The following is a 71,710-nucleotide window of genomic DNA, read 5'->3' as shown; positions in this document are numbered from 1 at the left end:
AAAAAAAGAAAAGGAAAGTGTTTCAGGAAAAGAATGAAATATCTCTTTAAGGTAACAATTGCAGGTTTTTACAGTGCATAACAACAACATGATAGCAGGCTTTTTCACAATGCCAATGTCTTTCATCTTATGCTTGATTACAAATGAATATCCACAAGGTGGAGCATAAACATGGCTCTTCAATGCTGCAAAAGTGTCTGAGGCTACTGTAAGCAATGCACCTGTACCACTAGGGTTTAAAAGACCATATTTGTGTTATGGTGTATATACCGATTGATCTAAGTCAATGATTTTTTAAAGCAACTGTGTGAAATGAAATTACAAATACAGTTCAGTTTTCTACACTAAAAAATCAGTTGGTGTTTTCACTCAGAAATTGCTAGTAATTTTCACAATTAATTAAAAACAGCAAGTAACACCAAATTAGAAAGACTGCCATTTTTTTCCTGTAAAACTCCAATAATCTTTGCTTTATTTACAACTTCGAAGCAGCTGTGAGACATTTTGGGAATTGATTGTGTGTCTGCATGTGTTTGTCAGAGGGATCTAGTAAGTTACCCTGCTAGCTGACATGTTGAACAGCTGTAATTATGAGATACACTGTTTTCCATTGTTGGGAAAAATCTACAAATGCTCTGAACCCCTTGTATAAAAATAGAAATCTGAAAGAGACTGTCTAACCCATATACACGCTCATATAAGATGTGGGCAAATGTGTTTCAAGCTTCCCTGGTTGGTAAAAGCAGACATCAGTCGTTTCACGTCGCATCAGGATTGGCAGACGGAGGAGGCTTATCCCGGTTTACAGGTCTGTACCTTTAGTTTTTTTGCCCGGCTACACATTACAAGTCCTGCCCATTGCTCCCGCTGTCTGAGGCTGCGCGCGCAGTGGGATGCAGAAGGAGTGGCGGAGCGCGCGCGAGTGACTGAGGCGAGCACCGATTATTACATAGGTACGCTAACCTAATCAACTCAACAGCTGTTTCCCCCACTGTATATCCGGTGGTCACGCGAAACATAAATGGACGTGAACCTGTGACTCTGAAGTCGCACCTCCCCGAGGCACTGAACGGGACGAAAGGCTAGAAAGCGCATTCCGAAGGGCCGGTGGGTGTTGGTCGTCAGTGGAAAAGATGGGCACGGTGCTCTCGATTTCTCCCACGTCCAGAAAAGGAGGGATTCTGGATGAGAAGACGGATGGAGCTAGCGGCAAGACGGAGAAAAGTCTCAAGCGCCATTCGGTGCTGATATCGGCTCTGACGTGGAAGCGGTTAGTCGCTGCCTCGGCCAAGAAGAAGAGTGCCAAGAAAGTGAACCCGAACCCACCCGTTTCTCAGATCACTAATCCCGTTGACCAGCTGAACAGCGAAAATCTTAAGAAGTCTCAGTCAGGCTCCGAGCGCAAGACGAAGCCTGGGCCACTCGCAGTGCCAGTCCCTACAGTACCGGATAAAAGCCTTCGATCCAGTCAAACCCAGAATGCATCCCAGAACGGAAAGCAGCTCCTGTCGGTCCAGCGGCAACCGAGCAGCCGCTCCATCATCTCGCCTAGACGAGTCATCGTGCAAGCCTCCACAGGAGAGCTCCTTCGCTGCCTGAGCGAGTTCATGTGCAGGAGGTGCTACAAACTCAAAGAGCTGAGCCCAAATGAGATCATCCTGTGGTTCCGAAACGTCGACCGGTCGCTGCTCATCCAAGGCTGGCAAGACCAGGGTTTCATCACTCCCGCCAACTTGGTGTTCGTCTACCTGCTCTGCCGGGAGGCGGTGACCGAGGATATTTCCAGCGAGTACGAGCTGCAGGCCACCTTTCTCACCTGCCTGTACCTGGCTTACTCTTACATGGGCAACGAGATCTCGTACCCTCTCAAGCCCTTCCTGGTGGAGACCAACAAGGAGGTGTTCTGGGAGCGCTCCCTGCGGATCATTGACAAAATGAGTGCCAAAATGCTGCAGATCAACTCCGACCCGCATTTCTTCACCGAGGTCTTTCAAGACCTCAAGAACGAGGGTGGCTCGAGCGATACGAACGGGAGATGGAATAATAACCTGGACCGCTAAGTTTGGCTCGAATCAAAGGGAGAGAGAAGCTCTCTGATACCTCTCCACACCCTTCCTTCAAGGGTGAAATGAATGTAAGGCCCGACTGCTGAAGGTGTGAAGAGTGTTTCACTCTATTGCTGGTTTATTGGAAACGGACAGGGGGATTTCGCCTCACCTCCATGAGAGGGGGTTTACGTTAATACATGTGTAAAATACAACCTTCATGACCCAGTGAATGTTGCGAGCGCGATCTGGGGTTTCTTCATAGTTTACTTAATGCATGCTTAAAATATTCTACTCGTATCATCATTGTGGTTTTTGAAGAAGAAGAAGAAGAAGAAGAAGAAGAAAAAGAAAATAACGCTATCTGGTGCCGAGCTAAAGTGAGAGATGTAAATTAGCGTCTGTGGCGTCAGTGTTGGGGTCTTATTTTTCTATTAGTTTCAGAAACGATGTTGTCACCGACGCTGAGCTGTCCAGGGTGCTGGCCTACAACAGACACTCTCCTCTTGTCTCCTGTGGCGCCTGATGCTATCTATCTGAACGTGTAAAATACAACCTTCATGACCCAGTGAATGTTGCGAGCGCGATCTGGGGTTTCTTCATAGTTTACTTAATGCATGCTTAAAATATTCTACTCGTATCATCATTGTGGTTTTTGAAGAAGAAGAAGAAGAAGAAGAAGAAAAAGAAAATAACGCTATCTGGTGCCGAGCTAAAGTGAGAGATGTAAATTATTAGCTTGTGCGTCAGTGTTGGGGTCTTATTTTTCTATTAGTTTCAGAAACGATGTTGTCACCGACGCTGAGCTGTCCAGGGTGCTGGCCTACAACAGACACTCTCCTCTTGTCTCCTGTGGCGCCTGATGCTATCTATCTGAACGGTGAATGTACTGTTTTACAACAAAACGATTCTCTACAGTCATATGTGCCAATTGTCATAGTATAAAACGTAATGTTTTATATTGTATATTTGAAAATATATGAATACAAATACCCCCAGATTCTCTGCCGCTTCTTTATTGTTTTGATGATGATGATGATGCATCGGTTCGTGATTGAAGTGTCCTTTTTGCTGCGTTTTTCATCTAGGCATAAATTATCAAGGCTTTGCTGACATTGGCTGGCGCTGGCATAATACTGCATGCAGATAGAAATCTGGCTAGTTTGATTTAACTGAAAATTATTTACTTTGCTTTTCAATATTTTAACAAAGCTCGACCATTGGTAAAATTTGAATTCAAATCATGCATGAGAACAAGCAACAGTGTAGCCTAGGGATAGTGTCTACGTCATTCCTGTGCAGGCAAATGACCGCATATGCTTGAAGATAATCAGTTGGATAAGCGGCGCAGTAACAACATAAATCCAGTGCATGGATTCACCAGAGGCTTTTCACTTTACGTCTAGCTGTGCAAAATCGTTTTATGTTAATTCCGGACAACAGACACCTACATTTAATCAACTAAGTTCTGTGTATAAATATGTATCGGCTCCTTTTTTACTCATAGCTTGTTGCTAGCCGTGGTGCTGAATCTCGCCTTCTGTTCCTGCGTTACTTTCGTAAATAGGCCCACATAGATATAGGTTACGTATCTATGGAAACTAAGTCCGTGACTAAATATGGGGGGACCTTGAACTTGGTCGATTATCTTACAAATCTCGACACGACTCTAACATATCACGTTTCAGAGGTTACAGTAAATTAAAAATCAATATTCTACTTGGTCTTTCGGTTCTAACAATTGTCTGTCACATAACGAAAACATTAGACTTTCAGACGTCAGGTACGACTTGATTACCTCAGTAATCAAATTATCAGTTTTGTAAAAGAATCCGAAAAAATCGGGATTTAAATATACATTTTAACACTATCTATTTATTTGCATTTATTTAATGCGTTTTGAAACATTTTAATATTTAATACATACTTACTAGCTATATACAATTATAGGCTATAATATTTTTTATATTTAATTTTTATTTTTTAATAATATAGTATTTAATATACTTAATATATATATATTAAAATGTTCTCTGTATAATATAGTGTCTTTTATTTTATTTTTTTAAATGCTGACACTTCTGGACACAGGGCACTGACATAGGCTAGTTTTCACTTTCTCCTATCGGTACAGGTGGTCCTCAAGAGAAACGTCTTGAGTGTGAAAATTGCCTCAGGGGTGCATAAGTCACTGAGCGAGTAAGAAGCAGCTGGTTTGAAACGAGAGAACCCCCAGAATTTGTGAATAAAACACGTGGTTAGGGAGCTCGAACATTTGATTGGCTGGATTTTGGTGCAGTCTGATAGAAGTGTCATTGTGACGGAAGGCTGCAGAACCGGGCCATAGGAATTCTGCGGGCGCATTCCGCTCCGTCTCTATGACAACGGCTATATTAGGAAAATGGTCTGATCCAGATCGAGCGTGGGCTGAGAAACACGAATATGGGTATCTCGTACAACAGCTGTCTCTAAATATGAAACCGGACGCCCTATAGATAAATTATTACCTGTCCTGCAATATAGTGCCTGTAAACGTATAACATCTCACCTATCATTATTGATGTGCATAACTGCCCTTCCTATTCAATCGATGCTCTTGACAGTAAGCAGATGTGAATGTTAATGGGCTGGTATAGCCCTTAAGCCATATACAATGAAGAAATGCGCCAGCAAGCACGAATTAGGCAGCATTATTCCCGAATGAACCTTCAATGTGAAGATCATTCTTGTTAAGTTAGCGGTTTATGTAAGTGTTTACCGCTGTCTGAGCCGTAGCAACCACGGACGGATGCAGCCGTAGGAATGCGGTTGCCGTGGAAACGCCAGCAGTGGGAAGCGAGATCCAGGGACCACAGAAAGGACGAAGCCGACAATTAATATTTCACACTGTTTCCTTCGGCTTTCTATTTTTGCCAGAGATGACTGTCAAACCTTTGGTGGGAATGTGGGATTAGTCCCTAGAGAATGTAAAGACATTGTATGTAACATTGTAAAGAAGCCTGATTAATACTGAATTCAGAAGGTATAGGCGAGAAAGACAACAAGAGAGGGAGGGAGATTCACTGGACAGAGATTCACTTCCAACCATTCATGTTTCCACTGAAACACAAATAAATGGATGCCCAGGCTACTTACCTGTAATCTATGTCATACTTTTGCTACAGTTTTTGGCAGATAACTACTGTATAATAAGCTAAAGGTATAAATTGCTCCTTATCAACTCAATTGGACACATGTGGGTTCAAGATAACTCACTTTTTTTTGCTTTAAACAATATCTAATAAATAGGCTTAAATTAGAGTAATTGTGGCTTTTTTCTGCAGTCATCTCAATGGTAAAAACTGCCTAAATTTACCTGAATTTGCCCTTTTAAAAATGAAAAAAAATATTCATTTTTAATTACAGTAAGTAAATATTTAAGCAAATAATAATGTATACAGTAAGTTATTACTTTTGCTACAGTTTTTGTCAGAGAATTACTGGACATTTTATTAAGCTAAACATTTTTTTTTTTTTTTGAACAAACATTCTGCATACATTTTCAAACTAAACACACATTAAATGGTAAACTCAGCAGTTTGCTGTTCAAATTTTTGGTCCAACAGCAGGCAGGACACATGGGCTCATGTCCTAAACAAAGTCAAAGGATGCAATGATAACTTCTCAAGCATAACAAATGATTTCAGGTATAAAAAACTGCAAGCAGAATGTCCCTGTTGATGTCATTTTGTAAAGAGGTCGGGATTATTTTCACTGTCTCTCCCTTTCTGTCAAAACACAGACAAACATGAAAAATTCAGATACAAACACACTGACATCCTAATGAATTCATATAACACAGTTGATCCTGTGAAGTTGCCCTCTCGAGGCTGACGTATCATGTATCATCCCAGTTAAATATCAGATAATATCATTTTCTAGGTCATCAGCACAGCATTAGCAATAGTTTGTATATCTTTGTACCTCACACTTTATTCAGGAGGGGGCTTATGTCTTTCTGTACTGCAGGCTTTATTGGTATGGGCTAATCTTGGCTATGAGATTACTCTATTCTTCCTGTACATGCATTTAGCCCCTCTGAGACACTCAGATAAAAGTGGAAGACATAATCCACATCTAATATGAAAATAACATGTGGGCCAAGACATAAACAGTTTTGAAAATGAACAGAACAGAACAGTAATGGCAGAAAAAATATGTGCCATTACATGCTATTATTAGCATATGTATGTATATTATGAGCTGAGTTCTATTGCCATTTTTCCTCTTTTTGATTTACAAGCTTTTATTAACAAACTTATGACACAAGCATTCATGCAAAATAAACAATGAGGCAACGTTATTTATATTATTCAAACTATTTTTCTTTGCAACAGTAATTTTTGTCCCCTGTCACAACATTCGTGAAACTTTGCCAAGGACTTCCAACAAAAACAACTCGCCCACACAATGGTTAGATAATTTGAAAGAGGGGGAGTCATCAATGCAGCTTTGATGATTTCATACAAACATAAATGAGGATAAGGACTGAATCAGAAGACTGAATTGAAACAATAGTTATTATTAAAGATCAGTTACTTTGGAATTTTTTAGTATATGTAGTAACATTGATAATATCAGTTACACCGAAGGACCATTTTGCCTCAGATCTGATCCAACACTGCACATTTTTTTTTTACATTAAAAAGACCTCTGCACCAGCTGTACCCCAATACTGTATGTCCTTTTCCCTTCATGCCAAGTGACAATATTCATGTGTTTTGCTCCTCCTGGTGGCCTTTCAGAACCCAGCAGAACATTCCCGATGCTCCACAGTGAGACTCAATGGGGATTAGGCTTCTTCCACCCACCTGGCGCAATTATGAATAAAGTCTCAGAGCTGAGAGATATGATTATATAAGCCCCAAACATAAGCTCACTCAGCATCTTCAGGATTCAGCTTGTATGTACAGGGCAGCAGGTTACGTGTGTATGTTTTCAGTGGAGTTGAGCTTATCAGAAGGTTTTGTAAGGTCTTTAACCCTCTAAAGTCTTTCTAATGCCTCTAAATTATCAACATGATCAAAACTTCACTGAAAAATCTTTACACAATCTATTACATGCCCAATTGATCATTTGAGAAAGTAAAAGGTCTATTAGTATAATTCTAAAAATGTCTTCATTTAGGTTGTGGTACAGATTTATTTATTCATTCATTCATTCATTCATTCATTTATTGTGAAATATTTTCTAAAAAATTAAAAATAAATAAATAAATAATAAAAATTCAATGATGAATTAGGTTTTCTTGATTATTCACACACACATTTTTTTTTTTTTTAGAAAAATCATGTTACATTTTGAGTATCAAATATGATACATCAGGCTTTTGAGAAACGTTTATCTGTACCTCTCTCAGTTATCACTGTTTTGCATTACATGTGTTTGACAATAAATATTACAGAGCTTTGATCATAAAACTAAGTTTTTTTTTTATCTTACTAAGACAAATTATTTGGAAATATAGAGTGACAAGTGATATTTATATGCATGTAGTAGTCTGCTATACTGTTTTAAAGATCTCATTGATTGACTTTCATCTTACTTTTTGCCATATTTGCAACAATTTTGCAAGAAATAAGTCAATTCAATTGCGATTTGCAACAAATTGTTTTTTTCTCCACAAAGCCTTATTTATCAAACATGACACACATATACAAACTTTTAAAAAATATTTTTGAATAGATACATTTTGTCTAAAGTTTCAATAAAATTCTCCATTTAAAAATATATTTTCAGACTATCATTTCATATGTCAGACTTTACAGGGTTAAGTAAGAGTGTAACTGTACCATGATGCTTATAATATGAAAAACAGGCCTTTCATACCTTCATATCCATTTTGGACCATATTTTGAGGAGATGCATATTTTAAAAAAAGACAAACTTATCTATAATGCTAAATTTAATCTGTAAATAAAAACACCAGTATAAATGGCTCCATTGCTTACTGTTAATTGGTATTTGACAGAAAAGTGAATGACAGACTGACACAATCATAACAAAGAATGATTAATGTGGGGTCATCAGCGCCTCTAGAACACCATTGCCTGAGTGTTGCCATGGTAGCCAGCAGTGGCAGTAACAGCAGACTGAGAAAAAAAGAGTGAAAGATACTGGCAGCTGGGAAGGAGCGGGAAGAAAGAGGAATGTCTAGTACTGTCCAGAGCACAGAATAGAACAGAACGGAACATGAGAACATGAATGGAGACAGTATAATTATGGATGTACAGCAGAGAGGAAAATAGGCTCTGGAGTATGTTTTTGGGGGTGGTGGGCGGTAGGCATGATAGGTTGGTGGTAAGAGGGTGATTTGAGTTGTTTACGGCTGATTAAACTCTCCTGATGAAGAGACTTGTGTAATGGCTGGTATAATTAGCGTAGCAACAGGTGCAGTGTTAGTTCTTTAAAGTGCAGAGGCCTCATTCTGTCTTAACCAGGTCGATGAGTCTGCATGAGCATCCTTGGAAGCTTTTCACCCATTTAAGTCACTATAGAATGTCTAGTAGAATTTATTAGAGTCAGTCATGTGCTTTTTCTATTAAATTTGGGGTTTAAAGAACATTCAGTTATCAATTTAAAGGGATAGTTCCCAAAAAATGAAAATGTGCTGAAAATGTACTCAGGCCATCCAAGATGTAGATGAGTTTGTTTCTTCATCTGAACAGATTCTGAGAAATTTTGCATTACATCATTACATCATTTGCTCACCAATAGATCTTCTGCAGTGAATGGGTGCCGTCAGAATGAGAATTACAAGTAATCTCACAAGTAATCCACACAATGCTCGTCCATCAGTTAATGTCTTATGAAGTGAAAAGCTGTGTGTAAACGAACAATCAAACAAACAAATAAATCCACCATTAAGGCGTTTTTACTTTAAACCATCCATAATCCCATAACAGCGCTTCCTCCCCACATCAAATCCATTAACATATTTGTTTAGAACTGATTTCACTCGTCAGCGGTACTTGATCTCTGCAGATTTCTCTCCTGATGAGACAAAATTATTTTTTCAGTGGTGAATGCAATTTTATGTATACAGCAACAGTTTGAATGTCATAATGATGGATTTGTTCATTACAAACACACAGCTTTCTACTTCACAAGAAACTAATTGATGCACTGGAGTAGTTTGGATTACTTGTGGATTATTGTAATGTTTTTCTCAGCTGTTAAAACTCTCATTCTGATGGCACCCATTCACTGCAGAGGATCTATTGCTGGGCAAGTTTTGTTATGCTAAATTCCTCCAAATCTGTCCCAATGAAGAAACAAACTCATCTACATCTAGGATGCTCTGAGGGTAGAACATTTTCAGCTAAATTTTTATTTTTGGGTCAAATATCCCTTCAACTGCACTGGCACTGTTGGAGAACAAAATTTAGAACAAAATTTGAACTACATTTTGTTGGATAATGACACTATTGAGTTAAATAATTACACTATCGTCTTCTCCTGAGCTGGTTGTAGCTGAAATGAACTTGTTTCATGACTGATGAACTATGCAACATTGAGCTTAATAATGACACTGTTATCATCTGCAGAGCATTTTTACAGATAAAAACCAAGTGTAAACTTGTAATAAAAAACGTATTTTCATCTTTCTAACAACCTAAAATGTGACAACAGAACGTTTCAATGCAAAGAGCAATGTCGTCATCATGTGGCAACATGGGAGATTTGCGATTTAATTATTAATTTAATGTAAAGTATATAAGTTCGTCCTAATTTACAAATTCATATAATATAATTAATAATATTATACAAACAGAAATGCAAACTAAGTTATGAAGTCCCAATCATAACCTTTTGCATGGTTAGACATTTTTATTTTAATATTATAAGATTTTTTTTTACATCTTGGTAATTACGAAATAGGCCTAACTATATATTTCTTTGTCTACCTAGATACTGTATCTGTTGTATGAATTTTTGTATCTATTTTTCTGAATAATTTTTAAGGACTTTGAATCAAAATGCAAATTGTTAAACAAATAAAAATGTTAGAAACGTTTTTAAATTATTGTTAAACTGTGGTCTGCACCTATTGTATATATGAAAACAACCAGCAGATGGCGCTTAATGATCATTTTGTGTGCTGCCAACCTGCTATCTCATAATATTTGAATGCGCCTCGCTAATCAAAATACTAAATTTGCTAGACCTTTGTAACCGATTGTGTTGTGTTGTGTTGTGCTGTTTTAAAGCCGCTGTAGCTGTGCTTCAGTCATGCGTGTTGACTACATTTTCATATTCTCCTTAATTATTCTTAATTTTCTTATTTAACATAATTCAATGAAAATCAAATGGAAACTTTTGTGAAGCTTAGAAATTAATGAAAAAATATCTTGCAAGTATATAGATCTCAAATATTATGAATGGTTTGTTAGTCCTGCCCTCTATTATACAGCTAGAAGATGTCAGCACCGCGGACAGCTCTCGATGATTTACTTATATATATATAAAATATCTGATCAAATCTGATCAAATAAGGAGATTTAAACCAACTTCTATGTAGTATTCAAATAACCAATGCCGAGTTATCATAAATAAACATTTTACGCAGCAAAACCCAATAGATCTGGCAACATTGCACACAGTAGAAACACTAGCCATCATCTCGTGCTTTTGTTTATTGAAAATAAAATACAATCCGACAAGAACAATATACATTCTATGTCTGACATTAAGAAAAAATTTTTAAAATAAAATAAATCTCAAATCTAATCTAAAAATGTCTAATCTGAATTGAAGATCTCTGTTACAATATGCTAAATCTTTATACTGTAAGTACAAAGGCTTGGATAGCCTTATAAGCTGTTGTCAATTTGTTATAAAATAATAACACTCCAGTTTTTAACGATCTAACGTTAAATTTTCTGGGCACGGTTTGGATAAATCAGAGGAATGGCGACAAGCACACTCTTTTTGTCTGGAGTTTGAAAAAGCGTTTATTGCCTACTTTGTCTCAATATCATGCTATCGCTTGATACACAGTAGCCAATAGGAGAAGAGTGGGGGCGGACTTAGTGCTGAATTCTGCGGATTGATTGGATCTGATTGCTGTGGGCCTGGGTGCCGTACTCATTATAGTTCCTGTATTCTCCCTGACGTCTCTCTCTCTCAAAGATATACTGGTATCCACGGTAACCTGGAAACTGGTAGCCCACCCAGCTGCAGTAAATGCAAGAACAACATATTATTATTATTGAGATAAATCTCTGTGCGGAGAGAAGTAATACATATATAACTTATAGGCCTACTGAAGCAAATTGAGGATGACTTACGCTCCAGAGTTGACTTTCATAGAAGGAACCTCCTTACTGCACCAGCCCATGCCTTGAAGAGAGGGGTAGTCATCGCACATCTCGAACTTGCGTCCCATCATGTCCTCACACTCATACAGGGTAATTTTACTGTCACTGTGGTTCTGGTGATGAAAGAGGACACAAATTAGGACCAGAAAGTATGTTTTGAGAGGTTTACATGTCAGATGCAAGATGACATTTTAATAAAGTTAAAATTATCTGTACATTTCATTGGAGTAGGTAGACTGTAGACCCATTATTTCTTTATCACACGTTGCCATTTTCAGTATATCACAATATTGATTTTTTTATATTTCACAAACAAATCTGATTTATTCTAAAAATGAAAGGTAAATAAATGAGACACTTAAATGCATTAAATGCAAAACTCACAGCACACTTGATGGGTCTGAAGGAAAGCAGGTGCTCAGTGCGGTAGCTGCTGTTTCCGCTCCAGGCCTGATAGCAGGGATAATCTCCCTTCTCCAGGATGAACTGCTGACCCTGATACTCTGGGTACTCATAACCCACCCAGCTGCAAAAATGTGCAAAAATTATTCATATTATCTCCCAGGAAACATATATACAAATATATACATAAAAACATGCTTTTATATATATATATATATTAGATAGAGACAGTGCAAACCTCTACTTATAAAAAAAAATTGCACACATGTAAATTTGAAAAATGAGCTTTTACACACACACACACTTACGGGCCGTTGTCCACCTTGATAGAGCGAATCTTTTGGAAATCCCTGTCCAGAATGTTTGGGCACTCCAGCATGAACTCACAGCGCTTGCCCTGGAAGTTTTCCTCTTCCCACACTGTGATCTTCCACTGCCCCCGCTGCTCCATCTGCTCTCGCTGATTCATTATGGCCGCCTGTCTGCTCTCTCCAGCTACTGGCAACATTAAGGGATAAGGTTAACAATACAACAACACCTGCCCTGACCTGACAGATCACAAACATTACTATTCAACGTTCAGGCATAACCTATGACCTCAGTGCTTTACTTTTAACGTCAAGTTATCAAAAGAAAGATTACTGACAATGCAAGAGGGACCTTGTTTTAGGTCAGTTAAGAATAAATGCATTTTGTACAATTAGGCCCTTTCAATTTAGCTGTGACAAGAGAAAGGGTCCCTTTCTGACACGGTCCTTTCTTTGCACTAAAACAACCAGAGAAAATCAATAGTTTAAGTTTGCCATCATAGGTAATAGGGCCCCATGAATCCAGCAATGGCTGAAATGACTCAATTCCAACATTGCTTTGAAAATTCATTTAGTAACCACCAGAAATGGGTGACTTTTCAGTCCATGGAAAGATTCACAAAGGCCTCTATCTCCCGTCATTCATGACAATCCATGATGATTGTGTCCGGTCAACACAAATGAGCATCAGTTTATCCATTTTCACAGTTAAATCCACTTTCATGAAGTTTATGATGTTGATTTTGGCAGCATGACAGCAACCCATACTCACATGCAGTTTGTGGGAGAGATTTGGCGTAATTAACGTTGGGGGTCGGTCCAATATGGGGTGTTTATATAGCCGCTGTCACTGCAGTTACTGCAGAATGTGCAGAGGGACTGCCAGCTCAGCAACATGTGTCAAAAGAGAGCTTAAGTCCTGTTATTGTCTAACAGGGGCTTCAGTTTTCTGACTCATCAGAAAAAAACAAGGCCCAGCCATACAGTTTAACACAGACACATTTACACACTCTAAACACCCTTGCAATGTCCACTGACTGCAGATTCATGGGGTCCACTCAAGAAATAGTAAAACAGTGGCAGAAAATGATTCGAATCACTGATTTTGCAGTTTGTAGGGAAGCTTGCTGATTATTTTGCGTCTTGTCAGTTGATGTTGCACAAGTTTAGGAGAAGAAATAAAAGATATCAAACAACCAGTCATCAATCTCAGCTAAAAGGTATTTTCAGCAACTCTTAGTTGCTGAAAATACTCTAAGTGTCACAAAAAGGGTAATCTTGTATTAATCCTGTTGTTTTTTGTTTGTTTTCTTTACAGTGGACCATCCATCCATGATGTGCTATCCTCTCAGAAGTTCAGGAACATGATGCACTATTGTAAGAGGCCAAACAAAAGGTATTGTTGTTCAATGGCCCTCATCTTTTGTGGGGGTACAATCATTGTACCACCTACAGATGGACTATAGATATTCATGTGTTTCATTTTTCTTTAAGCACGTTCTAGCATACTGAATATGAACTTCTTAAAAACAAGCTGTTTAAGTGCTTTAAAAAAGAGCTTTTGGATCTGTTCTGAGAGAACACAGAAATTCACTCTAAACTGAGAAAACAGGCATTAAATGTTTAATATTGCTTGCACAATTTGTATGATGCTAATGTTTATACATCTGCTATATGGGTGTTTCTTTAACTTTTATGTCCCAGAGGCTAATTTATATTACTTATCACATTAAAACTGTCTTGGAAGCTTTTTTAATACCTATATAATTTGCTTTTGCCACTTTTCAAATGCCTTGTGTATAGATTTTGTTTTACCTTTGTCCCAAACCTAGACTTTAAATCTTATGAAAATCCATTATTATTACATGTTGAAAATATATAAAGAGAAAAAATTGTAATCATTTATTTTGTGAAAATTATACTGTAACGTTGCTTACTGTGTCAGCATCAAGGAGCACGGAGACGAAGGAGATATACGTAGAACAGTCTTTAATTATCCAAAACAGGGTTAACACAGGGCAGACAGGAACACACACGCAGCACATAGAATGGACAAAATTACGTTAACACCGGACAAAGGAATCAAGGGACAGGCTACACTATAAGTACTGACACAAATGAGGGTAATTAACCAGACACAACTGAACCAAATCAGACATGAGGGAAAAACTAGGTCAAGGAGAGCACATGGGGAGAAAACACAACAAAACAGGAACATAGGTCTGACATCACCTCCCCCTCCCGGAAGGCACATCCTCTCGCCACATATAATCAACAAAGGGGGTGGAGGGGTGGGCGCCCTTAGGACAGGCTTGTACGGGACGGGAAGCCTCCAGGGCGGTACCAGTTCAGGGGCCAGTGGCGGAGAAGGCAGCTCAGGGTGCCATGGCGGATCAGGCAGTTCAGGGTGCCATGGCGGATCAGGCAGCTCAGGGTGCCATGGCGGAGCAGGCAGCTCAGGGTGCCATGGCGGAGCAGGCAGCTCAGTGTGCCATGGCGGAGCAGGCAGCTCAGGGTGCCATGGCGGAGCAGACAGCTCAGGGTGCCATGGCGGATCAGGCAGTTCAGGGTGCCATGGCGGAGCAGCCTCCGTGGACCCTGGCCTTGTAACTAGACTAATCTAAAAACGTTGGAACTAAAATAATTTTCTTGGGGGACGTCCTGGGTGTTTCGCCTGGAACCAACTCTGGGCTGGGCTTTGAGGCAGAAGCCCTCTCTGGGCTGCACTCGGGAACAGAAGCCCTCACCGGGCCGGACTCGGGAACAGGAGCCCTCCCCGGGCTAGACTTTGGATCTGAGGCCCTCCCTGGGCCGAATGTGGGGACAGGAGCCCTCCTTGGGCTAGACTCGGGATCTGTGGCCCTCCCTGGGCCAGACGCGGGAACAGCAGCCCTCTCTGGGTCTGAGAGCTAGGGAAAACTAGGTCAAGGAGGGCACATGGGGAGAAAACACAACAAAACAGGAACATAGGTCTGACAGATACGAATTGCGTCTGTCCCACAGTACCATAAGCAATAATGGCTCTAAAGAAGTTCAAAACTACTGCTGTAATTAGTTCCCAAAAAAACAACAGTCAAAAAGACCATGCTTGAGATGAAATATGAGACATGTTATGTGTAAAGAATAAAAACCAATATTATTTGGATATAATATTTGTAACACAGTTCGTAGTTCGGGAAGAAGGAGGCGGGAACCGGCAAACATTTAAACAAAACTTTAATAATAAAATAAACACAAAACAGCGCGACAGCCCCTGACGCACAAACAGAACCAAAACACAAAATAAAATCCAGGCCTGGTCCTCTCTCGTCTTGCACTGTCGTCACTCCTCCTTTTATCCTTCCAGAGCTACTCCGTGGGACTCAAGACCGGTGAGTGGCGCAGGTGTCGTGCATTATCACTTACTCCACCGGCCTCGCTCCGTTCCCACGGCTCTTGGCCCCGCCCCACTCGTCACATACCCTCATCGCCCCTCGCAGGCCAGGGGGTACTCCCGAGACTGCGCTCTACTCCCCCTTCCGGGGGAGCTGATCATGGCGGCCGCGGCGTACCTGGGGGTAAGGACAGACAGTCGAGGTGAGAGAAAAGGAGACAGAAGGATGAGGAAAGAGAGAGGGGAGAGAGGGAAAAAAAATTTCTTGTTCTGGTTCCCAGACACACTGCCGCTCGGCCCTCCACCAGCTGGGTAAACTCTTCCGCGATGCCTGGCGGCGGCACTGGATAGCCCTCGGTGGACGGCTCGACACTCCTCCGCCGCCCGGTGGACGGCGACGGCTCCTCCGGGTTCAGGGCAGCCGGCAGGAGTCCCCCGTTCCCTGCTCCTCCCCATCATGGCGGATGGCAGCAGGATCCGGCCTCAGGCGAATGGCGGCGACTCCCCCGCTCCCTCACGGACAGCAGCCGTCCCTCCACATCCCAGGCGGCCGGCAGCAAGTTGATCCACCCCCCCGGCAACTCACTCCAGCCCACCGCCACGAGCGTCCATGATGGCTCGATGGCACCGCGGATTTACCACAGCGGCGAGGGATCTCTGGCAGCGTGTCCCTCCCTCCTCCCGGGTTTCGGCACCAATGTAACACAGTTCGTAGTTCGGGAAGAAGAAGGCGGGAACCGGCGAACATTTAAACAAAACTTTAATAATAAAATTAACACAAAACGGACCCCTCACGGACGACTGCCGCACACAAACAGAACCAAAACACAAAATAAACACGGCTCTCGGCCCCGCCCCACTCGTCACAATAATATATTAATATTAATAGTAACACACCCGTTACTTGACATTGTCATTGCACACAGCACTTTCTGGTTTCGTTGCTGCTATGTAACAACCTGCACTGTTGTACTTCACTTCAAATTCTTCTCTGTACATACCTCAGCATATTCCTCACTTGTACATTCCTGTTTCTTTAAATATTTATTATATATTCTCCTTTCTAAGATTATTGAGTAATGCCCTGTACTCTCAGGCTTTTTATTTTATTTTGTACAGTCTTATTATCTTATCTCCATGTTTATTACTTTCTTTGTCTTATACTTGTCTAAATTTGCACAATCTATGGAGCGGACCTAACTTACATTTCACTACTGGTTATGTATCATATAACTGAGTATGTGACAAATAAAAAATCTTCAATCTTGAATCTTAAATTTTCTCGTTAGTAGTATATGTTTAATTGTGTATCATTTCCAAATAAGCTGTGATTTTGCCAAATGATTTAACTGTGTTTAGGCTACATAAAATGCAGCTATGAGACAAAGGAGAGAGCCATTTTGTAAAAAAAATAATAATTCTGATGTGATGTATGAATGTTGGACATTTTTACAGTAAACTGGCCACAGAACCAAAAGAAACTCTAATTTATTATTATCAAAAATCACGCAAAAAAATGTACATTTCATGGCTAGCTTTTAGATAATAGTTTTAGTTTTTAATCATGTAAATGGATGTTAAACGACAGAACAGGCATAAATTAGGTTCTCTTCTACACAAGCTTTCTACAACCACCAAAAATGCAAGACGGTTTTTATATTGGTCCAACAAACATTGTGCAGATTGGGACATTGTGGCCTACATTTGCTTTTAGAAGTGTATGTATGAATTTATACTGATTTTTAATACATTGTGATGAACAAAAAGTCAAACGGATGTTTGCTCATGGATTATATACTTATAGAAATAAGTGAGAAGTGTTTCTGTGCTTCTATGAGTGTGAGACAGAGGAGTTGGCAAGCTTAGTCAAGGCCGCAGGCTAATCACATCTTTCCTTGCATCACTCCAGCATTCATTTCACAGTAAAATTAGTCCATTTACATCACAGGCCAGCCTACTCTCTCTCACACACAGATAACCATTCAAAGTAGCACAGTGAGTCAGCTATGTCTTTATGAACCAGATTAAGACAAGATAGTTAGTGCTTAAAATGTGGGGTAAAATTTTCCAAAATTAGTAGTAGTATAGCATGTACACTACTGGTCAAAAGATAGAATAATTAAGATTTTTAAAATTCTGTTATTGAAAGAATTCTCTTACGCTCATAAAAATACAGTAAATACAGTTTAAAATAACTGTTTTCTTTTTTCAATATATATAAAAATCCAATGTATTCCTCTGATGGCAAAGCTGAATTTTTAGCAGACATTATCCTTCAGAAATCATTCTAATATGATAAGTTGGTGCTCAAGAAATACTCCTTTTTATTATCAATGTTAAAAACAGTTTTGCTGCTTAATGTTTTTGTGGAAACATCACAGGAATAAATTACATTTGGAAATATATTCAAATAGAAAATAGTTACTTTAAAATGGAATAGTAATTCACAGTTTTTACAGGATTTTTATGAAATAAATGGTGAGCATATAAGTGACTTCTTTCAAAAACATTTTAAAAGTTGTAGAATAATCAATAGTATACATAAACACTCTCTTATTACCCTGAGAATCATTCACTCCACCCACTCTTGGAGAGAATCCCGGGCTGACACATGTAGTCTGAATGTACTATATGGAGCTCAGTGTTCCAGGACCATCACCTGCTTCTCACTTCCCCAGTCATTCAGCCATTACACAGAACAAACAGGTAGTGTTTACACATCTGCCCCCACTCCTGCTGTCTGCGTGCTACACCCTATACATGTGTGTGTGATGAATGTTTATTAGTGTGTATCTTATTCCGTGTGTGAATGACAGGGTCAGTTAGTATGCAAGCGCTGTGTGCGTGTGTGTGTGTGTGTGTGTGTGTGTGTGTATGTCTTTTTCATAAATCCATCTGTTCCATGGTAACACTCTTCGTCCCCTGTTCTTTCTGCGTCTCTATGAGATGGCATTAGCATCCTCATGTTGTCAGGTAGGCTCTGGAAAACAAGAGCTGTCTGGATGACGCACATCTCCAGGGCTGTTAACCAGTCACCTGTCCTTGGAACTATATCCGATGAAGTTTACACACACCTTGAATATAATATCCACCATACAGACACGCAGCACAACAGTTACACCAATTTCACTGCCAAATTTCTAATTTGCATTTATTTTAAAGATTCTATCTTTTATGTAAATGCAACAGACAAAGAAGTTGCCGTATGGATATGTTTACTGGAATGGAACAGAAAGAACATTATATATATAAATTAAAAATAACTTTACATATACAAAATAACATTTAAAAAAAAATTCATTATAGATACGGATGTACAGCAGATGCTTCCTTCTCCAAAATGTACTTTCTGTTTTATGGCTGTCGTTTTGGGATTTCCTCATAGACAGTGACAAAACTGGTGCCTTTTTCTGCTTGTAGGACAAAGCTGAGGGCCAAAACCACCTGCCACATGTTCACTAGCACCATGGAAACTAATCCTGCTCTGTGTGTGAAAAACAGGCCCTGACAGCTCAAACTCAGACATCTGCATCACCAACAAATATACTGTGACTCTCACTCGGGGTCTTTGTTTGAGTGTGTGTGTAGTTAGTGTGTTTTTCGTGTTTGTTTGCAGTTGTGTGTGTTTCTGTCACATGTACGTTTTGTTAGTAACAGTATATTCATATATAAAATGCACTTCTTGAAAAAAAAAAAACGACTTTTGGGCTGTGACATTTAAAGACATTTATAATGTTACAAAAGATTGTGGTTTTGAAATTTGAAATGCTGTTTTGAATAAAAATATTAGGCAGCACAATCATATTCACCATCATTTTTTGAACACAGCATATTAAAATTATTTCTGAAGGATCACGTGACACTGAAGACCGTAATAATGGCTGTGGATTCATCACAGAAATAAGTTATTGTGAAATAATTCACAAAAAATTGTAGCAATATTTCTGTTCTCATCATATTTCTGATCAAATAAATGCCTGGGATAAAAGACTTTTAACACACACATATGCACAATATTAAATGCACCGATATTCATGCAATATAAATCATGTATTTTAAAATGTAGATTAAATGTCCAAATATGTTTTTGAGACTCTGTATAGGGCTTTGTATGTGTGCATGTCCATGTGTTCGATGCAGGTGTGTTTTTGTTTGTTTGCCAGATCAGTCAGTAAACTGTCCAAACAAAAGATCCTTCTAATTGCTTTGGGCATATTGAATGTTGACCTCAATATATCTCAGTCTAACTGGTGATATTGAAGATACTTGTATGTCCAATCACAGGCTGTGAGACAGCCTAAAGGCACTTGCATATTTCATTAGTGGTATTGTAATGGTCTTTGGCTAAGAACACATGGCCCCTGGAGCCGCTTTAGTTGCAGTAACCTTCAGCATCATCAGAGCAGAACATGAAATTCTGATCTAATAACAGCCCTCTGATTTCACATCTGCTATAAACGACAATGTTACGCTTTCAGCTAAACTCCTTTTGTCTTGTATAGTCTGTGAGCTTTGTGGTAGGGCTTAATAGAAGCAACAGATGGGAAAGAAAACAATGTGACACTATAACAATTAATATAATGCATTTGTATGGTAAACACAGCAGAGAAGTGCTATAAAGGTGCACTGTCAACCTAATAACAGCCACAGATATTGAATGGCTTTATGTGTGTGGTATCCAGAAGAGTTGGGGTAGTAATGGTAATTTATTTGAATGAATTTGACTTGAAAGATATGGATTCCAGGGTGACTCAATGTGAGCCTGTGTGAAACAGTCAGGAGCAGATGGTCAGGCTGATGGAGAGGGAAGAGAAGTCCATGCTCCTCTAGTTAATGTTTTACCTGTTACCTATTAGAGCAGATTACCCATTACACCTTCTGCACATCAAACTCTCCATTGACTTTCCATAGTAACCATATGCCTCCACAGTTACCAGGCTAGCGAACGTGTGATAACTCAACATACAAACACTGAGGAGTTAAGAAGAACTTTATTTTGCCATTACATCACTGCAGCATGAGAACTTCACCCTCATTTATAAACAGCACAGGAGAGAGGAAGTGGATTACTCAACAAACATGATGTTGGATAACAGGTGACATTGTAAATCATGACCATTGCAGAAGACAAATTATCAGTTGTGGCTCATTCATTTGTTAGCGAATATCTCACTTCACATTTGTGTGGTTTGGACTCTTTTCCATTTAAAAAACTATTCCAAACAAAAGGGCATAGCAGTTACTCTTGCTTCCAATCCAAAAATGTCACAGAAGCTTGGTACTGAGGAAGTTCTGCTCTTGCTTAACGCGAGCCGAACGAACAAAACTGAATCCACATGTATTGTGCGTGTGGCTCAACGTAAAGCAAGTGCAGGTTATCCATAGAAGTTGTGGGGGTGCATTGTGATAAACTCCAAAATTACTGTAGAAAATACTGTCAAAAATGTGAATCCGTAGCTTTTCGTTCGTCTCATTTTTCAGGTGTTCCCTGCCCATAACCTGCAAATAAGTAAAACAGTAAAGAAATATTAAATAGGATATTCTAGTATTACTGTTATATTTATTTTAGATTTAATACACTCATATTTCATAACAACAAAGTTTTTCCATCTATTTAGATTTCCTGACACAATTCCTACTCAAGTTTAATAGTTTTTAGAATTTTGGTAATTACATTTTACATTCAAACTGGTTAAAAAGCGCAATGGATTTTTCATTGCAGTATGTAATGTTGGCAATACTTTCATTTTACTTCACTAAATATAACTAAAAGGTTAATTTACTTCACTAAAAGATTTAATTTAGTTGTAATTTTTTACAGTGCCCTTTATTCGAGAAAAAAAAACAGTAACAATATAATAATAATAATAGGTGCTAATATTGTAGTTTGTTTATATCAAATTCAGATTTCACATTAATTAGAAAAATATATTCTGCAAAACACAAACAGCATTCGTTTAGTAACAGTAAAAAAAAAAAACAATCAGAATTTACCCCTATCTGTCTATGTAGCCTACGGACCGAGGGAGAAAGAACATTAAAAAAACACACTTTGGATAGCATTAAAGCTTATTTTTGGTTTACCTGTCTTGCTCACCTCTGTAGTTTCACATCCAGGTTGTTCTGGTGGATGGCCTCACTCAGTCGACACGCTCTTTTTGCGTACCTGCGGGTCCTATGAATCAGCCTGGTCTGTGACGGGTTTTTATAGTCGACAAAAATCATGCCCCCTGTCCTCTTCCCGCAGCTGTAAAGGTGCTGATCTCTCCACGCACCTGCCGCACTTTAGAGCAGGTCTAATGTTGACCGAGGGGCGGAGTGATATAGTCCTGCTGAAGTGTGGTTTGGGCCTCCAAGGCTTTAGATGCAAATTTCTTTTTTGGTACTTCTGCGATCTAAGGTATGATATAGGCCTATATCGATATTTTATGCGGATCATCCGTGGTCGCAAGCGGTAGGCTACAAGTTTTTGAATCATTCAGTCGCTGAATCATTACGAATAAGATGACAAGGAAGGACTTGATGTTTCACGCAGGGCGGGTTTAATTTGCACAAAATTTACATGACACTTGCAAATGTCTCTTTTTTCCTGCTTCATATAAGGCGCTTAAAAAGTAGTTATCAGATGGACGTCAACTAGGTCTAGTAGCTACTACTGTAGCGATGTGCAAAGAAAATTAAATAGCAGCAGTCTCATATCCGTTTAACGGGTAGAATAATGTTACATCAAATATGAGCTAAAGGCAATTAGCCTACACTACATATAGCCTATCGCATAAACAAATGCAGTTTACCTCATTTTAAATAGGTAACTTTTTTCTAAAATGAGATGAGATGTAGGCTCTGTATAACATCCAGAACCTACATTAGCTTCAGTGATTGTTCCTGCTCGGTGCTTGTAGCAGGAATATGGCGCCATCATGTGTTGAACGATGGAAAAGACGTATTTCTGTGCACCCATTTGGCACACAAAATGAAAACTTTCAGTTTATGTGTTTAAGAAACACGACTGTATGAAAGAACATTGTTGGATGTCCATTAGGCCTACTGCTTGGGGACTAGATGTTGCAATCCCTAATTAATCAGCTTTGATGTCGACAGTGGGGAGGGAGAATAAAGGGAAGGGGGACATTAGAGGTTACTAACATCATCATTGGGGTCATCAGGTGGAGACCCTCAGGCATGATGGATCTTCTCCCATCCACTGGTTAGGGTTCTCGGGCAAGGGGAGTACATCGTAGATTTCTTTAATAATACAACTCAGGGACAGGTGCTTTTACTTCAGTTCCGAAGCCAGCTGTATAACTTGCTGCTGCACGCATCCTATAATATCCCTATGTCTGAGAGTAGTTTTAGCACTCTACAGCTTCATCAGGAGTTTGACACATTTAGTTTTACTGCACTTATTGCTGTGCCCCCAGATTTAGATGGTATCATTACTAATCTTGCTTTGGTACACTTATATTCATCCACTAGACTCGAAATAGGTAATGAAAACATGGTCTTACGCGTCCTGGGAAAATGGCACGTATGGTCACCCTAGTCTTACCATACAGTGCAATGTTACTGATGCAACGCGGGAGTCCAAGCCATTTTCTCACGTACCGGCTGATTATCCTTTCCAACTTTTCAATCTTTGTAATGGCAAACTTGTAGACTGTCTGAGGCCACATCATCCAGTGGAGAAGGCTGAACAAGAAAGAGGCACCTCAACTTTAGTTTTCCAGGAAAAAAAGTTTTTATAGATGAAGATTAAAGTTTTGTTGGTTTCTTCTCCTATATCTCTTTATACTGCTCTGTATTAATATAATAAACAAACACAAATATATACACAAAACTTGCAGGTTTAACTTTAATCCCAAATAAATTAAGAACAAGTTATTGCTATAGATGTATTAACTACATAACCATTTGTTGGTTGAGAAAATTCCTGTTGTGATTTTGTTAGCCTAATAACTGTTAAGGTGATAATTCCCCCTCAAAATGAAAATTCGGTCATACTGTATTCATTCCTTGAGACAGGCATGCAGAAAAGCAGAAAGGAAGTGGAAAAAGGACAAATTACAGATTTCTTATGAGATCTTAAAGAATTGCCTATCGTCATATCAGTATGCTGTTAAGAAAGCCAAGGCTTCCTATTTTTCTAAACTAATTGAGAAACATCACCACACCCCAAAAGCTCTTTTTTCTGTTATCAACTCCGTTCTAAACCCCCCTGTAAATTCTCTTCACTACCCGTCTTTGGCACTTTGTGAGGATTTCTCTAGTTATTTTGGCAATAAAGCTTCAAGTCTGAGGGCCCATGCAGCTTCTGGTCTCCGATCAGGAAATACCAACAGAGATGACTTCACCTGTTCTGTGGACTTCTTTCAATCCTGTCTCTCTACATTTTGTAAAGGAAGTAATGCTTAAACTTAAACCCTCCTTTAGTTTGCATGACACTATACATCCTTACTATTTGAGACAAATATTTGACACTGTCGGCCCTGGGCTGGTGTCGCTATTTAACAAATCTTTGCTTGAAGGAGCTGTACCTTCTAGTTAGAAAATTGCCACGGTTACACCTGTACTAAAGAAACCCTCACTTGATGCCTCTATTTCAAATTTTCGTCCGATCTCCATTTTGCCATTTATTTCCAAGATATTGGAAAAAATTGTGTTTTTACAGCTCCAGACCTTCCTGACTGACAATCATATTCTTGAGAAGTTTGAGTCGGGGTTTAAATCACTGCACAGCACAGAAACCGCTCTTGTAAGAGTTCTTAATGATATTTATATGGCAACAGATTCGGGGGACTCTGTCATTTTAGTAATGTTAGACCTGTCCTCTGCTTTTGATACCGTCGATCATGCAATCCTTATCTCTTGTCTGGAGTATTGCGTTGGGCTAGGGGGGGCTGTTTTAAGTTGGTTTAAATCTTTTCTAACCAATAGACTTTTCTCTGTAAAAATAGGACGTTTCTCTTCTTCTCTTCGCAATCTGTCCTGTGGTGTGCCTCAAGGCTCTGTTTTAGCTCCTGTCCTTTTATCTCTCAATTGATGCCTTAAGAATACCCTTATAATGTATTATAAATACGGGCTTCATAGAAAGTGTTACCAATTTTCTTTTTCTGAACTCAGACAAAACAGAAGTCATTGTTTTTGACTCCTCAGAATTCAGGCCAAGAAATCACCTTGATCTTGAATCTTTGAATCAATTCATCTCTCCCCAAGTACGGAATCTAGGTGTGATGGTAGATAGTTTCCTCAATTTTGACAAGCAGATTAGCGCGGTCATTGGGTCCAGCTTTTTCTCTCTTCGTTCTCTATCAAAAATCAAATCCTTTGGAAAAAATTGTGTTTTTACAGCTCCAGACCTTCCTGACTGACAATCATATTCTTGATTGGAACTCTTGGGACTCTGTCATTTTAGTAATGTTAGACCTGTCCTCTGCTTTTGATACCGTCGATCATGCAATCCTTATCTCTTGTCTGGAGTATTGCGTTGGGCTAGGGGGGGCTGTTTTAAGTTGGTTTAAATCTTTTCTAACCAATAGACTTTTCTCTGTAAAAATAGGACGTTTCTCTTCTTCTCTTCGCAATCTGTCCTGTGGTGTGCCTCAAGGCTCTGTTTTAGCTCCTGTCCTTTTATCTCTCTATCTTCTCCCTTTGGGTTCCATTTTTAGGAAACATAATGTCTCATTTCATCGCTATGCCGATGATACGCAAATATATATGCCTGTGTCTAGGAAAAATAAGAGTTCTCTAGGCAACCTCACAGCATGTCTTGAGGATGTGAAAGCTTGGCTTGCCAAGAATTTTCTTTTTCTGAACTCAGACAAAACAGAAGTCATTGTTTTTGACTCCTCAGAATTCAGGCCAAGAAATCACCTTGATCTTGTCTTTAAATCAATTCATCTCTCCCCAAGTACGGAATCTAGGTGTGATGGTAGATAGTTTCCTCAATTTTGACAAGCAGATTAGCGCGGTCATTGGGTCCAGCTTTTTCTCTCTTCGTTCTCTATCAAAAATCAAATCCTTTCTTCCTAAACGCTCCTTGGAGATTGCTATCCATGCTGTTATTATATCTCGCCTGGATTATTGCAGTTCCCTGTATTTTGGTATATCCCAAACGGCACGCTTACAGGTCGTTCAAAATGCTGCAGTGAGATTCCTGAAGGGAAAGAGGAAATTTGATCACGCTACCCCCCTTCGGAGATCCCTTCACTGGCTTCCGATTAATTTTAGAATTGAGTTTAAAATTTTATTACTGGTATATAAATCATTAAATGATTTAGCACCTTCTTATTTGTCCGATCTACTTCACCCCTGCTCTCCCACCAGAGGCCTTAGATCCAAAGATAAGCTCCTCCTTCAGATACCCAAAATCCGTCTAAAATCGAGGGGTAACCAAGCCTTTGAAGTGGCCGGCCCGACACTGTGGAACAAGCTCCCACTCTAGATCGGCTTCCACTTTGTCTGAGTTCAAGTCATGTCTCAAAACGTATTTATTCTCTGTTGCTTTTAGCTTATAAGAGTGTTCTGTTTTAACTGTTTTGCTGCTATTAGTGTACTTTATAAGAGTGTTTTGTTTTAACTGTGTTGCTGCTATTAGAGTACTTAATTTTTTATTTTATTCTAACTTGTACAGCACTTTGGTCGGCCTGTGGCTGTTTTTAAATGTGCTTTATAAATAAACTGAACTTGAACTTGAACTGTAGTTTACACACCTTGAGGTTTGTTTCAAACCATAGCTTCAGTCACCTCACTTTCATGGCATAGTTTTTCCATAAATTAAAAGTGAATTGAGGCTGTTATTGAGCCTATGTTTGTGTTCCATTTTTGGTTTATTTAATCCTTTAAATAGCCATAATCTCCGCACTTCTCTTGAGTCTCTTACGTTCTATCCACCAGATGGCAGCAGTGGTATTGCACTTTCTTTGTCAAATTGATCACGTCATTATTTTCTTTCGTCTGTTGGATTGTTGGGCTGGAATATTTAAGTAGGCTAGATAATAATGATGGAATAACAACGACATAAAAATTATATTATATCCAGTGACACACTAAAGCCTGGGTTATTTGACACTGTTTGATAAATGTAGGCTACCTAAGCAACGTACAGTACCTATTTTTGGACTCATTTGTGCCAGTAGATATAGGCCTAGTCTACTAAATTCACACTAAATTAAATGAAATGTTCCATAATCTGAAAATGTTCAGCACTGTATAAAACTGATTTCTGTGCTATCATGTTGTTGTTTTGCACATGCATTTATTCTAAGGAGTCAATGCGGTTCATTCGAGAAGAGAAGCAAACAGTTGTTTGTTAAATGAGGACAACAGTCTTAACGTTTTATTACAGACACGGATTACTCAGATATGAAATTGATTGTTTTTTATCAGATTTGCCCCCGATGCTACCAGGAGTAGAGACTCCCATTAATCGGAATGAATCTCGTGGATTTGCTTCTGTGTTCATTCAAATTCACGATCCTCCACTAGTAGCACTCGCGTGCCCTACATCTCTCCCTGACCCCGCCTGCTCAGGCCAATACGGTCCGACTCCGCCCCAGACTCCGTGTGAGAGTGGGTAACGGCAGTATTTATGTGTGTTTCGGCATCTTTTTGATCAGTGACTGTCATCTCACAGAATTCACTGCACAGGATGGTATAATGTAGATCCTTTTGATGACTTGTTCACAGATGCAAAGCAATAGTCGGTGCGTGGACTAATTGGCAGCACCCACGACCAACGAAAAGCCGACCTCGGGAACATCTCCGGAGCTTTTTGTCAAGACAAACAAGTGCTTTGTATTCCCTGTAGAGCTCAAGTGTGCAAGGCTGGATCGATAGGACTGGAATGTGGCTGTTTCGCCGGAGATTAGACTGCCGGACGAGCGAAGCCGAAGCACGGGACCGGGATCTGGGAGAAGCAGGATGCTGAATCGCGATCAGGGTGAGCGCATATGGCCACGTCTGGACGCTTTTTTTTTCAGAATAATATGATCATCAGTCGCGGCGTTGGTTTATACACGCTGACACTGTCGTTTATGCAAAAGACACGCGTGTCATTGCAAATGGCTGTAGCATAGAGGGATTTGTTTTGCGTGTTATGAACGCGATCATATCAAGAAAATGATGTCGTGGCCTACTTCGCTCGCGATGTCTCATCTTGCACACACTCCAGATGAGTTTAAGCATGAGATTTTGTAGTTCATTTACAAGATCTTATGTTATGACATCGGTATGGTGTACCGCAGTCCGTCTCTGTGTATCGATGTCTCATCTGCACACACTCCAGATGAGTTTAAGCATGAGATTTTGTAGTTCATTTACAAGATCTTATGTTATGACATCGGTATGGTGTACCGCAGTCCGTCTCTGTGTATAGACTCTATTCATTTACGCGCAATAACGCACGGAAATCTCCACGCATGTGTGTTCATGCCTGCAGGTAAAGTGAACATGACTTCTGTTTACATACAGTATTGGGCATTGACGTGCCAGACGAGACACGACTTGCCACATACACACACTCGTGTAAACAAACTTTGTGCGACAGCCTCATGAACTTGGAATGCCTTTTTGTTATTTGTTGGATGTATGTGAGTGTTATAGTTATATGAAATTCATGATATTTTAGTGCATCACCATATTTAACATAATTTTCTTGCTCCAGAGAATATAAGGGGGGATTGGGAGATATCATCATACACTTTTCTTTGGCATTTGGAACTGAAAACTGTTAAAACTGAAACATTTCATGAATTCTGAGATTGGGCAATGATTATGATTTTTAGTTCCATCAAGGGTTATCGAACATGCGTTTATGGTCTGTGCTAAAAAACTTTGACAATATAATTCAGATCTATTATTAAGCATTACTACAACACCACAACTACTAAACATACATACAGTGCGAAACAGTAGGACCAGTGTAGTCCGATTCCTAATTCCATTCACTTGTGAACTGGTTATTTTCTGTGAATTCAAAAAAGAGAGCGCAAGCAGTGCAGTCTGATTCATGTTCGATTCAAACTAATTCAAAATTTACTTGATGATTCTTTGAAATTATTTATGAAATTTACCAGCTATTTCTGAGTAAAAAAAACAAACATCTACACCAATTTTTTTTACAGTATATGGATCTCTAGAATGCTTGATTCTGATTTTGTTTTTTTCCACATTTTGCAGTATATTTCTGAATAATGACCAGTCTGCGAAAGTGAAATGAGAGCTAGTATCATTAAATTCCTTACGATTCTCTTTGATATCATATTTACAAACAGTGATTTTCCCAAAGAAGACTCAGTGATCTTGATCAGTGTCCTATACTGTACACAAAGGCTGTACACCTCTGGATCTCCTAAAGAACATGGTTATGTCACTACTAGTGCCTTATCCTGATATGTAATGTTCACTAGTTTTTTGCATCTTATCACCATGTCCTCCTCAGGTTCTTTGTTTGGTCTGCTCTGATCCCATCGGTGTTCCCACGCATTGGGGACTTTGTTGGTGCATGCTATGAAAAGCGTACCAAAACATACCATATCAAGTCTGTTCATCGACAACAACAAACTGGCATTTGTCTTTCTAAACCGTCTGTTACATTCTCACAATCATTGTGGTGATCCAAGAAAATTGTAGACTTTTGTTTTAAGTAGTTGATGACTGCCAGCACGTGTGCTGACAGTTTTATTTATGTGTCATTAGGCCTTTAGGCTTTGCGGATGTTTCCCAGAAACATCTGGTATTGGCACATGTCACCCATCGATTGCAGTGGTTCAGTATAGCAGCAGTGGCACAGCACAAATGATGCCCTCAGGGCAGTCCCCATCATTTGGCCTGCATGTCAGCGCACACGTCGAATTGGAGTTAATTCATCATGTCTGGAGAGACTGTTCCTGTTGAGACCGCATCACAATTAACAGAGCTATCATGGGACACCAACAGATTTAAGAGTGTATAATTGGAACTTGTGATTGCTATGCTTAGGTTACTATGATTAGCACCTGGTATATTATCGATTATGCTTTGGTCTGCTCTGCTGTTAGATGTTAGCATAATTAATGTTGATAAATTATTAATTTATATTGATTTGGCTTGCCAATACGGACATCAGATATGGGGTCACACTCAAGTGAGAAAGCTTCAATACACACGTGCCATTCCAATCAATGCAGTGGTCAAGTGAAATCAAAGAATGAATGTGGTGTGACGTTATTTCAAACAAAATCAGGCCTATAACGAAGTTTTGCCAAAGCAAACTTTCCAGAAAAGTTCACTCCAGCTGGTAAACACGTTAGAACTAGTCTGCTGAAAAGGTGTTTCGAACAACTTTTTACCCGAACGGAAAGAACTTTGGTTTGAGTCAAAATCGCACAGATTTCGCAAAAGGTTTTCCAGTAGATTTGCCTATTGGCAATAGATAATAGACCTTTTTGCCTGTGAAATTTGCTAATGTGAGCGCACCTTTAGTCTTCATTTTTGCATGACCCATTACTTTTCAAAAATTGGAAGCATTTAACCGAAACACATGTTGCTCATGTAACAGTTGTTTGTACCATCATAATTTGATGCATATTGCTGCAGATATTGATGTGGTTTAGCTCTGTGTACACTGGCTCAACTTCCATGAACACAGAAACAGAGAAAAGTATTTTCCCCGGATGCACTGTATGATGAACAGACAGATCCATTGTCCTGCAGGCTTCTAGCTGGTTGGTCACATCTGAGTCTTTCCTCCTCACTTGTGTGTGCCACATGGGGATCCCTTTGTTCCTTGTGCAAATCACCCAAAGACTTGCATTCTTTTGATGTCCACCAACTCTAACAAATATATGACTCACAGCCCATCTTATAGTGGGAAAACACAGATTTCAAGTTAAATTTGAGCATAAAAAGCAATCTGAGCACAAAGGAAAAATGAACTCATTGCTTTGTTTTAAAGTCCCAATCAGTCTGAATGTTTATCCCCATGTTATGTAACAGTTGTATTGGTTGCGGAACAGATTATGTGGTAATTTCTGCGTGTTAGTGAAATGGGTGCTTGAGGATTTGTGTACTTAGCATTACAGGGTAATAATGAACAAAATGATGGAGTGAAATGGTGTGTGCAGCGAAGTCACAGGTGGTTTGGTGGAGCCATTGCATAAACTCTGAACGAACACGATAGAAGAGAGCTGGAAAGACTGAGAGGTGCTATGGAGTTGGCACTGAAGAAAAGACAAAAGCGTACAGAGAGGGTGGAGGGCGGTGAGGTCATAATACTAATAATCCACTCAACACAAGCCACATGTACTGCAGAATCTTATTAAATACCAGCATGCACAAACACACTTGTTGAACTAGCATCACACTTGCATTGTCACCATTGTGTTGTTATGAAAACTGTTACTTGTTATTGGATGGGACATCTCTGGAACTAGTTTGTTCATTCTAAATAGTCGTTCATGAATGAGTTGTATGGACATGGGGTAGGCAGCATGTAATTTGATGCAAATCAAAACAAGGCTTTGTGGGATGAAAGTACAGTCAGTTTCAAAAGTTGTTCTGTTAAGAATCTTAATGAAGATTATTCGGGCCAATAGAACATTGAAAATGTATCTTTCTATGAAAATTGGTGAACTTAAAGGAATCGTTTACCCAAAAATGAATATTCAGTCATTTTTTATTAACCCTAACCATCATTTAGCTGTTCCAAAAAAGATATTAAAAAGATATTTTGAGAAATGAAATTTGGTGGTCACCAAAAATATTCAAAATATCTTCTTTTGTGTTCCACAGAAGAAAGAAATGCATACAGGTTTGAAAACATGACAGTGTGTTAAAATTACTTTATGGGTGAACTGTCACTTTAAGACATCAAAACTGTACTGGTATAGACTCCATAATGTTTATTCTTTATAGCCTTGTTTTAATTTGTGTAACATTTGTATAACAGAAATATGGTGTCTTTCCGACTAAGGACCATTGTGATGCTTTGCTTGGCAAGAATCAAATTATTCACATTCGTTTTCTTGCTATATGTTATTTGGCTTGCAATAAAACAACTGCAATGGAACAGAATAATTTCAGTCCTATTCAGATTTGATGAAAAACCTTAAAGGGGTCATATGATGCTGCTAAAAAGAACATTATTTTGTGTATTTTGTGTAATGAAATGTGTTTATGCGGTTTAAAGTTAAAAAAACACATTATTTTCCACATACTGTACATTATTGTTTCTCCTCTATGCCCCGCCTTTTTGAAACGCGTCGATTTTTACAAAGCTATTATATTTCACAACGAAGCACACAGCGTCTTCACGACATGGCGGCAGCGGCAACAACAAAACTACAGCGAGAATAAAGTTAGGTCTTCTTTCTTTGCGTGAACATTTGGGCGGTGTTATGCAAATCTTCCCACATAGTGAGGTAGGTATGTGGGGGCGTGTTCGAACGAGCCGTTTTAGGTAGGTGTGGCTAACTCTTAACTTTTATAAAGAATATCTCTTTGGATTTGAGACTTTAGTCTTTGCAACTTTACAGATCTTTTTTATACACCAAGAGCTTGTAACACTCTAAAGAGAAAGGAAAAAATGAAATCGCATCATATGACCCCTTTAAATAAACTGAATGCGTCAGGGATCTGATGTCCTTGTGTTTATTAGACTAGTAGCATTCCCATCTAAGGCCTGTCATCACTGATCAAGTCTGTTTACTACTAAACTCTTCCCTAGCTGGCTGTGATATTCAGTGGTCTGAGCAATGCCATAACGTATTTGTGTTGAGTTGTTGTAGAATAGCTACAAAAGCTTTTGTTTAGCTCTCTGTCAGAGCCAAGCATTGTAGTGAAACCTGTTGTGGTAATCTGAGGAAAGCCTGTTTTTTTTTTCTCGTGTCAGGTAGATTTCATGTGCGTTGAATCTGTGACCTCACCCTGTTGGCCTGGAATGATCCGGTTTAATCCTTTTAGTATTGCCTCTGGACATTCATTGACGACCAGATATTAAATTGAACACAATGTCCATCATTGTTACTTTTAAAGGGGTCATATGATGCTGCTAAAAAGAACAGTATTTTGTGTTTGGTGGTTTGAAACTGCAGCAGGAGTTTCATTTCCTTGTCATTCAGAGAGAACAGTTATTGTTGTAAAAATAAGTTCTTGTCCACGTTCATGCATTTTGGTCAGATTTGTTAAACTAGGTCTAAAAAGTTGTGAAATGTTTCATCTGACTCCATTTTCTAGTTCTCTGCACAACCAGGCTGTGGGTTCCTTTCACCCTACGTCAGCAGATACTGCAGGCGACACATGAACAGAATGAGCGGTGCCGGTGCATGACTGATCCATTATGAAGGAGTTATGCAATAGAGGGTTCCATCTCTTACTCTTCCCCACACACACTTTCACTCTCCCTCTAATCAATTCTTCTATTCTTCACATTGTATTCACCTCTCAGTTTCTACACTATTTAAAAATCACCTCTCTCTTGTTTTGCTCATTGCCTTTCATCAGTCTCATTTTTTTTTTATTCCATTCTCTCTATTCTCTACCCGGCTTTCTTTCACTGGCGGTGTTCCAGGCTCACCCACACATACACACAAACACATTCACTCACACTGATCTTTTCCGGAGTGGAATTCTGTAACTCCACGCTGGGTGTTTGGCAGTGTCCAAACCGCAATGGGATGAGAGCCCCTGCAGGGTTTGGATGAGACTGCAGACTATTTTAGTCGCAGGCTGTGCCAAAGAGCACCTTCCAATTCATGAAAATAGGAAAATCTGCTAGTGGTGGATTATCATTATGATGGTGGTGTGTTGGGCTCTATCTAGACAATGTGTGAATGAGACTGTGCTTCCATGTCTGTGCAAATACGATACAGAATGTATGTGTTTTTAAATGGATTAAAACTGAGAAAATGTGTGAATGTTTGTGTAAGGAAAAGATAGAGTGGTGGGGTGTAGTTTTTGGCATCTTTGTGTGGATATGATTGAAGCTTACAGCTGGACAGATGCTTTTCTGACATTTTGCAACACATCAAGAACAGCACACAGTACTGGAACAAAACAGAGAGTGCGAGTCCAGGAAGTATGCATTTCATGAGGAAAAACGGGATAGAAAGTTGGAAGAGAAACAACTCTGGGGGCTAGATAAGATATTCAATACAATAAGAGAAAACTATGATCTTGTTGTAGGGTGACGCATCAGCCTAGAACCCTGTGCTCCGATGAACATACACACTGTTCAACTCATCAGCCAAATTATTCAGGAACTGAATGCTTTCCAAACACGACACTGCTTAAAGCACGCACACACATACTCACAATATAATCTGTAGCCAACGCATGCTGACACTGCTGTAGGTGGGTTACTTCATAGATGATTGGTGTTGGGTGTGGGTGACTAAGGGAGTCGTGAGAGAACGTAGCCCACAGACAAGGCCCTGCTGCTGGGTAAGACAGGACAGCTTGTAGGGGGTGTAGGAGGTGGTGCTGGATCTGCTTCTGCAGTCAAATACCACTCACATAGTGCCACTCATTCAGTACATCATCAAACATGTACAAACAAATGACTGGCATAGTTATTCATGTGTGAATCAGTCTGGAATCAGTTGCCCTTTTGGTTTTCAATGGGGACGTATTCCAGTATTGACTGGTATTGTATAAAAAATCAAATAATTATATGATGTTAATTCTACACTTTTGATAATATCGTTAATAATCCAGTGACTAACTTATCTGGTTGACACTCCAACATAAGTTGGCAGTATTGCACCTTAAAGCTAGTTGCCACCTGTCATTAAAATGGGAAGAAGTCAAAGATCAGTTTGACTTATAGAATCATTTATTTAAAAGTTGTATATACTGTATATCGCAATATGTTATCGTGAATATTTTGTCCACAATAACATGAAAACCTGATATCATGACAATCCTACTTTGCATTATATAATATTTTCCCCTATATACAAGTCCACCAATAAGCTAAAAAGTTATTTTGATTTACATGATGAAGTTACACCTTCTCTTATATTTAGTATTAAAGGGATAATCGAATGAAATCTCTTTCATCATTTACTCACCCTCAAGTTGTTCCAAACCTATGAGTTTCTTTCTTCTGTGGAACATAAGACCATGTTTTAAAATGTGGGTAACCAGACCGTTGCTGGTCCCCATTGACTTCCATAGTATGAAAAAATACTATGGAAGTCATTGGAAACCTGCAAGTGCAACTGTTTGGTTATCAACATACTTCAAAATATCTTATGTAGTGTTCAGCAAAAGAAATAAATGTATGCAGGTTTGGAACAGCTTGAGGGTGAGAAAATGACAGAATTTGCATTTTTGTGTGACCTATCCTTTTAAATAAATTTTTCCAACTGTATCTTTAAGACTTGTTAATAAACTCTGTGTGGCAATGTAGTTCACACTAGTTACTGAATAGGCACTGATTTGAGACGTGGGAAATATGTAAATGTGTTCATGGTTTTAATGTCAATAACGTGACAAATTCTAAATGACTAATCTTTGTTGCTTAGTTTTCATAAATGGCCTTTGCAGACTAGGGAGGGAGTGAATTGTGCATATTGTCATATGCATATCAGCAGAGTATATCAAAGTCTTTTATATCAAAGAAGCTAGAAAATTCCCTTTTTCACAAAATGTTCCCTTTAAACATTTTCTTTTCTGTGTTAAGTTGATAGGTTGGATCAGCTTACAAGAGTGGTTCAATGGATCACAAAACTCACAGTTCAGATCATATTACTTTTTTGAGTCACAGATCAGATCGTTTTTCGAATCAGCAAGGGGAAAAAAATATTTCAATGTAACTTTGCTTTACATTTATTACTTAAATCGAAGTACTTCTTTGATACCACGGAAAAACCTACTAGCCTAACTAAGAAAGTTCAAACATGATTAAAGACAAGTGAACAGCCAGTAAAAAATAAGAACAAATGCACAAATTACAAGCATAAATAAATACATCAGAATGAAGTTGCAAGTAGAATAAGGTTTGTAGAATTCAGGTACAAAAATGTCATAATTAAGTGTAAAATAACACTGCATAGTGTTCACTGTATGAATGAACGATAGATTAATCTATGTCAAAGCTGTGTTTTGTTGTTTGAATAGCATTAATGACAGCACCAGGTTATCATAATTAGGTATTTATCATAATTTTATGTGTATGTGTCTGTTCAAATGCAAGGAGATTCGAAAGAGGATTCAGTTCTTGCACACTGTCTGAAACGCGCCACTCTGCGTGTGCAAATCGAGATCTCTTTCGCCTCTTCTTGTGCTGGAATGGTTTAAAATCGCTTGAGTGTGTAAATATGTAGGCTACAAATGGTAAACTTTAACTCTTTAATGTTAAATTTTGCATCTCCTCTCCCTGTTGGATGTTACACTTTTTTTTTTTTACTGTAAAGACTGGACTATTTCAGTTCACCAGAAAAATGATGGGAATGGAAGGGACAACAAACAAAACAAAGAGATTTAATCTCATTTGAGTGCTCAGCTTTAACATACAGTGGTGTAAGATAAATTGAATGGTTGTTTGAACGTGTTATCTGACATAGAATGGACCGGGTGGCTAATGTTGGACCAGCGGATGATGAATCATATAGTGTTTGTCAGTAATCTGATTATGTTGTTGCTCTGGAGGACAGATAAATACAAGAGTGTGAATGTGAGGTAACTCGAAGTGCGTTAAGGTGAGAAACAAAGGCACAGGTGTCCAAATCCACTAAAACACCTCCAGGGAATGAAGATGGGGAACGCTAAGCCTCTCAGTTTAAGTGGAAAGAAGTGCAAGTTGAGGTAAACGACCGCAGATGGAAGTAATTAATGAGCTTTACAGAAGAACAGCAAGGAAGGAAGAACAAAATACAGTGGGAGGCTAGGAGCTCAGCAAAAGGAAGGCAAACAGAAACAATAGGATACATTGAAGCCAGACAAACCTAACAGCTGTGTCAGATTAGGTTACCATAGTTACAAGTGTCCATCCCACTGGCTAACAACAGGCAGGGCAAGAATCTCCAGAGGTCATGATTGTCAGCATGACCAATAAAGAGGTGTTGTCTATTTGAATGTGGTCATCCCTGTGACCTCAGGTAACCTCTGTAAATTGACAGATTCTGAATTCACAGCAGTTTAACTAATTTCACCGTCACCAGAGACCAGTGGAAGAATGGAGATAACTCTGCGGTTTGTTTTTAGCTTTGCACTAGAGAAAAAAATCTGTCTGTCTGTCTAAATTGCTAAAGATAAAAGTCTCTTATGCTTCCCAAAGATGAATTTATTTGATCAAAAATACAGTCAAAATGGTAATATTGAAGTATTATTGCAATTTAAAATAACTCTTTTGTTTAAAATTTAGTTTTTTTCTGTTATGTCAAAGCTGAATTTAGCAGCCATTACTCCAATCTTCAGTGTCACATGATGCTGATTTAGCGCTCAAGTAAAATTTTTTTTGTTAATATCAATAGGGGTGGGCGATATGACCAAAAAAAACGTATATCACAATATGAGTAATTTTATTTCACGGTAACGATATATATCAAAAGTTTAGTTTTTCCCCCTGCTGTACCGAAATCATACCGAACCGTGACGTTAAAACCGAGGTATGTACCGAACTGTCATATTTGTGTACCGTTACACCCCTATTTTCTAGTGTGTAAAGTGCCTGTAAAGTGAATTATGGCTTTGTTTGAAAGCTTTTTACTTTCAGCAGCAGTCATTTTGAAGGGCCCTCCTGAGGGAGTTGTACACACTTCTGTATAAAAACAAATGGTGTTTGATGGTATTGCCACTTGAAACGCCTTTTACAGAGTTTTTAAAAACCTGCTTCAGCCACAGTCTGTGATGGCTTATGTACATTATTCAGAATTCCTAATTCATTACAAACTGCAGTACAGTTACCATGAGTCACTTTACATCCTCGCAGCCTCTCTCATTTAACTTTGCGTTAAAAAAATGCCAGTCTGCTGAGCAAAACGTAAAATCATCTGTCTTCCTCAAACAGTTTTCCATATGTCATGGAAATATCTTCTCATATCAGACTTTGACTGTCACTTAACTAGACTAGCGGCTTGTTGTGTGCTCAGACGTGCGTGTTTAGGAATAGTTTAGGTTAGTGTTTAGGAGAGCAGTAGTGTATGTTTGTGTAAGCATGAATGAGGGTATGGTGGTCAGTTTATTTTAGTTCCTCAGGTTGAGATGATGATGCTACAGCAAGCCCCACAAGCTAGAATGCCTCTGATTGGCTCCTGGTATGTTGCTATGGAGGGGGAGGCTTCCTTTTTATTGGTTAATACTGCCTGGCCCCGAGCTGGTAAGCTTAGCATCTTTTCATTGTTATGGTCACAGACAGGAAGTGGAAGGTCATTATTGTTAGACATCTGACTGATCTATTGATGTTTAATGAGGAAAACATGGCTGTCTTTCTCTCTGTGCCGGATTGCAGTTTGGTTTGGTTTGCCAGGGATTCTCTGCCACGTGGGGGTTGACGTAAACTGAGCTTTGATTATCCCTAAGTTAAAGATAATTACTAAGGCATGTGTTTAGTATGACAGAGCAGGGGAGAAAATAGGGAGGGAGTGTAACCGAATGAACAATGTTCTCACGTTCAACTCGGACTGGCTTCAGGGGAATTATGGGCTAGGCATATACAGCACTATAGTTTCATAATCTACTCCGTCCTCAGTGGGTTTTCAGAATGTCTAGTCGACTAGTCTGTCTTAAGGAAGCCCTGTATAATTAAGTTGGTTTAGGACCATGCCATTGCCCACCAGATCAGACGTGTTTCGTAGAATGTGTTTTTGCATTCAGAAACAGCACAGATGTACATAACACTGCAGAAAGAAAAAAGAAAGCAGCACAGCTATTGTGGCATTGCTTTAAAGATGATCAAGTTGGGGGCTCAAGTAAAATTTTTTTTGTTAATATCAATAGGGGTGGGCGATATGACCAAAAAAAACGTATATCACAATATGAGTAATTTTATTTCACGGTAACGATATATATCACAATATAGTTATTTTTGCTTTGAATAAGGTCTTTATGATAACAAAATTTTTGCTAGCATACAAATTTTATAATTCTTGTCACCAGTGTCAATATAACAAAAAAAACTAATACGATTCTAAAAACAAAACAAAACTCGAGCTCTCTGAGGACAAGTAACAATCAGCGATTAAATGGGAATAAGAAACTAATTACAATAGGACAAAAAGTACAGTAGAACAAATAAATAAGAAATGCTACATAGTACATACATCGTAAAAAGTAATTAAATGTATAAAAACACTGCATATTCTTCACTGTGAAAAATGAAATATATTTCTTATTAAAGTTACAAAAGTGATTTAGTCAAGAGAAGTGTGAGATTTTCTCTCTTTTGTTGTGATTAACATGAATGACAGACAGCAGGAATATTAGACTGTTGTCACTTTAAGAGCTGCCCGGAACGAATATACTGTTACACATGTGTTTTCTTTCTCGGCTGTTTGCTTTTGCTTAAGACCTTACTGTGTTCATGAAGATACTAGCAAAGATGGGCATTTTGGCCCATACAAGTGTGTGTATTTAACTGTTCAAGGCATATAAAGCTAAATGAGTTCTCTTTCATTGTTGATTGCATTTCAGTGGCTTAAAATCACTTGTTTTTAAACCGCAATGCTTAAAAACATGTGCAAACGATAAGTTTTTTAGGATATTTTGATACATAGAAAGTTCAGAGAAACAGCATTTATTTGAAATGGGAAATGTTTTATGACAATTATGTAAAAGGATTTACTGTCGCTTTTGATCAATTTAGTGCATCCTTGCTGAATACAATTGATTTCTTTAAAAAATCTTGCTGATCCCAAATCTTTGAATGTATTTTTAAAAATAAATATATAACAATTTATATCTTCTCATATTTTTAGTAATTATTTCTTTTTCGTCTTTTTTTAAATATATGTAAACACTGTTCATTTTCTAGTAGGGGTGTAACGGTACACGTATTCATACCGAACCGTTTCAGAAACAGCACAGATGTACATAACACTGCAGAAAGAAAAAAGAAAGCAGCACAGCTATTGTGGCATTGCTTTAAAGATGATCAAGTTGGGGAGACAGCTTTTTTTTTTTTTTTAAACACACACTCTCAGTATAACACCCTAAAATCAATTTTTTTAGCTTTTAATTCACATCCTTTAAATTGCAGCACTTAAAATATTAAAGATAAAACTAACATTATATGTAAGTGACTTGATTTAGTCAATAAATTATTCATTATCACTATTCAACTATAGAAGTCAATTGATTGCAATAGCAATGAATTTAAAAAAATGAATTAAAATTAATTTTAGTATTGTTCATTGCAAATGCATTGCGAGGATTTTATGTTCTTAATGGCTGTTTTTATTATAAACCATGGTTGCAATTAATTGAAATGAACCACTTTGCAGTTCCCACCACTACTGGTCAAGAGTTCTGACACATCACTACTTTTCACTGTAATGTCAAAGTGCATTTGCATAAATTAGAGAGATGGATAAAGAAAAAGTAGAAGAATTAGAAGAACTGAAGTTGTCTGGCTGAGTTCGGTAGTAAACAGTGCCAGAACAATTGCACAGCTGTCAGAGGAGACGTGGCCATTGATTAGATTGCGATCATTTAGAGAAAGAAGACCTGACTGCAGAACAGTTATTAGGCATCCTTAAGCACACAATGAACCACAACTATGTGACAGAGGAGAAGGGCATGACTGAACAAGCGGTGGAGGGGAGGAAGTGAGTGGGGGGGAGATAAAAAAAGAGAGCGAATGAAGAGTAAAGCAGAGAATAAATGGAACGCTAACTTCTGTGAGTGAGTTATGGCCTTATATATCAGTAGTGTCACATGGATGTATTTGTTTCATAAAAGTACCCTTACATGACCCAAAATCCTTTCCAAGGAGACTCACGAACAATAGTTAAGTTCAAGGGAAAGGGTAAACGGAAAGAGAGGGAGAAAAGGAAAACAAGAAATCTCTCACCTCCTCTTTGTTATGGATTGCGGGGTGGAGTAAATATAATTCTAAACCTGTAAAACTAGAATACTGTGCTAGAAATAGGCCTGGCTAATTGTTGTACAAGGGAGTTTTTTTTTACGTTTGATTTTATATATTTCTATAGCAAATCTGTTTTCTGATATAACATCCAAAAATGTAAAATATAATTCAGTAATTTATTAAAATTTGGATATACAGTATAAATCTATTTTACCTGCATACATCACATAAAGCAGTATGTGCACTCTTAGAAAAAAAGGTACAAAAGGTACATTTTTGTACCTTTTAGGTGCTACAATTAGGGATGTAACGATTCTCTCAACTTTTTTTTTTACAAAATGAGATTTAAGACAAATTATCAATTAAATATGTCCTTTTATTATTGCTTGGACAAAATGCTGCACGTTTCTTTGTGAAATTGAAATATAACACTATAATAATATACTAATATAGCACTTGTATATTATTGCTCTTTTGTTGGTTTTGATTGCTTCTATTGTCCTCATTTGTAAGTCGCTTTGGATAAAAGTGTCTGCTAAATGACAAAATGTAAATATAATGTAAATGTAAATAACAAAACTAAATTGAAATTTTAAAACAAGCTCCAAATTAAATAAATAAGTAACACAAATAAAAGAAATCTCTTCATACAAGATTCAACAAAATAAGGCTTTGTCTGTGCTCTTTCCATTTAAAATTAGAGGCAACCACTGCATTTTAATCATGATCCAAACAAAGATGCTGCATACATGCAACATGAGCATTTTTTTAAATCTAAATTAGGTTGTATAATTTCGAAATTAGAAGCAAAAACAGAATGGTTTGACTTCAGTTTTGTGAAACTATACATAAAAAATATCTGCATGAAACAGAAACAGCGGATGAGCTGAATGAGACGCAGATTCAATCTCTGCCAGCAGGTGGCGCTTAAAGCGTTTCCTTGGTTTCCGCTGTAAACAAAGCAGTGCTGCACTTATGAACTTTAATATGCATTATACAGAGGCAAGATGAAAAGAAAAAATACCATCTAAACTTTTCTAAAGACAGTAAGTTCCCCTCAGACATACATTCATATAAACTCCTACCCCTAATTGAATTGCAATTTGTTTAGCATCTCAACCAATTTGAATTGTCACATATTTGAATCGATTTTCAACCGGCTCGCGGTTAATCGTTACATCCCTAGCTACAATGTACACTATATATATTAATATGTACATTTAAGGTGCCAAAGTGGACCCTTTAGGTATAAAAGTTGGTACTGCACCAGTGCTTTTGTGCCTTTTTTTCCAGAGTGTACTGTAATCTTAGCTGCATTATTGTTTATATGATAACATGTAAACTGTATCATCACACAGCTCTTTGTATCAAGTTGGATATATATTATATCCAGCCTTATATATAGGTATCTCCAACTTTATACTTATACATACAGTATATTTTTGTAGGGCAATATATACTATATAGATGATCTCAACTGCTTGATTTCTTGTGTTGTCGCAAAATTGTAAACTATATTATCATCCAGCTTTAATCTGCTAACTTTTAAATGAAGATAAGATATTTTAAACATTAACATCATGATTTTCTGTAAAGCTGCTTTGAAACTGTGTATTTTGAAAAGCTCTATACAAATACATTTCACATGACTAGATTTTCCATGTTGAATTTGCAACTTTGATGTTCATCACAGCGCCAAATACTTACATATTTAGACTTAATAGGCTATTTATTTAATAACTTTTTTTTACATTTTAATCTGGACTACAACATGTCCTAGATATTGTTTGAAAGTGTTTTGATTCTTTATTGTTCGGTCACACTTTACATTAGGGCTTCATTAGTTAACATTAGTTAATTCATTAGTTAACACAAACTGCCAATGAAAAATTCTTCTGAACATTCATTAATCTTAACTATTCCAATATTTAATAACAGGATGTTAAAATCGAAAGTTGTAACTGTGTTATTTAATGAGCTAACATGAACTAAGACTTGTATTTTATTAACAAAGATTAATAACTTCTGTAGCAAATGTAGCTATTGCTCATTGTGAATGTTAATGCATTAACTAAGGTTAACTAATGAGGTCTTATTGTAAAGTGATACCTATTGGTCTTTATAGTTCTTTTGCACTTTAATCTGTGTAAAACTTTTAACTTTATACATTTTTCTGTATTGCTTTATTGCATTTAAATGTTCAGTTATTTTTGTTATAAGAAAAAAGTTATTAACCCTGTTATACTGTATTATGACAGCACTTTTTTTTAAACTAAATTTCAATATCGCGATAATACCGTATACCGTGATAAAAGCATTAACAATTAATCGCAACATGAGAATTTGATACCGGCATATCCCTAATACAATGAGACAACATTGTATAGAATTTTTATATCTGCCATAACATGAAAATAATAATTGGCTTGTCTGTATGGGGTATCAGCCGGAAATAATATGGGTACATCCCTACTGGGGAGTTTTGAATGTTAGAGTTTCAAATCAAAATATTTTATTTAGAAAAAAAACAATAAAAGAAATAATGCTATGTCCCATAAACTTGGTTTTTGGCTTTCCCTCACGTTTGTGCATCACCCTGTAAAAGACGTTTTACGATGGTGTAGAGCTGGAAATATTATACATGAAAGGCATAATCCTGAGTGAATCAACCTCAAAGTCACTTTTCCATATTGAAAGTGTTGGAAAGTGTTGAGCTGTTAATAAACTGAGCAGAATTGTGGTCTCACACTATTTTGCTATTCTTGAGCTGTGAAATCAGCCACTCTGTGCATTTCCAGTGTTTTATCTGTCTAGCTATTTTTATCTTTTTCTTCTCCCTCCTTCACTCTTTCTCACATTTTTTTCACTCACTCAGTTCTCACCTCCTGTTCTTTCTCTGTTTTGCAGGTTACCGTTGTTTTAAGGCTGTACTCTTCCTCACGGGGCTCATGTTTGGTTCTGTAATCATCTTCCTGCTCTGTTACAAGGAGCGAGTATTGGACACGCAGCTGAGCGTTGAGGCCAGCGTGGGCATTGGCCTGGGCATCGGCACTCTGTGTGGCCTGGTGACCATGTTGGTACGCAGCGTTGGCCTTTTCATGGTGGGGCTGCTCCTGGGCCTGCTGGTGGGCATCGGGACCCTGATAGGAATGGAGGAGCTGTCGTCCAACCCCCCGCGGTCAGTATGGGTGCCCCTGGGCGTCCTGCTGGGGCTGGGCATGCTGTTCGCTGTCCTCACCCTGCAGTGGCAGAGATGCTTCACCACCCTCTCCACGGCCGTGTTTGGGGCTGCAGTGATAGTTGTGGCTACGGATTATTTCGTGGAGCTCTTCGCGCTGGTGAGGTACATTTACGAGCGGGTGAAAACGGGCCCCCGGGAGCCAGTGTGCTGGACGACGTGGGTGGTCCTGGGAGCCTGGCCTGCTCTCGCCCTGCTGGGTGTTTTGGTGCAATGGAGAGTGACGGCAGAGGGCTACTCCCACACGAAGGGTGAGTCAGGGACAGACAAAGTGTTGTTTGGAATATATGACACACTGTTCTTGTGGATTTACTGTACCGGAGAGGGAGAGAAGGTTGTATGAATGTGTGCAGCACAGCAGATGGTTCCTGTCTGTCGGTGTGCTCTCAGGCCTGTGTGAATAATGATCACAGAAACATCATGCAGAGCAGAGTATCAGTTCATGGAGAGGCTCTCTCTGTCTGTTTGTCTGTTTCCGGTACAGTAAAGTTGTGTGTGCACTGAATGGTTTATAATGTCCAACAACTTAAAGAAAGAGTTCATCCAAACATAAAAAAGTATGGCACTATTTCACCCTCACGGCATTCCAAAATTGTATGATTTCCATGGAACACATGAGAAGTTTAATAGAACGTGCAAAGTGCTCTTTTGAAAGTGAATGAGCACAGATATTTCAAACTCCAAACATGACAGTAAAAGTACCATAAAAGTAGTCCATGCAAGGGCAGAATGATTAATTGAAATAAAATTAAAATTGTGATGTGTCTTAGCGTGATTATCAAATAGTAAAGGCTGCAATTTAATTAGATAAATATATGCACAGCAGATTTTAAAGCAAAGTGTGGCACTGTGTTTATTTACACACATGCAGCTTATGATCCAGTGTTTTCAGTGTTTCAGGAGCATTTATAAAGAGAAGAAGCTTTTAAGTTGGCATTAGGGCTGCACGATAAATCGCATGCGATATTTAACGCGCATTTTGTCAGTAAAGCCGGTTCTGTAATCAGCCGTAAATCTCGATCACGTTTTCACATGGAGAAGCATTTACTACACAGAGCCATTGTTCACTGACAAGCTGTGCAAAACCACGATCATATTTTGCGCATGTTTTGCGCAGCTTGTCGGTGAACAACGGCTCTGTGTAGTTAATGCTGCTCCATGTGAAAGCCCGCACGTGATGGAGATTTACCGCTGATTACAGAATGGCTTTACTGACAAGATACGCATGTTAAATATCGCATGCGATTTATCGTGCAGCCCTAGTTGGCATGAAATGGATTTGTTTTTTTAAACACGTTATAGATCTTATTGTGAAAGGTTCATCCATTGCATATGTTTAATTTTCACCTTGTACGTTTTTACACCTTAATCAAAATGTCATAAATGTACCTTCAAGTGAAAAATGACCCCCTTATCTCTGATGATGTATGCAGGACTTAAATCATTTAGTCCACTTAAACCCGCCACTGCAAGCTCGTGTTCAACTGCATCCACTTTCAAATCCATGTCTCAAAATCCTATCAACAATCAATGCATACAACCAAGTCTTGCCTACTTTTTTCTTTGTTGATGGTCCGTTACTCACATGTACATCACAATACAGAAGAAACGTCTGTCGCTGTTTTATCATGTCTTTAAGGGATCCCAGTAGTTTTCCAACAAAATAAAAGCTTGATGGTTTTAACATTTGAACAGTTGTACTGGGGGAAAAAATGTAGTAGTAGTAGTATAGTGATAGTGAATAGTGAAATAGTATTTCTTATTTTGTTTCAATTTTTATTTAATAATGTTCATTATTATTATTATATGATATATAAATCACAAACTTTGAAACAAATTGCACAGCCCTACAAAAAAGCACAGCTAGCTATCCTCTTAACAGAGCATTTAGTGACTGTTTACATACACTGTTTGATTTCAAGGTTTTTGCAGAAAGCAGCTTTCTGAAGCATCATGTAAACCCAAAATCATTTTCTTTATGCCGTTTAAGGGATTAAGAGAAAGTGTTACACCTGGGTTTGTGCCAGAGAATGCATGTAAACACATATGTAGGATTTTAAAGAGTATGCATGAGAGAAGAACTGATAACTAAAGTAAAGGAAGTGTGGAGAAAGCCACTTACTGGCAGATCCACATATTACCAACATATTACCACATATATATATATATATATATATATATATGCAGGTTGGTAACAATGCCAAAACAGTGCTAGTAAACATGAGCACAGCTTTCATGTCTTAAACAATTTTATTGCAATAACCAGAAAGCCGGTGTGCATGTAAGCATATTCTGTCTGTTCATCACATGAACTATTGTATGGCTGCAAAAATAATTTTTTTGTGTGCAAGTCATAAATGTACGTGGATAATTAAAGTTTTCATTTTTGTATAGACAAAACATACAATGTTCAGTATGTATGTTTCTGTTATGTAATGTGCTTTCTCTCTCTTTCTCAGTGATGATCAGTCGCCAGCAGCGGCGAGTTCAGCTTATGCGTATACGTCAGAAGGAGGAGAGGAGGGAGAGCAGCAGGAAGAAAAAGAGGAAGCAGCCGCAGGACGCACACCACACACATGCCGCCAAAGCCCTGCACCCAGAGCCCGCCTACCGCAGGAAACCCAACCCTATACGACGCTTTGATGGAGATGTGCTTTCTCCTGTGAGTCCACACACACCATCCTACACATACCTACTTGCTCTAACTTATTCACATATATTGCAGAGCAGGGTGGAACTTAATGGGAAAGTGACAAAAACGCCGCCAAAACTTAAAAAGAATGTCCCTGTAATGAATTCCTTGATGGTTTTTGTTTAAATTTTTCAGCCTAATTACTTTTCTAATTATCTGGATGGAGATTTTATTTAACCCTTTGACGCATACGATAACACTGTAATGATCACTCTAGGCTGGTCCTTGGCTCTTACAATCACACCAGTGTGATTAGAACATTTAGTACGTCACGTGATCAACTGCTAAATTCAAATCTGCTTTTGTGCTTTGACTGGCACTGAGACAGAGCGAGACTTGCTTAGCACTTGTCATTTATCACAACCGTTCAGTGTTTTCAACCACATAATGTTTATTTTAGGTTTGAGACATTTAAGTACTACCAAAAACATTTAGAGTTCTTAAAATACACACTGTTGACTATGGAAGCAGAAAACTTATATGAAATAACAATAATAATAATAAACACTTTCAAACTTAAATTGATAACGTTCTATTCATATTAGAAACACATTGTGTATATACAGTACCAGTCAAAAGTTTGGAATAATTAAGATTTCTTTTTATGTTTTTGAATGAAGTCCTTATCCTCACCAAGGCTGCATTTATTTGATAAAAAGTACTTTTAAAAACTGTAACTTTGAGAAATATTATTACAGTTTAAAAGAACTGTTCATATATGTATATGTATGTATGTATATGTAATTTATTCCCGTTTTATTCCTGTTATGGCAAAGCTGTCTGACCACACTCACTTCTTCACCCCCCCCTACACACACTCTCATCCGGTGCTGACCTGACCCTGGGTCCCGCACGCACAGAGGCTTGGGTCTCCTCACCATTCAGAACTGACCAATGAAAGCACTTCTAACTATAATACTGGATGCATCATTCCGAGACTACGGTTGTATTAAAGAGCTGCTTTCACAAACACAGTTACACTAACACACTTTACCTGAACATGTGCCTGAGATGTGGCATTCTGTTCACCTAATACGGAAAGCATTATGAGGTGGTTAAAAAGAAAATCAATCTGGGCTCCACTCTGTTAAATTATTTTCAAAAAACGTCTGTGGTGAATTAGTGTGTTGCCCGTTCATCAATGTTTCACGATATTGCATTTCTGTTTGTAACAAATTCATCAGTTGGTGCTGAATCTTGTCTTTGTACTACAACGCTGACTGCTATTTGGAAGTCAGCCGTTCCTCCTCTCATATCTGTGGATTCCACCAGTCAGTGTCTGTATTGTGAGATCCCGCATTCCGGCCCAGGACTGTACCAAATACCGTCGAGCAGGGGTGCCTTTCGAGACACCACTAAGAAACTCTCTCAGGAGAATCCAACTCCTTAGCCTTGTTTCAGAAAGGCTGTAGGGCAAAGAGCCATATTACTGCTGATCAGAGCCACCTGGTCCACTCTGGGATGCAGAGCTGATGAGACGTCTGGTGAAAGAACGAGGACAAGATGGAGGAAATGAGCGAAGATGATACTCAGGGACAGCGGGAATGTTTTGGAGTACTGGGGGAAGAACTATACAGTACATGGACACAGAATAATGATGCAAAAACTGTAGATTTGTCCCCTCGGAGGCGAGTGCAACGGATGGCACCATGAGCGTTCAGTTACTGCTGTGTATAAAACTAGTGAACATAATAGGGTGTCCAGGAAGACATGATGGTTGAGGAGCAAACGTCCTTCTTAAAAGATCCCCACAGTCCTTTGGGGCAAACTGCATGACATAAGCACCCCCATTTTCCTTTCCACAATGCGTTTTCAGGCCCATCTTCATACAGACAATTGAAATGAGCAGATTCTGCCATGGTGTCTCTCTCTTTCTTTTTCTTTTTTTTATTCTGCAAAGCAGAAAATCTATGTTATGTACATAAAATGCACATTTAGTATATCCATTTCAACATGACCTATCATATTTATTAGATATTGGTTTATTTCTAATTAATTGTTTTTCAAGGGATCCCGAGTCCCGACAGGTGAATGGATGGTGGTATTTATTAGTTTGTTTGTTTGTTCGGTTTTACATGCATAGTCATGATTTCTTTATAACTTACCGTTTCTTTATAACTTACCGTGATAACTTTATAACAGAGTGTCGTCTTAAAGACCGAAAGTCTTCATGCAATGAAACCTTTGACAATCTGACATCAACATTTTTGTTTTTGGACACTGTACAACAGCATGTGTTTGTATGGGCCTGGTTATTATAGTAAACTTTGTGAATTCACTGTGTCTCTTGTGATCTGTGATTCATCTCTCTATTTCTGTCTGGGCATATTTAGACTCATGTATAGGTGAACAGACGCACACAGAAACACAAACACACAGAGAAAACATTAATGGAACTCTTAACTTTTATAAAGAATATCTCTTTGGATTTGAGATTTTATTCTTTGCAACTTTACAGATCTTTATGCACCAAGAGCTTGTAACACTCCAAAGAGAAAGGAAAAATTGAAATCGCATCATATGACCCCTTTAAAGACAGACTTCATCTGCTCTTTGTCGACAGGCAGCCAATTTGTGAGGAAATCACTCCTGCAAAGTGAGTTTTCCCCATTTTATTTATTGGTTTATAGTATTTAAGTACTGTAATCAAATATTTTTAAATTTTACTTAAGTAGTTTATTTTTATTGCACCAAAGATGACCCTAATATCGCAAAGGATGTTAAGGTTATATACAGGAGGGAATGAAAGAAGACAGCACTGGGATGAACTGAAGTGTGTGTGTGTGTGTGTGTGTGTGTGTGTGGGTACACATATCACACCTCCCCATCATGCATCTCAATGGTCTTGATCAGGACCGTTTTCTTTGAGTGCATTTCAGATGCTCTCTGTTGGTGCTCTGGACTCGTCTCTGTTGAAAATTATATTTAATTAAATAAATATACACTACCATTTTAGTAGCCCACATTTTACATACATAGATTTTAGTAACACTTTACAATAAGGTCCTATTTTAGTAAACATTAGTTAATGCTTTAACTAACATTAACAAAGAATGTGGAATACATTTGTTACAGTATTTCTTAATCTTTTAAAACTTTTTTTAGCTAAAAAAGTTATCTCAGTTCCATTAACAGATACAACTTTTGATTTTAGTAATGTATAAAATGTTGAAATCAACATTAACTGAGATTAATAAACATTTTAGATTTTAGTTTCATTGTTAGTTAATGTTAACAGAAGGAACCTTATAGCAAAGTGTTATCAACATTACTTATTATTACTTATGTTGAAAATAGTTCTGCTTAATATTTTTGTGTAAACCTTGATACTTTTTTGAGCATTTTCAGGATTCTTTGATGAACAGAATGGTTAAAAGACTAGCCTTTATTTGAAATATTTTTTTTTAGAAACCAAACAAAAATGTGCATCTGCTGAATAAAATTATTACTTTCTAAAAAATAAAAAATTACCAACCCCAAATATTATAAATATTAACTATAAATTTTAACTTTGATTTAAATCGCTGTTTACCTCATGTTTTGTAATTAATAATAATTATTATTATTTTATTTTTAATTATTCACAAGACATCACAAATTGCAGGAATCTGTGCCGGTAGGTACAACTCCTCCTAGTGGCCTCTGAGGAAACATATCTACAACATTTTTAGTATATCGCAAGGTTTCCATCTTACCTCTAAAGCTTATAGTGGAATATGACTGCATGGGTATCACAATCCTTTAACGTGAGAGAATAAGAAAGGTAAAAAGTAACAAAAAGCCATCAGCCATAAGCAGAAAGGGTGGAGTATGTTAAAAACAAGAAGGACAAATCTTTTTCATTTCCTTTGTACCTGCTCTCCTCTCCTTCCAGCAGTTTCCTGTAGGTGGCGATCTCCACATCCAGGGCCATCTTAACATTGAGCAGGTCCTGATATTCTCGCAGGTGACGCGCCATTTCATCCTTCATGTTGGCGATCTCTGCCTCCAGCCTGGCGATGTTGTCCTGGAAAGCACCAGCCTCACGACCGTGGCGATCCTCCATATCTCTCATCTGCCTCATGAGAGACTCGTTCTACAGAGTGAGAGACAAAGAGATGAATGCCACATGGAGAAAGACAAAGAACGTGTATGTCCACATCAAAACAGATAAAACATACGGTGCCCTTGAGAGAGTCGATCTCACAGGTGTAGGACTGAATCTGGTGTCTGTACTCCATGGTCTCCAGCTTGGATTGTTTGAGAGCCTCGTTGTTCTTGCTCACTGCCTGGTTAAGATCTGACACCTAAATGGTGAAAATACAACGATCAAAGTTCAGCAGGTTTCCCTTTCATTTATCTCACTCAGTTCACCAGTGTTGTGGAAGCTACTTTGAAACTTTAGTTTTCAAAACCTAAAGCTACTCATAATATAAATACAACAAAGCTACGTTTTATCCCTTGTGCTTGTCAGAAAATCCTTTACTTAATCTGGCGTTCTCAGTCAAAAATAAACTGCCTACAAAAAATTTCTTGGTATGATATGTTTTGGCAATAATATATCATACCAAGGAAGTTTTTGTAGGCAGTTTAGAAGGCATGTTGCATTCAATCTTTTTCAACTTGTTTTCTTTCAATTAAAACAGGTTTTGTATTTCCTTTTTGACTCTTATTGATCATAGACCTCACTGATCTGAGCTTATGCAATTTATAAAGCTTTTATGAGCTTATAAAGTTTTGAGTGAAAAAAGCAATGTGAATTATTCACTTAAAAATAAAGGTGCTTCACGATGCCATAGAAGCACCTTTTTTTTGTCTAAATGGTTCCATAAAGAACCTTTAACATCTGAAGAACCTTTCTGTTTCACAAAAGTTTCTTTGTGGCGAAAGAAGGTTCTTCAGATTATAAAAAAGACAAGAAAGAGATGGTTCTTTGTGGAACCAAAAATGGTGTGTTTTGGCAAAGTACACTCAAAACTGAGCCAAATAAACTCTGATCAGTGGGACCTATGATCAAAAAGAGTCAAAATAGAAATACAAAACCTGTTTTAATTGAAGGAAAACAAGTTGTGAAAAAGATTGAATGCAATATTTCACAATAATATAGCATAATAAGCAATTTTTTTGTAGGCAGTCTATTTTTGACTGGAAACACCACAAGTGTGACAAGGTGTGTCCGACCCCAGAAGTGAGAGGGACCCTGGATCCACAGTCATAGTCCATATGCACACTTGTGTGACCCGCAGTCTGTAAGTTTTAGTCCAATGTGATAACATTAACTATCATTTTCAGGAAAGAAAATATTTTCTGGGTTACATTGACCAGAACACAACGTAAGGTTTAAAAAAGTATAGGATTTTAGACCTAAATGAAAGTGTTCAAAAGGGACGAGACATCCAAGAATACAAATTTATTAGTGTTGCTTGAGACACTTTGGGGATATGTTGCCAGAGACGAGACCCTGAGGTATCTTAAGTCAGGTGCATAGGGAAATGTATAAAATGCAGCTGTGATACCTAATGGTGAAAATGCAAAGGTCAAAAATCAATAGGTTCTTTTTTTTTCTCTTCTTCTGTCTCACCTTTGACTTGTACCAATCCTCAGCCTCTGCGATGTTCTTTGCAGCGATGCCCTCATACTGAGCACGGATGTCCCTCAGGGCAGCAGTCAGGTCCGGTTTGGACATGTCCATCTGGATTTGGACTTGAGTCTCTTGCATCTGGGCCTGCAACTCACGAATTTCCTACACATAGAGAAAGAAAAAGCTTGTGTGTATGTGTTTGTGCTTGTTTTAATAAAGCAGCATGGCATTGCTGATAGGACTAGTGGCAGGACTAATCTCAAACATCCACACACAGCTGGCCCTGAAACAGAGGCTTGAAGCTACTTCTTTTTTTGGGGGGGGGGGTCTACACTAGACATTACTAACTAAAATGTAGCTAGACCAAAGTTAAGGAGAATAGTTTAAATATAAAACTATTAAAATTTTATAATTGGTCCCACTTTATCTTAGGCATCTTTGACTACTGTACTAGGCTACTATGTACAAATAATTGTGTGGTACAGTGTATTTACTGTGTCCTAAACACTTTTGTTGTTACTGAGATGGAATATGGGTAAGTTTATGGGTTTCATGGTATGGTAAGGTTTAAGAGTGGGTTTAGGGGTGGGGTTGGGTCAACAATATAATTAGATGTAATTACATTAATGTGTTTTTTAAACATAAGTACAATGTAAAAAAACATGTACCAGTATGTAAATAATACAAAAAAGCAGAGGGTCTGAGTTATAGTTACAACATTAAACAAGATCAGGTAAATTTATATGAAATACAAAAAAGTAAACCTCATATACACTACCATTAAAAAGTTTGGGGTCAGTAAGATGTTTCTTTTATTTTGGAAGAAGTAATTACTTTTACTTAGTAATGCAATTTATTTCTGCATTAAACTGAGAAAAAGTGACAGTAAATACATATCTGATGTTACAAAATATTTCTATTTCAAATAAACTCTTGAATTTTTAATTCATCAAAGAATCCTGAAAAACATATGATCCCAATTTCCATTAAAATTACTAATAAGAAGTATCGTGCTACAGAAGACGTGGCTGCTAAAAATTCATCCATCACAGAAATAAATTACATTCTAAAATATATTAAAATAGAAAACTGAATATTTAAAACTGTAATAATATTTCATAATGTGTAATTTATTTAAAAATGTACTGAATTTTTTGATTAAATAAAGGCATCCTTGGTAAGCATAAAATACTTTCAAAAACATTAAAAAACAAAACATTCCAAACTTTTGAATGGTAGTGTAACTGAGTCTAAAGTATAGCGACAAATAGGAGAATTTAACTAGATATTGCATTACAAAAAGAGACTGTCATACACAATCCTAAGTAAAGAGACTCAAATAATTTATTAAATCATTTAACCTTTTTCTTAAGAGATTAACTTGCACAAGCTCTAACACACTGATTCACTAAAATGAACTGAATTTTCAAATCGAAATATTAAAATGAATAATTTTGAGTTTGTACGAGACAGATGACTATCTGACTCACTGATTGTCTCATGAATCAGCCTTAGCAATACTACAAATAAATCAGTGAATCATTTTTTGACTGAAGAAAGTGATTAATACCAGAGTTTGTATGAGATGTGTTACATTTTATGTTGGCTTGGCTGTAGTCTGTGTTTTACAACATTTTATTGGCACAGACAATAAAAATGTAACGTCCTTAAATGTGCTAACCTCCTCATGGATCTTCTTGAGGAAGGCAATCTCTTCTTGGAGAGTCTCTATACGTCTTTCCAGATCCAGGCGGGCCAAAGTGGCAGCATCCACGTCCTGAAATTGATTGTAATATCAAAATAAAACTAAGCCACATTTTATTATTCATTACGAATGAGAAAATAAAACAGAATGTAATTCAAGAGAGGGGGGTTCGTGTTTTAGGGGACTCACCGCTCTGAAAGCGGCCAGATTATTCTCTGCCTCTTCCCTCAGTGCAATCTCCTCCTGAAGCCTGGCGAGAAGAATGAGCGAAGGGAGTCATGTATCTCATATTTATTACAGCCAGCCTATTTCCTGTCCTTTTATAGACTGAAGGTTTACAGCAACCTCACACAAAGCTTTTCCCGCTGGAAGATGGAGTGAGGCCAGCACATTTAGGCTGACTAACTCCTGAATAGGAAGTAAAGCTAGACTATTGTAAACAACATGCTTGATAGGACAATAGCTTCCTTTATAAAGGCAGTTTTCTTTAAGCCTTTAATAACCTCTCTAGGCCTGATATAGCATTTTATTTCGTTCATAATTGGTTGGTAGACCAGATGAAGTCATGTTTAATCATTTCTTAGCTTGGTTACTACAGAGACAGGCAATTTGAAACTCTTTTCAGCATTAAATAAAAAACACATTAGAACTCTCCAGTGACCCTGAAACACCTGTGCCCAGCGGTCTCTCAGTGGTCTATCAAACTGATTATATAAATTCTCTTCCTTTCCAACTGCTTTTGTTTGTCCATGTTAAGAAGACTGTCCCTACAGTGGCCCAGTAGTGCACAACACAACGAAACCTCCACAACACAATGAAATCGCCACAATACAATGCATAGTTACTAATTTTGTTGTGTTGTGCTAATTTCATGGCCTGTTTCCATTGTGTTGTAGCTTGTTTCCATTGTGTTGTGTTAATTTCATTGTGTTGCGACTTGCTTCCGTTGTGTTGTGGATTGTTTCTGTTGTGTTGTGTTAATTTCATTGTGTTGCGGCTTGTTTCTGTTGTGTTGTGCAAATTTCGTTGTGTTGCGACTTGTTTCCATTGTGTGGTGTTAATTTTGTTATGTTGTGGCTTGTTTCTGTTGTGTTGTGGCTTGCTTCAGTTGTTTTGTGGCTTGCTTCCGTTGTGTTGTGGCTTGTTTCTGTTGTGTTGCGGCTTGCTTCCGTTGTGTTTTGGCTTGTTTCCAATGTGTTGTGCTAATTTCTTAATGTTGTGGCTTGTTTCCGTTGTGTTGTGGCTTGTTTCCGTTGTGTTGCGGCAATTGTTTCCGTTGTGTTGTGCTAATTTCATTATGTTGTGGCTTGTTTCCTTTGTGTTGCGGCTTGTTTCTATGGTGTTACGGTTTGTTTCCATTGTGTTGTGGCTTGTTTCCGTTGTGTTGCGGCTTGTTTCTATGGTGTTACGGTTTGTTTCCATTGTGTTGTGGCTTGTTTCCATTGCGTTGTGGCTTGTTTCTTGTTGTGTTAATTTGTAATCAATACATGAAATAAATTTCATTTTAACTGGTCACTTTTCTCTCCTCCATTTGTTAAATAGTTCACAAGAATAACAAGTGCTCCTGTTGCTGTGATATAGACTTCACATTGTGTTTACATTGTGTTTGTATTTCTCTCAGATTGTGTTATCTTCACTGTCTGGGGCAGCAGAATGTGTGTGAGGTGTTTGCTATGGGGAGAGATCATGTTTGTTCCCCTGTTGGCACTGAATGTCTCTGGATTGTTATATAATGTACTGTGTGTTTCTAAATATGAAACTCAAGAGTGGGTTGACAGCTTCAGTACCACAAAGAATACATTAATAAAATGTGCATATATTTTTGAATAATCAAATAACATCTGTTTACAAGTGTACTACTTTAAGCCCCTCTTTCTTTTGTATCATGCTGAAAAAAAAGTTTCCATAAGCCTAAGCTGGTTTGTTGGCCTGGCCAAGATAATCTTCAGATGATCTTTTTGGACTCCCAGTCTGGCCAAAAGTCTTAAATATAAAGGTTCTTTATTGGCATTGATGGTTCCATGAGGTGGAAAAGGTTCTTTAGATTCTTAAAATGCTCTCACACTAAGAAAGTTTCTTTTAAGCGATGGTGACTGAACGGTTCTTGGGGAACCCAAAATGGTTCTTCTGTGACATCATTGCAAAAATTCCTTTTTGAACTTTTATTTTTAAGATTGAAGCAGCCAAATTTTCGTAGCCTGACCACCTGGAAAGTGCCCAAGACCCAGACCAAAACAAGCCAGTCTAAAACAAGCCAGACCAGCCCAACTAGACTGTTAAACCAATTTAGGCTAGTTTAAGATGTTTCCTCCAGTAGAGATTCATGCTTAATGCATCTCACCTGAGTTTCAGTTTCTGCAGGTCATCTGCCAAGTTATCCCGCTCCACCTCCACATGTGATCTGTGACTGGTGACGACTTCGATCTCTCTTCTCAGCTCCCTCATCTCATCCTCATACAGGTCGGCGATCCATGTGGGCTCCCGCCCCCTCAAGCGCTCCACCTCAATCACCAGCGCCTGGTTCTGCTGCTCCAGCATGCGGACCTTCTCAATGTAGTTGGCGAATCGGTCGTTTAGGTGCTGAAGTTCAGCTTTCTCATTGGTGCGTGTTTGGAGAAACTCCTGGTTGAGCGCGTCGGCCAGGTTGAAGTCCAGCGTTTCACCCATGCCACCATAGGAGCGGGTATAGCCCGCAGACAAGTTGGGCATACTGTAGGAGGCTCGATGACTGGAGAATCCAGGAGAGGAAGTGGAGGACTTGCTGACCTCGTAGACTCTGGAGCTGACCCGAGAGCTGCCAGACCCCCTGGTGGAGGCTCGGCAGAACATTGCACGGGACATTGGTGGTGTCAGGTAGCCAGGACCACCAAACATTCGACGGTATGATGAAGAGGATGAGGAAGAGGCATAGTGGCTCATGTTGGAGCACAAGAAGGACAGACCAGATGAATACAAACACCCTCCGGAGAGGACAGAGACAGAATGAGCGCATGGCATGCTCATCTGTGGCTATTTGTAGGCTTCTGCCCCCTCCCTTCCCAGCTACCCCAAACTACTTCAGCCCACTTTCTCTCTCCCATACCATCTTCTCCATCCTACCCCTAACAAATAATTTCTCTGCCCAGCTGTTCCAACTTTTGGCACAAGAATATTGAGCTGATTGACTATGAACTGAAAGAGAGAACCCACTCTGCCCCTCACAGTGGTGATCTCATCATTTAAACTTATCTGACTCTCTGGTCCAGACCAGCAAGCTTGGGAAATGACAAGTATGATTTTTTTATTCCTTTTTCTAATTAAAGGGATAGCCAATTATGTCATGCCATGTGATGGTGTCATCATTTACTCACCCTCATGTAATGCCAAAGACTTTCTTCTTGCATAAATAAATAAATAACTAAATGTCAAATGATGTTTTAGACCCCATCAACTTTCATTGTATATGCCAGGTTCATGAAGTCAATTAAAAAAGTTCAATAAACTAAAATCATTAAAAACATTTACTTGAAATAAAAGAAACTTAAATTTAGATGAAAGAAAATAAAATCTTATTTTATTTCAGTTAGTTGCCAAGGCAACATTTCTTAATTTTATTTAGTTTAACCTGATGTGCTAAAATATCTCAAACTAAAAAATTATAAAAACTATAGATATATTTGAAAAGATAAAAAAAAAAAAATAACGAATAAAAATGACAAAAACACACAAAAAATCTGCTAAAACTGACTAAAATTAAATTGGAAACTGGAAAAAATCCAAATAAATACTCAAAATTCTAAATATTAACACAAACTACAGTAGTATCTCAGTGTTATTAAATCCAAGCTTCTGATGGACTGGAATCATGTAGATTACTCATTGTAATGTTTTTATCAGCTGTTTAGACTCTCATTCTGATGGCACCCATTCACTGCGGAGGAGCCACTGGTGAACAAGTCACGCAATTCTAAATTTCTCCAAATCTGTTCTGATGAAGAAACAATCTCTACATCTTGGATTGCCCGAGGGTGAGTACATTTTCATTTTTGGTTGAACTATTCCTTTATTTCTGGGTAAATTAATATTGTAATTTCCCCTATATTTTCATTATTTCACGCATAATATTTTGAAATAAAAATATTAGCATACCATCTAATAGTTGTAGACTCCTGCTGAAAACTCCTGATTCAGATCTGCAGAAGTTTAGGAGAAATAATCTAAAGCTGTACGTGTAAAGACAAACCTATATTTCTGCAGATGATCATAATATGCTGAAAAGTGGAGCTCAAGGCCCGTTTTCATATACAATCTCTAATATTGTAAAGTGTGCAGGGATTCAGATCTTTTGTAAGCTGATCAAATAAGGCATATAATTGTTACAAGCCTCTGGTGGCTGTCCATGGTTCTTCTCAAACCTATTTATAGACAGTGTGAGAGGACTGGAATTCCATCTTTACAAAAGCTTCTCTGGAAGCCTTCAGCTGACAGGAGAGAGAGAGAGACCACATGTGACAGAGAATGTAAACACATCTTCTTTTCTTCTACTTTCCCACTCTCCTCCTGTTAATTTGCCTTTTCTCCCATCCTCTTCTATCTCTTTCAGCTCTATATAAGGTGTACAAGCCTCTGAGCTCGGCGAGGGATACTGAGAATGTTTGATTTAATAAAACGATGAAGAAAAGTGTTGTATTTAAAGGTGCTTTCAACAATGGTTTTCTCATTTAAATAGTGTGACACAAAAACACGTGAACAGAGCATTTCTGTTGCATGATGCTATCGCGCCTCTAGGTGTCAGTAAAATCCAAGATGGCTGATTTGTATTTACCCTATTTAATTCATTAGCTGAATAAATACAAAACAAGTACAAAATAATTGCTGGCCAAAACATGTCAAATAGTTATAAACTCAGAGTTTATCAAAGTTGGACAAAGTTCCTGTTTTCTTTGAAACTGCTTTAATTAAAGAGTGTGACCTTTCACTCTTAGATGTTTCCATATTATTATTCACATAGAAGCGGTGACATTTCACTTTTGTTCTGTGACTGAATAAAAATATGCTGTGGCCAAAACCACGTCACACTCTAAAAGTTCAGGGGCATACAGCACATTGATGTACAATGTCACTCAGATATAAGCTTGAAATCTAGCAATTCATGCATTCGATAAAAGATTTTACTTATTCCTTATTTAGAATGGTTTAAGACAAAAATGTAAATGATATGAAAATGTATATGAAAATGCTATATGTTGTAAATAATGAAGTTTTGTGAATCATCAGTTTAACTTCCTGCTCTAGGGCTGTGTGTGCTCTTGCGTTGGAAAGGGGGGCAGATCATGTTTCTACATATTGTATTGCAACCTGGCAACATACACACAAACATAGGCATTCACATCTAACTGTAAGTGCAGTTATTTTGTTTATGTACTCATCTCAGAACATTTCAATTATTTTAATGTTGATACCTATATTTCTGCAGATGATCATAATATGCTGAAAAGTGGAGCTCAAGGCCCGTTTTCATATACAATCTCTAATATTGTAAAGTGTGCAGGGATTCAGATCTTTTGTAAGCTGATCAAATAAGGCATATAATTGTTACAAGCCTCTGGTGGCTGTCCATGGTTCTTCTCAAACCTATTTATAGACAGTGTGAGAGGACTGGAATTCCATCTTTACAAAAGCTTCTCTGGAAGCCTTCAGCTGACAGGAGAGAGAGAGAGACCACATGTGACAGAGAATGTAAACACATCTTCTTTTCTTCTACTTTCCCACTCTCCTCCTGTTAATTTGCCTTTTCTCCCATCCTCTTCTATCTCTTTCAGCTCTATATAAGGTGTACAAGCCTCTGAGCTCGGCGAGGGATACTGAGAATGTTTGATTTAATAAAACGATGAAGAAAAGTGTTGTATTTAAAGGTGCTTTCAACAATGGTTTTCTCATTTAAATAGTGTGACACAAAAACACGTGAACAGAGCATTTCTGTTGCATGATGCTATCGCGCCTCTAGGTGTCAGTAAAATCCAAGATGGCTGATTTGTATTTACCCTATTTAATTCATTAGCTGAATAAATACAAAACAAGTACAAAATAATTGCTGGCCAAAACATGTCAAATAGTTATAAACTCAGAGTTTATCAAAGTTGGACAAAGTTCCTGTTTTCTTTGAAACTGCTTTAATTAAAGAGTGTGACCTTTCACTCTTAGATGTTTCCATATTATTATTCACATAGAAGCGGTGACATTTCACTTTTGTTCTGTGACTGAATAAAAATATGCTGTGGCCAAAACCACGTCACACTCTAAAAGTTCAGGGGCATACAGCACATTGATGTACAATGTCACTCAGATATAAGCTTGAAATCTAGCAATTCATGCATTCGATAAAAGATTTTACTTATTCCTTATTTAGAATGGTATAAGACAAAAATGTAAATGATATGAAAATGTATATGAAAATGCTATATGTTGTAAATAATGAAGTTTTGTGAATCATCAGTTTAACTTCCTGCTCTAGGGCTGTGTGTGCTCTTGCGTTGGAAAGGGGGGCAGATCATGTTTCTACATATTGTATTGCAACCTGGCAACATACACACAAACATAGGCATTCACATCTAACTGTAAGTGCAGTTATTTTGTTTATGTACTCATCTCAGAACATTTCAATTATTTTAATGTTGATATGTGTTTCTGTGGTTATTGTTTTGAATGAACGGGTTTCCTTGTATGCTATGCTTCTCCATGGTTTCTTTACTTTCCCATAGCTGAATTATACTGAATTATATTATATTATATTATATTATATTATATTATATTATATTATATTATATTATAAACTAGGACAATAAACTCTTTAAAGTTCTTCTTCTTTCTAGCCCTAAAGGTGTCTGGGCATCAGAGACCTTAAATCACAGAGACTCCAAACTTGGAAGGCTGATCCCAGTTAACAGAAAAACTTATGTCATAGCTTTTTGAAGATAAAAGCCAATTCAATTCTTGGGCATTGCTTATTTTAACTAATGGACTTACTGTAAAAGTGCTGAATGCAAAGTCCAAACTGAAAGAAACAAAAGACATGAGGTCACACCACAAGTTGTGTCAAATTCTATCCATAGGGGGTGCTATAACTGAAAAATTTTAAATCCATAACAGTATGTGCAATCAAGTTGAAAATTAAAAGTTTCTTTGGGGTAAAAGTTTTTTTTTTTTTTGCAGGAGAACTTACATTTGTGAATATGAAATTTAGCATGTAAAACAAATAAGATTTATCATGTAAATGTGACTGTGCTTTTCTTTGCTGTTCTTTAATCATACATATTTCCATAACAAAACAAAATGACTGTCAATATTTTGTACAATAAAATCACAGACATTTTGCCAAAATAGTTTTCCAAAAGGGCAATGCCAAAACAAATGTACCACAGTTTCAGGGCAACGGACACAAAAGGAGAAACTTAAATCAATATCAGATTTAAAAATTAACAAATAATATTTGGCTGGGTAAATCCTGTGTATAATTTTGAATGATACTTCCTTAACCTTGTTTGTAATTAAATATTGATTAGGTATTAACCAAACCTTTTTCCAAACACTATTGTCTGTCAGTTGAGTCCAATATGAATAAACATAAGGAAAAGACACAATGTCTCATTGAAATAAAGCAGAACTGTTGTGTGATTTAAGAGAAAAACAAATGTTACCCATATAAGAACTTATTACATTAGGCAGTGACCTAACTGGTAGCCAATATTTTGTTTTAGAGAATGGGAACAGAGAGTAGGGAAGGGAAGAAGTGAGTTTAGGAACAGAAACGAAGATACTATTATTACTCGCATCCGGACATAGTGGGCTAAGCCAATCTTTATTTAAAATTGGAAAACATGAAACGGGCAAATGTACTTATTGTAGTCAGACAGAAACAACAGAGCATGTTTTACCAAGTTGCAAAAATATATATATAAAAAAGAAAGATTAGAACTCATCAAGGTAGTAAATAGAGTAGGTATAAAAACATTCAGTAAAGCCTCCTGAAAGAAAATGCAGAACAATTTAAAGTATGCAGTGCAATTATAAAAATGTATTAAAGAAGTTGGATTAGTAGGGAGAATTTAGTGTGTTTTTTTTACTGCTTATTAGTGCTCCACACTCCAGTCTGGTTGGTGGCGGTAGTGCACCCAAAGTTGGTTTGCCAACCGCCATAAAACTTCATTAGAAGAAGAAGAAGAACGTGACGTCAGCTGAAATAAGCAACGCGAGGCATTTGCATAATTTTTTCTCTCAGCTTATGCAAAGTCTTTCTTCCTGTTTCATCAATGATCCACACTCCAGCTCAGTAGGTGGCAGGAATAGATAAGCCTTCAACAGATGTTAAAAGAAAAATCTAAAATGATGCCATGCACCGAGGATAATAGTTCAAATCTATATGGACCTTTATCAAGAAAAAAACTATTCATATTTACAGATGGATCAAAGCAGCCAGAGACAGGCTGTACTGGGGCTGCTTTCTTCATTTCTCATTATGAAATAGCAGTTAAAAAAGAGCAGCAGATCATTTATCGGTGTACACAGTAGAGCTTTTAGCAATTTTATTGGCATTACAGTGGTTGGAAGGAAATAAACAGAACCAAAATGTAATCATAGCTTCTGACAGCTTATCTGCTCTATCTAGTATTCAATCTGGGAAAACATCATGTAGACAAGATATCATATACCAGATATTCAACTTGCTTTTAATACTGTATGATAAAGGGCTGGATGTTTCCTTCCTTTGGGTTTCTGCTCATGTAGGTGTGGAAGGAAATGAGATTGTAGATATTCTGGCAAGAGGGTCAAAAAAGCATGAAACAGTTGATATACAAATACCACTATGTAGAACAGAAATCAAAACCATTATTAAGGGACATAGAAACAAAATATGGCAAGAATACTGGGACATAACTGATACTGGACGACATCTGTATAACATACAAAAACAAGTAGGCATAAGTAGTATTAGGCAGAGCAGGAATCCAAAGGAAGGAAAGATAATTACACGTCTTAGAATAGGTCATGCTGGTTTAAATTTTACATTACAGAGAATAGGAAAACACCCCACTGGTCTTTGCAACAACTGCAACACACAAGAGACAGTAAAGCATATTTTAGAAAACACAAGTTAGAAAACAGTTAGAAACACAAGTTGGAAAACAAAACATGACAGTGGGAAATCTGCTAGGAAAAACAATGTCTGGGAAAATACATAGTCTCCTAATGAATTGTGTGAAAAATAATGGGATAAGTGAAAGAATTTAAATTTTTTTTTTCTCTCGTCTCCTTCCTTTCTATCAAGCTACTGCCCACACTCCAGTCCAGTAGGTGGCGGTAAAGTTGGTTTGCCAACCGCCATAAAAAGCCAGAAGAAGAAGAACGCAAGGCATTCATGTAAGTTAGGTATCAAAGGTCAAATGTATAGATAGATCAAGGATTTTTTATCAGGAAGAGCAATAAAAGTGAGAATAGGAAATAGTTATTCAGAAAAGTTTGTGATTGAAAATGGAACTCCACAAGGAAGTATAGTGAGCCCGTTATTGTTTTCCATAATGATAAATGATGTATTTGAAGATTTGGATAATGGGCTGGGGTGTTCGCTCTTTGCTGATTATGGGGCAATCTGGAAAAGGGGAAGGAATATTGACTTTATTGTTAAAAAATTACAGGAGGCTATTGCAATAGTTGAAGAATGGTCATATAAATGGGGTTTTAAATTCTCAGTTGACAAAACAAAGATAATGTTTTTTACAAGGAATAAATTGGAAGTGAGGTAAAACTAAAATGATATAATCAAGAACTGGAAAGAGTTAAGAAAGGTGGCAAAAACAATGGGATAAGGAGAAAAAAGGTCGGTGGTTTTACAGAATTCAAAGGAAAGTGGGAGAGATGAGAAGTGCAGGGAAAAACAGGAGAGATGAGATAGTAATATCGAGGATGAGATTTGGACACACAAGATTAAATAGTACACTTTTTAAAATGGGTAAACATGATACGGGAAGGTGTGAAAGGGAGTAAGTCATTTTGATCCACACTCCATATAGTGTCACCCATTTCACCTTGGTTATTCCCTTTACCATTAGTAGACTTTAATTTGCAAGAAATTATTAATGACAAAAATAGAGTAATAGCAAAAAATGTCATGGTTAAACTGTATCTAGAACAGAATTACAACTCTGCAATCTCAATTTTCACTGATGGTTCCAAAGATCACGAGCATCAGCAGCTGTATTTGTCCCAACTTATCAAATCAAGTCAAATCAAGATTGGTAAAAGAGTTTCGGAGTTTGTAGGACAGAGAAGGTAGCAATATTATTAGCTATCAGGTGGATTGGGGATACTCGGCCAATGAATGCGGTGATATGTTCAGATTCATTCTCTGCATTATCAAGTCTTATCAGTGGAAGATCTTCAAGACAAGACATTTTGTATGAAATTCTTTTATGTATGTATAGAGTGAATAAGATAGGAATTAAGGTTTGTTTCCTGTGGGAAACAGGCACTGAAATTATCACATATAGAAATTATTATACCACTAGCAAAGAAGAAGTTAAGGCTAAAATTAGAACAACAGTAAAAATGCTCATAAAGGTTATAAAGCTCTTATTAATTTTCTGAAAATAACAAAGTTATATAATTAAATATAGGTAGAAGTTTTTTTTTTTAATGAATTAGCATTTCCCTTGATATCATCGCCTCACACTCCATCCCAGTAGGTGGCGGAATATGCACCAAAAGCTGGTTTGCCAACCGCCATTAAACATCATAAGAAGAAGAAGAAGAAGAACGCAAGGCATTGTGGGTTTTTAGGACACGGAAGCTGCATAGAGACAGTAGGCGGGCATCGGAGTTTCTTTTGTTATACAACAAAAACACGCAGGAATGGTGAACTCTTGCTGTGTTATTAACTGCAATAACCGTTCGCAGGATCGGTATGGAAAACGCATTTTAAATGGAGTGCGATTTTTCAGCTTTCCAGCTTGGAAGCAACACCTTGGAAATCAGATCTCCGAGTTAACAAAGAGGCGTCGCATGGCATGGGTATCAGCCATAAGACGCAAAGACATCACCTTCGACAACATTTCCCGACACATGTTTGTGTGTTCACGGCATTTTCTCTCAGGTAAGCTTAAGCTATAATCAAGACACATCTAACTGCTACGTTGTTGCCGCTAGCAATGCAAACATGGCGAGAAGCTACACAGCTAACTTTGCACAACTAGCTGGCTACATAGATGCATATACTATCGGTCAAAATATCACGATTTTTTTAATGGTTCTGGGAGAATCATTATGCTCACCAAGGCTGTGTTTATTTGCATTTATTTATTACTGTATAAGCACAGTAAAATAAAAATATTGTGAAATATGATTACAGTTTAAAATAACTGTTTGCCGTTTCAGTGTACAATGTATTCCTGTGATGGCAAAGCTAAATTTTCTGCAGCCATTACTCCAGACTTCAGTGTCACAAGATTCTACAGAAGTCATTGTAATATGCTGATTTGGTGCTCAAGAAACATTTCTTATCATCTTATTCTTAATATTTTGCGTGATACCCAGAACTTTTAAACAGCAGTTTACCTAAGATGTATGTATGTATGTGTGTGTGTGTTTGTATGAAATCGCAATCAATCGATCAAAAGTCATGTAATGTTACAAAAGATTTCTATTTTAAATAAATGCTGTTCTTTTGAAAATGCATCACAGTTTCCACAGAAATATTATGCCAGCAAACAAAAAAAAAAGTTTCAACATTGCTAAGAACCATTATTAATAAGTGATAATGATTGAGCACCAAATCAATGTAATAGAATGATTTTATGAATTTTAAAGGATCACTGGAGTAATTAAGACCGGAGTAATTAAGCTTTGCTATCACAAGAATGAATTACATTTTAAAAATATCCAATTATTTTAAATTGTAATGATAATGAGTCACTTTATTATGTACAAAAGTCATGATTATTTCAAATGTTTCATTGTTAGTGTGACTGATCAAAGAAATTTTGTTTTTTCTTCTAATCAGGCAAACCAGCCTATGAAATGCTTGAGTGTCATCCTGACTGGGTGCCGTCATTACATCTCGGGCACACAGAGGTCAAAGCGACGCGTCCTGAGCGGTTTACCCGTAGGTCAAAGAGACAGAAAGCTCGCACACAGAACAACGCTGCACCTGCAACATCACCAGCTCTACCAGACCTGAAATTGGAGATGGATGTAGATGTACCTCCGGAAAAAGATCCACCAGCGGATGAAGATCCACCAGCAAATGAAGATCCACCAGCAAATGAAGATCCACCATCGGATGATGATCCACCATCGGATGAAGATCCACCATCAGATGAAGATCCACCATCAGATGAACATCCACCATCAGATGAAGATCCACCATCAGATGAAGCTTCACAGAGCTTACAGATGGATGAAGCTGCATCAACGTACGACCTTGAAGAACAGCAGGAATGTAGTTTTTGTAGCTGCAGACGTGCTGAAATTAACCGCTTATTAGAGGAGAACAGGCAACTGAAGGAAGAGCTCTCCCAAAAGACAATGTCTGAGGATTTTTTGGGAGATGATGAAGAGAGGGTCAAGTACTACACTGGGCTGCCATGTTTTGCTGTTCTGATGGGTGTGCTGACGCAGCTTCTTCCTTGCCTACCACGGACAGGATGCAAATTTTCGCCTTTTCACATGCTCTTTTTAACTCTGATGCGCCTAAAGCTGAATCTGCCAATACAGCACATTGCACACCTCTTCTGCATAGATCAACAGACGGTGTCCACCACATTCAGAGACACCATAAGTGCAATGTTTACACACCTCAGCCCTTTGGTGCACTGGCCAGAGAGATATTGCTTGAAGGGCAGCATGTTACAACAGTTTGTAGAAGCTTTTGGCAATCATGTTGCAGTAATCGTGGACTGCTTTGAAATTAATGCAGAGAGAGCATCAAATCAGAGAGCTATAGCTCCGAGATCTTCACAAAAGCACACGCTAAAGTATCTCATTGGCATTACACCACGTGGAGCTATTGCTTTCGTTTCTAAAGGGTGGGGAGATGGTGTCAGTGACAAGTATATTATTGAGAGTAGTGGCCTTCTTGATAAACTGTTGCCTGGAGACTTGGTGTTGGCGGATCGAGGGTTTGACATCAGGGAGAATGTCGGACTAATGTGTGCAGAAGTGAAAAAACAAAAGCTGGTTACAAAAGATGCGGAGGAGACACGTAAGTTAGCTCACCTCAGGGTCCACTTGAACAGGGTGGTGGGATGTGTGCGCAGAAAGTACACCATGCTAAGTGAAGCCGTACCGGTGAGCATGATCGCCCCATGTGAAGACGAGGACATGATGTTCCTTGACAAGGTTGTGACCGTGTGCTGTGCCCTGACTAATATGTGCCCCAGTGTTATGAAACTGTAAACCATGTCATGAACTGTACACATGACATAAAACAAACTCAATGTGAACTGTATATTCTTCATTACTTTGTCACGTTATAATAATAAATGATGAAAAAGGACTACAGTTTTGTATCTCATTATTTGTGTAATGCTGAAGTAAATGTGTACAGTCCACAGGAAAAAAATACAAGTAAAAGTAAAGTGACAGTGTAACCAAGTACTGACAACAGATTAAAAGGCAATAAATAAGTTAAATGCAGAATGTACAATGAAAAACTACTGAAAGGTTCCTAGTGTTAATGTAGTGCATAAATACAACAGGTACAAAATACAAATACATAAATACAACAGGTAAAAGAGGTAAAGTAGCAGTACAACCTTCAAGGACTGACAAGATAAAAATGAATACAAACACTGGTTAAATAATGAACAATGAAAACCTACTGCACTTAAATGGTCAGTGTTAATGTAGTGCAAATACAACAGGTAAAGTGGCAATGCAACCTTCAAGTTAAGCTAAATAAATTATTAAATTAATAAATTATGCTCATCATCTGACTTATTCTGCAGCTATGTCTTATAAATTTGACTACAAAAATCACCAACACTGAATTCAGTTTTTTCTGAGTTTTTTTTTTTGCTTTTATTGTGCACCGATGATATAAAATATTGATTTGAGTTTAAATTATTTTAGTACCTAAGTTGGTGCAACAGTTTTTCAAGAACAAAAATGTCTGGCGTTAGTCACAAGTACACACTGTATAGTTAATTTCTAGGCACGTTGTTCAAAAAATCTAAGTTTATCAAAAGTAAAATGTCTGTAAATTAGTAAGAGAGTCAGACCACCCATTATGTGCAAAGAATACAGATCTTCACAGTTTATTAGAGAAAATGGGGGAGTTAATAACTGATAGGAATAACTGATCATATGAATGTTGTCTGTTGTCAAGCCATTGTACACTAGATCTGAGAATGAAGAAGTGCTGGTAAAAAACCTCTTTACAATAGTAATTCGCATTCAGTCTGCTTAAAGCCTTCTTTGAGCATAGCTAACTAATTACAGTAGAGAGATGCTAAGATCGTAATACTGATGCTGATTTTGTAAAAAATGTATGTTACCTTGCAATAGTTCTTATTGCTTATTGTAAATGCTGTTAACAGTGAATATAGTCACAGGGGGAGTGTGGTAAATTGTTAAATAATGGCAAAATTATATCTAGATGAGACAAAAAGAGCAAATAGGAAATCAAAGCACACTGGTGTTTTGTCACCGAGTCTTTTTATAACTACTCTCAGATCTATTTAAGAGGTTTAATCTGCTGTTTATTTTTCATGCCGACTTGCTGCAACACTGATGAGCATCTGAGTCAAAATCAACAATCTTACCGTCTAGCCACGAGAAGTCAAGACATGATCAACAGTTACTACATCACCTTGGCTCTCTGATGAACTTTTCAAAGTGTACTTTGTTTTCATTATGTCTTACAAAGATGCTCTGTCAGCTTCTACTTTCACACCAGCACCTGTTAAAATTAAGTTGGGAACATAAAAAAGTCTTGAATGCAAAACGATTGAACTGGGATCATAAATGGGGATATGTTCTGCTTCAGATGTCAAGGATCACATAAAAACACTTGTTTACTGAACTTATTTGAGGTTTTTACCCTGACAAAAACATTTGATTAAAGCTTAAATTCATGGTACATTATCCTCTCAGAATTATTAAAAACATCACAAGATTTCTTGCATGAAGATATAAAATAACAGAAAGAAACACTTAACTCTACAATGAAAAAAATGTATACTAATTTACTTGTTCTTCCTAAATACGAGTGGTTTAGATTTGGCTTTCATCTAGACTTTTTTTTTTTTATCTTAATGGTTGAATAGTTGCCATTTATTATTAAATATTTTATTTTACAAGTTTAAACATTTCACTAAAATAGGCAATATATTAATATAAAATACAATATAATTGCACTTTTTTTTAAAATATATATATAAGCGCTATTGCCCCTCCAAACACTAGAGGGCCTTCTTCGGCTACCAAACAACAGCAAATCCCCATAGCTTCCTGCATTCTTGCCCTGAATGTGAAAGTCCACTTCTTCATATATGCAGGTAGGAAAGCTTGATGGGTAACTTTAAAAGTGCTGGTGACTTGTGTAAATAATTGTATTGTCTTCCTCGTGTGGGATTTCCAGTATTCTACAACGGTTGTTGTTTGGTTATGTAGGTATCGATTATGTGTGTTTCTTGCGTTTGTATTTTATTGATCAGATATTCGCGTCATGTACATAAGTTAGCCTAACAGTTACCTAAAGCATGATAATAAAAATCTCCGAAACAAGAATACAGATGGCTTCACGCGGTCACTCGTATAGTAGCTGATCTGAAATAGTATCTGTGCATATGACTGACTTCTTGCTCTGTCTGCACTTACATTTATTGTTTCTTGTATGTTTTACAGTCTTTCATCATGAAAAGCTCTAAAGAAGCTGTGCAGGCTGCTGCCAAAGAATTTCTAAATTTTGTCAATAAGGGAGTTTCACCTTACCATGGTAGGGATGAAATGGGATTGAAATGCTGTATATTGACTATGTAAATTGCATAGAAATACATAAATTCCACTCTTTTTTTAAAGTTTGAGCTACACTTTGTTGATAACAAGATTAACTAGCTTTGCAGTCTGACTACATATGGCTCTTGGACATTGTTCTTCACTGGCTGATAGAGCTCCAGATATGGACAATAGATCTTGATCTAGACTAGTTCTTATACTTTTCCCCTGTATCACAGGCTTTGTTGTGTCACTGTGATGTAAGCATTGTACTGGAACTTGCATGAGTTTAATTGTATGTAAGTTAACACTTTGTATATCTAACGTTACCTTCTTCTGTATGTCTGTTCCTCCGTCCTTCTTTGTCTCACAGTGGTGGAGGAGTGTAAATCTCGCCTGCTGAAGGCTGGTTTTACTGAGCTCAAGGAGGCTGAGCATTGGGACATTAAACCTGCCAGTAAGGTAAGTGTGCACTTTAATTTTAACACATTTATCTTTAAAATTAGAATTTGCTAAAAAAATCCATGTTGATTTGGAGAAATGTAGCATTACATCACTTGCCCATCAATGGATTCTCTGCAATGGATAAAAACATCACAATAATCCACATGACTCCAATACATCAGTTAACATCTTGTGAATTGAAAAGCTGTGTGTTTGTAAAAAAAACAAAAACAGAATACATTATTAAGCTGTTTTAACTTTAAATTGTCACCTCTATACTAAATACCATAATCCGTAATAACGCATCATCCAGTGCAAAAGTTAATCGCCTGTTGTCCTCTCACATCAAAACATTTACAACTGTTTTGGACTATTTTCACAGTGCTTGATTTGTGCATATTTCTCTCCTCATTCAGATGAGATAAAGTTTTAACTGGAGAAAGCAATATTATGGATTGAGGACTCGGTTTTAAGTTAAAAGCATTGTAATGATGGATTTGTTTATCGCAAACACTCAGCTTTTCGCTTCACAAAACATTAACTGATGAACTGGAGTCGTGTCGATTGCTTGTCTATTATTGTGATACTTTTATACAGCCGGAGGAATGACTTTAAAAGGTGCATATTATAATAATAATGATAAAGTATCTTTGGCCATATGTAGCTTATTGTGTTATTTTTATACAGAATGAGAAACAACTCATATTAAATATTTTTGCACTGTAGTCACTGTAATCTTTTTCTGTCCAGTATTTTGTAACCAGGAATTACTCCACCATTATTGCCTTTGCTGTCGGCGGTCTCTACAAGCCTGGAAATGGTTTTTCCATGATCGGGGCTCATACGGACAGTCCATGTCTGAGGGTGAGAAAAACAGACACAAGATGCCCTGTGAAAGGGCTTTGATATAGATAAAATATATCATCAGTTCTCTGAGTGTTCCGTAGCTGTGTGTAGTAATTGCATTATAGCAGTCAGATAACTGTATTCCACATTAACGTTCGTAGAGGATGTATTCGGGTATCATTCTTAATTTCTTGTGTGTGTGTGTGTGTGTGTGTGTTCTCAGGTGAAGCCACGTTCTAAGAAGACAAAGTTAGGCTTCTTGCAGATAGGAGTGGAGTGTTATGGAGGAGGAATATGGAACACTTGGTTTGATCGTGACCTGACCATCGCAGGTCGTGTAATGGTTAAGGTAAGCCTCTGTGATACAGAAATGTCAAACATATCCAGGTTCCTTCATTGTTAATGATCTTTAGTTATATATGAATAACACTCACTTTTACCAGTGTTGTCTATTTGTATGTTTTTATTCAGAGCGAAGGCAAGCTGGTGCAGCGTCTGGTTCATGTTCCCCGTCCCATCCTCAGGATCCCCCATCTGGCCATTCACCTTCAGAGAGACATTAACGACTCGTTTGGACCTAACAAGGAAAACCATCTGTAAGCATGTATCTAGGCATAGGAAAGGACAGATTGGAGGTACAAGACAGATGTGCATAATCATGTTGGAATGCTGCTGATTTTATCAGTATGTATCTGTATTTGTGTGTCTGTTGTAGAGCACCTTTGCTTGCCACTGCCATACAGGAGGAACTGGAAACAGGATCTGCTTC

General features: G+C 37.8%; 6 protein-coding genes across 8 annotated transcripts in view; 4 read left to right on the top strand and 2 right to left on the bottom strand.

Annotated features, from left to right (window-relative positions):
- The first annotated feature begins 835 nt into the window (after positions 1-835).
- LOC107748545 (cyclin-dependent kinase 5 activator 1-like) lies at positions 836-2,436 on the top strand. Its single transcript, XM_016563373.1, has one exon. It carries the CDS (start codon positions 1,134-1,136, stop codon positions 2,058-2,060), a length of 927 nt encoding a protein of 308 aa, XP_016418859.1. The 5' UTR covers positions 836-1,133; the 3' UTR covers positions 2,061-2,436.
- An 8,582-nt stretch (positions 2,437-11,018) lies between these two features.
- LOC107748546 (beta-crystallin A2-like) lies at positions 11,019-12,966 on the bottom strand. 2 transcript variants are annotated; one of them, XM_016563375.1, is made up of 5 exons: positions 12,887-12,966; positions 12,115-12,304; positions 11,789-11,930; positions 11,375-11,517; positions 11,019-11,261 (listed from the first exon to the last, which is right to left on the bottom strand). In XM_016563375.1, exons 2-5 carry the CDS (start codon positions 12,273-12,275, stop codon positions 11,114-11,116), a joined length of 594 nt encoding a protein of 197 aa, XP_016418861.1. In that variant the 5' UTR covers positions 12,276-12,304; positions 12,887-12,966; the 3' UTR covers positions 11,019-11,113. The 2 variants fall into 2 exon arrangements, with proteins under 2 accessions (XP_016418861.1, XP_016418862.1); XM_016563376.1 differs by having other exon boundaries at positions 12,115-12,301.
- A 27,202-nt stretch (positions 12,967-40,168) lies between these two features.
- On the top strand, positions 40,169-46,676 carry LOC107748567 (transmembrane protein 198-B-like). Its single transcript, XM_016563415.1, has 4 exons — positions 40,169-40,230; positions 43,366-43,979; positions 46,188-46,516; positions 46,638-46,676. The coding sequence occupies exons 1-4, from the start codon at positions 40,169-40,171 to the stop codon at positions 46,674-46,676; spliced, it is 1,044 nt and encodes a 347-aa protein (XP_016418901.1).
- A 2,485-nt stretch (positions 46,677-49,161) lies between these two features.
- On the bottom strand, positions 49,162-56,668 carry LOC107748575 (desmin-like). Its single transcript, XM_016563423.1, has 8 exons — positions 56,027-56,668; positions 53,875-53,935; positions 53,662-53,757; positions 51,981-52,142; positions 50,581-50,706; positions 50,275-50,495; positions 50,116-50,159; positions 49,162-49,329 (listed from the first exon to the last, which is right to left on the bottom strand). The coding sequence occupies exons 1-8, from the start codon at positions 56,602-56,604 to the stop codon at positions 49,235-49,237; spliced, it is 1,383 nt and encodes a 460-aa protein (XP_016418909.1). The 5' UTR covers positions 56,605-56,668; the 3' UTR covers positions 49,162-49,234.
- Positions 56,669-64,474: 7,806 nt separating this feature from the next.
- On the top strand, positions 64,475-67,205 carry LOC107748543 (uncharacterized). Its single transcript, XM_016563371.1, has 2 exons — positions 64,475-64,810; positions 65,717-67,205. The coding sequence occupies exons 1-2, from the start codon at positions 64,570-64,572 to the stop codon at positions 67,108-67,110; spliced, it is 1,635 nt and encodes a 544-aa protein (XP_016418857.1). The 5' UTR covers positions 64,475-64,569; the 3' UTR covers positions 67,111-67,205.
- Positions 67,206-69,146: 1,941 nt separating this feature from the next.
- The window catches only part of LOC107748542 (aspartyl aminopeptidase), an 8,875-nt gene continuing 6,311 nt past the window's right edge, over positions 69,147-71,710 (top strand). Inside the window, exons 1-7 of one of the 2 annotated variants that reach the window (XM_016563367.1) lie at positions 69,147-69,212; positions 69,562-69,652; positions 70,025-70,113; positions 70,846-70,959; positions 71,165-71,290; positions 71,413-71,537; positions 71,657-71,710. The exon at positions 71,657-71,710 is cut by the window's right edge and continues 31 nt beyond it. In XM_016563367.1, the coding sequence (XP_016418853.1) occupies positions 69,207-69,212; positions 69,562-69,652; positions 70,025-70,113; positions 70,846-70,959; positions 71,165-71,290; positions 71,413-71,537; positions 71,657-71,710 (605 nt within the window). In that variant the 5' untranslated portion in view covers positions 69,147-69,206. Of the gene's footprint in view, positions 69,213-69,232; positions 69,324-69,561; positions 69,653-70,024; positions 70,114-70,845; positions 70,960-71,164; positions 71,291-71,412; positions 71,538-71,656 lie in introns of those variants that run through there. The other variant, XM_016563368.1, reaches the window with a different exon arrangement.

The sequence above is a fragment of the Sinocyclocheilus rhinocerous genome, unplaced genomic scaffold, assembly GCF_001515625.1.
Source record: "Sinocyclocheilus rhinocerous isolate Xijiao unplaced genomic scaffold, SAMN03320098_v1.1 scaffold349, whole genome shotgun sequence".
NCBI classification, from domain to species: domain Eukaryota; kingdom Metazoa; phylum Chordata; class Actinopteri; order Cypriniformes; family Cyprinidae; genus Sinocyclocheilus; species Sinocyclocheilus rhinocerous.
Note: the sequence above shows the minus strand (reverse complement) of the source record. Positions and strands in the feature narration are given on the sequence as shown.

Coding starts and splice junctions, on each gene's coding strand:
- LOC107748545 (XM_016563373.1), top strand. CDS start 1,134: ATGGGCACGGTGCTCTCGATTTCTCCCACGTCCAGAAAAGGAGGGATT.
- LOC107748546 (XM_016563375.1), bottom strand. CDS start 12,275: ATGAATCAGCGAGAGCAGATGGAGCAGCGGGGGCAGTGGAAGATCACA. Junction 11,931..12,114: donor ATCAAGGTGGACAACGGCCC/GTAAGTGTGTGT, acceptor ACATTTTTGCAG/CTGGGTGGGTTATGAGTACC. Junction 11,518..11,788: donor TCAGACCCATCAAGTGTGCT/GTGAGTTTTGCA, acceptor TTTCATCACCAG/AACCACAGTGACAGTAAAAT.
- LOC107748567 (XM_016563415.1), top strand. CDS start 40,169: ATGAACCACAACTATGTGACAGAGGAGAAGGGCATGACTGAACAAGCG. Junction 40,231..43,365: donor CAAGCGGTGGAGGGGAGGAA/GTGAGTGGGGGG, acceptor TCACTCACTCAG/TTCTCACCTCCTGTTCTTTC. Junction 46,517..46,637: donor AACTTAAAAAGAATGTCCCT/GTAATGAATTCC, acceptor TGATCACTCTAG/GCTGGTCCTTGGCTCTTACA.
- LOC107748575 (XM_016563423.1), bottom strand. CDS start 56,604: ATGAGCCACTATGCCTCTTCCTCATCCTCTTCATCATACCGTCGAATG. Junction 53,758..53,874: donor ATCTGGCCGCTTTCAGAGCG/GTGAGTCCCCTA, acceptor AATCAATTTCAG/GACGTGGATGCTGCCACTTT. Junction 50,707..51,980: donor AGGATTGGTACAAGTCAAAG/GTGAGACAGAAG, acceptor TTCACCATTTAG/GTGTCAGATCTTAACCAGGC.
- LOC107748543 (XM_016563371.1), top strand. CDS start 64,570: ATGGTGAACTCTTGCTGTGTTATTAACTGCAATAACCGTTCGCAGGAT. Junction 64,811..65,716: donor TTCACGGCATTTTCTCTCAG/GTAAGCTTAAGC, acceptor TCTTCTAATCAG/GCAAACCAGCCTATGAAATG.